Source organism: Ziziphus jujuba, chromosome 11, assembly GCF_031755915.1.
Source record: "Ziziphus jujuba cultivar Dongzao chromosome 11, ASM3175591v1".
NCBI lineage: Eukaryota > Viridiplantae > Streptophyta > Magnoliopsida > Rosales > Rhamnaceae > Ziziphus > Ziziphus jujuba.
The window spans coordinates 28,421,750-28,492,569 of NC_083389.1; the positions used below are offsets into that span (position 1 = coordinate 28,421,750).

At 35.7% G+C, this 70,820-nt stretch overlaps 6 protein-coding genes and 1 non-coding gene across 16 annotated transcripts; 5 read left to right on the top strand and 2 right to left on the bottom strand.

Moving 5' to 3' along the window:
• Positions 1-8,047: 8,047 nt before the first annotated feature.
• LOC107433368 (uncharacterized) lies at positions 8,048-9,944 on the top strand. Its single transcript, XM_016044658.4, has 9 exons — positions 8,048-8,321; positions 8,437-8,550; positions 8,649-8,717; positions 8,835-8,854; positions 8,945-8,997; positions 9,186-9,216; positions 9,336-9,414; positions 9,501-9,643; positions 9,755-9,944. The coding sequence occupies exons 1-9, from the start codon at positions 8,132-8,134 to the stop codon at positions 9,776-9,778; spliced, it is 723 nt and encodes a 240-aa protein (XP_015900144.1). The 5' UTR covers positions 8,048-8,131; the 3' UTR covers positions 9,779-9,944.
• Positions 9,945-11,077: 1,133 nt separating this feature from the next.
• On the top strand, positions 11,078-20,635 carry LOC107433359 (calmodulin-binding transcription activator 3). 5 transcript variants are annotated; one of them, XM_048465421.2, is made up of 12 exons: positions 11,078-11,318; positions 11,852-11,971; positions 12,692-12,807; positions 15,369-15,457; positions 15,717-15,762; positions 15,990-16,272; positions 16,564-16,853; positions 17,199-17,582; positions 17,723-18,387; positions 18,930-19,500; positions 19,605-19,913; positions 20,213-20,635. In XM_048465421.2, exons 1-12 carry the CDS (start codon positions 11,279-11,281, stop codon positions 20,306-20,308), a joined length of 3,009 nt encoding a protein of 1,002 aa, XP_048321378.2. In that variant the 5' UTR covers positions 11,078-11,278; the 3' UTR covers positions 20,309-20,635. The 5 variants fall into 5 exon arrangements, with proteins under 5 accessions (XP_048321378.2, XP_048321377.2, XP_048321379.2 ...); XM_048465420.2 differs by having other exon boundaries at positions 11,079-11,318; positions 17,190-17,582; XM_048465422.2 differs by having other exon boundaries at positions 11,079-11,318; positions 17,253-17,582.
• A 664-nt stretch (positions 20,636-21,299) lies between these two features.
• Positions 21,300-22,849, bottom strand: LOC107433371 (uncharacterized). Its single transcript, XM_060812556.1, has 2 exons — positions 21,668-22,849; positions 21,300-21,537 (listed from the first exon to the last, which is right to left on the bottom strand). The coding sequence occupies exons 1-2, from the start codon at positions 22,477-22,479 to the stop codon at positions 21,441-21,443; spliced, it is 909 nt and encodes a 302-aa protein (XP_060668539.1). The 5' UTR covers positions 22,480-22,849; the 3' UTR covers positions 21,300-21,440.
• A 255-nt stretch (positions 22,850-23,104) lies between these two features.
• LOC107433375 (1-Cys peroxiredoxin) lies at positions 23,105-24,325 on the bottom strand. Of its 2 annotated transcripts, none has more exons than XM_048465427.2 (4): positions 24,178-24,325; positions 23,876-24,024; positions 23,653-23,799; positions 23,105-23,517 (listed from the first exon to the last, which is right to left on the bottom strand). In XM_048465427.2, exons 1-4 carry the CDS (start codon positions 24,260-24,262, stop codon positions 23,272-23,274), a joined length of 627 nt encoding a protein of 208 aa, XP_048321384.2. In that variant the 5' UTR covers positions 24,263-24,325; the 3' UTR covers positions 23,105-23,271. The 2 variants fall into 2 exon arrangements, with proteins under 2 accessions (XP_048321384.2, XP_015900150.3); XM_016044664.4 differs by having other exon boundaries at positions 24,145-24,318.
• A 253-nt stretch (positions 24,326-24,578) lies between these two features.
• TRNAA-UGC (transfer RNA alanine (anticodon UGC)) lies at positions 24,579-24,651 on the top strand. Its single transcript has one exon. It is a non-coding gene; the product is annotated as a tRNA-Ala (tRNA).
• On the top strand, positions 24,645-33,146 carry LOC107433385 (importin beta-like SAD2 homolog). Of its 5 annotated transcripts, none has more exons than XM_048465416.2 (21): positions 24,672-25,258; positions 25,442-25,638; positions 25,715-25,885; positions 25,976-26,086; positions 26,177-26,254; positions 26,340-26,536; positions 26,630-26,690; positions 26,883-26,957; positions 27,167-27,244; positions 27,350-27,412; positions 27,491-27,574; positions 27,868-28,046; positions 28,753-28,792; positions 28,895-29,038; positions 29,248-29,367; positions 29,460-29,675; positions 30,321-30,497; positions 30,600-31,275; positions 32,039-32,241; positions 32,601-32,736; positions 32,866-33,146. In XM_048465416.2, the coding sequence occupies exons 1-21, from the start codon at positions 25,117-25,119 to the stop codon at positions 33,027-33,029; spliced, it is 3,312 nt and encodes a 1,103-aa protein (XP_048321373.2). In that variant the 5' UTR covers positions 24,672-25,116; the 3' UTR covers positions 33,030-33,146. The 5 variants fall into 5 exon arrangements, with proteins under 5 accessions (XP_048321374.2, XP_048321375.2, XP_048321376.2 ...); XM_016044681.4 differs by having other exon boundaries at positions 24,677-25,258; positions 30,606-31,275; XM_048465417.2 differs by lacking the exons at positions 32,601-32,736; positions 32,866-33,146 and having other exon boundaries at positions 24,645-25,258; positions 30,600-31,267; positions 31,976-32,201.
• A 1,948-nt stretch (positions 33,147-35,094) lies between these two features.
• LOC107433374 (uncharacterized) lies at positions 35,095-35,939 on the top strand. The gene is made up of 2 exons (XM_016044663.4): positions 35,095-35,456; positions 35,568-35,939. Exons 1-2 carry the CDS (start codon positions 35,363-35,365, stop codon positions 35,687-35,689), a joined length of 216 nt encoding a protein of 71 aa, XP_015900149.1. The 5' UTR covers positions 35,095-35,362; the 3' UTR covers positions 35,690-35,939.
• The last annotated feature ends 34,881 nt before the right edge of the window (positions 35,940-70,820 follow it).

Consider the following 70,820-nt stretch of genomic DNA (forward strand, 5'->3'; position numbering starts at 1 on the left):
CTATATGGGAAGCATGTCTTCTCCTGATATTCTTATGTACTTTCTTTCTGTATTTCTCATTAATTAAAAAAAAAAAAAAAAAAGAAGAAGGTTACCCTAGTGCGGAAATTCAATGATGGTCATGAATCTGACAAGGTTATGTGCAATTATTTTATTAGTTTAAATATTTTAAAAGGATAATGATAAATATAATTAAATATAAGTTGACTTTATCAAAAAATATATATGCAGTTTTAATTTATTTCCGCCTTATGTTGGATAAGGTGTGGTTACTATTAAGTGTTGCTATTTATATTGTACCGTTAGAATTTTAGTATTAATTCATTAATTAAGATAATGCTATTATTATTTTATATTGAGAACATATTAACATTATATATATATATATATATATATATATATATATATATATATATATATATATATATATATATATATTTATACACAATCAAATTTAAATCAAGTCTTTAATATCAAAACTAATATTAAAGTTTTTTTGTTTAACCTTTCGATTGGATATTTATAATTATATTTATTAATCATCGATCCCAATAATGATTTTAACGTTAGTCCTCCTTTATTAAATGTTAGTCCTCCTTTATTTAGTAGACCTTAAATAACATAACAGTAAAAATTTAAAATTTAAAAATGGTTAAATAATATAAGTTTAGTGACATAGGCCAACAAATAATGATACTTCAAGATTTAGTAAATATCTAAATAGGCATCATGATATCTTAAACATTATATATATATATATATATATATATATATATCATAAGTGCTATAGCACGGATCAGTTCACACCACATGGAGAGGACTTTCACGTTTGTTTGCTTTCCTCCATTTAATAAAACAGTGCATTGTGTCACGGACTTGTTTGTTTACCCTTCAAGTCGTGCGGCCTTAGTTGCTATTCTAACCCTTTATTGCAACTAAGTCAGCCTTTTGCTCACAAAGAAGTGAAAGCTAAGCAAAGAAGACTAGAGCACAAAAGAGAGTTTGGGAGAATGGAAGTATATTGCTTAGAAGAGAGCTTTACAAGTGAATGTGTGGATTCTTGGTTCTTGGTTGTTCGTTCTACAAATAAGGGTTCACCCCCTTTATATAGAGGGCTTGGCACGTTGTACGAGGATACAACATTCTAGACCTTGTACACATAGCATTATCCTGGATAAGATTCTAGATAATTCTCCTAGATATTTCTATAGACTATTCTAGAAAGCCATCTTACTACATGATCCTAGAATGTTCTAGAAAGGTACATAAGTCCTAGATTGTTCTATAGTATTCTAGAACCTTCCAGAGATCTCTTGAGTCATCTAGAACCTTCTAGACTTCTCTTGAATCATCTATAACTTTCTAGAATTCTCTTACCTAGAAGCTTCTAGAACCTTCCGGACCCCTCCAGATTTCTCTTTATCATGAATTCTCATGGAGAGTCTTGAATATTCCGGATATGCCTCAAGGATTCCTCCATATTCATGCAAAACGTGACACTCTCCCCCACCTAATTTCGCGACGCCCTCGTCGCGCCTTCTTCCTTGAACCTTTGAATATGATCTTTGAATTGCCAAAGTGCATCAGCAGGTTCCCAACTTGCTTCGCTATCGGGTAGTCCCTTCCATTTCACCAAGTACTCATGACTCGGATGGTTATCCCTTCCACGAACTACTCGATTAGCTAAGATGCTCTCCACATCCTTGTCATAAGTGTTGTATATCCCTATTGGTGCTCGCTTGGACTTCCCTCTTGTATGGTCTTCTTCATCCTTGTAATAGGTTTTTAAGCAACTTACATGGAAGACCGGGTGAAGTTTGAGTGTTGGAGGTAACTCTACCTTATAAGATACCTTGCCCACCTTCTTGATGATCGGAAATGGTCCTTCGTATCGGTGAACAAGGCCTCTATGTAGCCCTCGGTTAGACTTGTGTTGGGATGGAAGGATTTTGACGAACACTAAATCTCCCACTTGATACTCCACGTGCCTTCTTTTTGTGTCGGCCCGTTTCTTCATTTTCTTGGTTGCTTTTTGAAGATATGACCTTGCTAAGTCTACTTGCTCATGCCAAGTTTTAGCAACCTTGAATGCGGCAGGATTTCTTCCTCCATATTTGGTAACAAGAGTTTGTGGAGTGAGTGGTTGTTGCCTCGTGGCTAGCTCAAACGGACTCCGATTGGTGTACTCGCTCCTTTGCAAGTTGTAGGAGAATTGGGCAACATCTAGCAGCTTTGCCCAATCATGTTGATTGGCACTCACAAAGTGCCGTAGATATAGCTCCTCTAGCTCCGGGGGAGACATGCGATATGGTGCCATTGCGGGTGGTTTGGCACCGGGCTCCAGGTCGATGCAATGATCCACTTCCCTCCTTGGTGGAAGTCTTTTAGGTAGTTCGGGTGGCATGACATCTTTAAACTCTTCAAGGACTTGGCTAATCTCCTTTGGTGGCTCCTTGGGAGTAACTTCTTTTTCCTCACGTAATGTAGCAAGGAATGTAGCATCTCCCTTCCTTATCCCTTTCTTGAGTTGTATGGCGGAGAGATGGTTAGAAGTTCTCAGCTTGTGTATTGTTGGGATCATGCAAGGGCCTCCCTCCATTATACACACCGTGTTGTAGCGAGGGAGTGGTACCACATTGAATTGTCTGAGAAATTCCATGCCAAGCACAATATCAAAGTCATCCATAGGAGCAATGGAGAAGTTGACTTTACCTTGCCAAGTACCGAGGTGTAACTCCACGTTACGAGCCATGCCATCCAGTGGTTTAGCTTCAGCATGCACAGTCTTTAACCACCCTTGACCCTTGTCAAGTTTTAGGCCAAGCCTCATGGCCTCCTCCCTCTTTATGAAATTGTGAGATGCTCCAGTGTCCACCATGACTTGAGCATCCTTACCATTAATACGTGCCGCCACTACATAAGGGAGTTGTTCTTTGCATTGTGAGCTGGGATCGGTTTAGCCTTCAATGAGTTGAGGAGTTGTAGACAACCTATTTGTGTTTGCTCTTAAGTTTCCCTCTCTTCGAGCATGGCACTTAATGACTTCCTCTTTGGACAATCACTTGCCCAATGGGGACCGTCACATAGGAAGCAATTTCCCTTTGGCTTTAGTTCGGGCTTGGCTCCTTTCTTCCAATCTTTGCTAGGTAATGGTGGCCTTCTTTGATGCTCCTTACTTTGGGGAGTTTTATGGAACTTGTCTCCCCCACCTTTAATATAGTTATTCTTAGGCTTAGGGTTAGAAGACTCACCTCGCCTATATTTAACAAGAGTTTCGACTGTAGTGAGTGTAGTTGAAATGTCTTGTACACCCCTTCGTTGAAGCTCTTGACATGCCCATGGTTGTAATCCATCCATGAAGTTAAAAAGGAGATCCTCCTCACTCATGTTGGGAATTTGGAGCATTAGACCGGAGAATTGCTCCACATACTCACAAATGGATCGTTGATGCTTCAACTCTTTCATGCACTTTCTAGCATCATTTGCCACATTCTCGGGATAGAATTGTTTCTTTAGTTCACTCTTTAATTCTTCCCAAGAATTGATTATGCATGTGCCTTTCTTTATTTCTTCATGTTTTCTACGCCACCATACTGTAGCAAGATTAGTAAGATAGAGGGTTGCGGTGTTTACCTTTTGTTTCTCATCTTAAAAATCCAAGGCTTCAAAGTACCGCTCCATATGCCACATGTAGTTGTCTAACTCCTTGGCATCTCTTTTCCCACTAAACTCCTTAGGCTTGGGAACATCCACCCTTGGAGTAGAGACTACTTGTTGAGTAGTAATGGAGCCCCTAGTTGCAGCTTGCTTGCATAATGCCCAATCCCCACGTGTCTCCTCTAAGCTTTTCTTAAACTCATCCAATTGAGCTTGCATGAGGGACAAGGTTTCAATTACCTTCGTTTGGAAAGCTTGGCTTTCATGACGCCATGCCTCGGTGTTGGCCTCGTTGGTGCTTTGCATGGTACCTCTAAGCTCCCCCACTTGGTCACCCACACGACCATCGAGCTCCTCCATGCCTTGCTCCACACAATCAAGCCGCTCCAACATGTCAGCAACGGCCAACTCCATCTTGACCACCTTGGTCTCCATGGCAGTGAGAACGTCCTTCGACTTTGAACGCCCTCGTCCTTTCCTTCCAGCATTGGGGCTGGTCTCCCTTCTCCTTGCCTCCTCAACCACAACCTCTGATGAAGACATATTGCTCTAGATGCTAGCTTTAACTAAGGCTCTGATACCACTTGTCACGGACTTGTTTATTTACCTTTCAAGCCGTGCGGCCTTAGTTGCTATTCTAACCCTTTATTGCAACTAAGTCAGCCTTTTGCTCACAAAGAAGTGAAAGCTAAGCAAAGAAGACTAGAGCACAAAAGAGAGTTTGGGAGAATGGAAGTATATTGCTTAGAAGAGAGCTTTACAAGTGAATGTGTGGATTCTTGGTTCTTGGTTGTTCGTTCTACAAATGAGGGTTCACCCCCTTTATATAGAGGGCTTAGCATGTTGTACGAGGATACAACATTCTAGACCTTGTACACATGGCATTATCCTGGATAAGATTCTAGATAATTCTCCTAGATATTTCTATAGACTATTCTAGAAAGCCATCTTACTACATGATCCTAGAATGTTCTAGAAAGGTACATAAGTCCTAGATTGTTCTATAGTATTCTAGAACCTTCCAGAGATCTCTTGAGTCATCTAGAACCTTCTAAACTTCTCTTGAATCATCTATAACTTTCTAGAATTCTCTTACCTAGAAGCTTCTAGAACCTTCCGGACCCCTCCAGATTTCTCTTTATCATGAATTCTCATGGAGAGTCTTGAATATTCCGGATATGCCTCAAGGATTCCTCCATATTCATGCGGAACGTGACAATTGGCACCTCTTTTGGAAAAAAAAAAAAAAAAAAAGACCCACATCCATTCGTTTGCTTTTCTCTCCTTTCATTTTCCACCCACCATTTGACTGATTCTAAGCAAGCAAACAACAGCTGAAAATAAGCATTTAAAAAATAAAAATAAAAGAACAAATGCACTTTCATTTATAATTGACCAAGATCTGAGACAAATAACACCAAAAGCAACAGAAAAATTAAATCCCCAGCATTTGAAATGAACTGAAATCAAAACAATAATCCAAAAAAAAAACAAAAATCTAAGCAGCAAAGTGAAAAATGAAGAGAAAATGCAAAGTGAGAGAGAAGGAAACTTACATAAGATTAGAGAGGAAGGAAGAGGATGGTGAGCTGTGGTGAGCCACGACAGAGAAGGAAAACTAGTGGGTGGTGAGCTGCTGGTTTTGGACTTCAGGAAAGAAAAGGATGCACTGTGGGAGAGGAAGAAGGAAGAAGGAAGATCTGCCTTTTTTTTTTTTGTTTTTTCTCAAAAGAGGTGCCAACGCACCATTTCATTAAATAGAAGAAAGCAACGTCAGAGTCCTCTTCATATGGTGCAAACTGGTCCATGCTATAGCACTTCTATATATATATAGAGGATCTTTCTACAATAAAGATTGTTCGGATGCTTTATTTGATGACAAAAAACGTGATGAAATGGAAAGCCATTGGATTGTCATACTTGGCATGAACGGTCTAGATTGAATAGCAACTCATGTGTGAAATTTTACCCAAATCTCCCCTTGCCATTCGCACCTTTCTCTTCTTTTCTCCTTTCCTCCTCTGCTTCCAACCTTCCAGAAGCTGCTTTCTTACCTACCTTCAAAACATGTAGAAACCCTTATTTTCTTCTTTGTCTCCATAGGAACTAGAAACCCATCTCGACACATTTTCCAAACACTAATTATTATCACATCTCCATCAACGAAGGAACACTACTCCAATCCTAAAAACCAATGTGCAAAACATTGAAGTGGGTAGTGATTTTTTGAACAATCTCACTGGTGGGGTTGGAAATTTTAAATCAAAAGGAACAAAAATTGTCTGAATAGAAAGTTAAACTGAGTTAATATTTGGAATTGGGTAGTGGGAGAGGAGGGGATTTTGGGGGTTTCAAAAAGGCAAAGAGGTGGTAAAATATTGGAGGTGTCTCTGAAAGAGACGAAGAAAGAGAAAGAGTTGTGCATGGTTGAGTAATTTGGTTTTAGTGGGGCACTAGATTTGTAGAAATCATCCCAATTTTGATAAATGATGGCTTATTTTTTAATTGATTTGGTTCACATGAGTTTATTCTTTTGGATTTTTTTTGTTCATGTTATGAAGTTATTCATCGTTTAAAAATCCAAACCCATTTGCCAAAATATGAAAAAATGAGAGGAAAAAAAGAAAAAACCATAAAGATTTTTTTTTTTTTAAATCTTTATCTGAATCCCAATAATAGAAAGGATCAGAAAAATGGGATTTGTGTTTGGGAAGAATATGAAGAGTGACAATGGTGGTGCGAGCTGGTGCAATTGGAGAATTTTGGCAAAGGTGGTTCGAGTTGGAATGGTAGATTTGGGCAAAATTTCACACGTGAGAAGTTATTCAATCTGGGCCGTTCATGCCAAGTATGATAATCCAATGACTTTCCATTTCATCATGTTTTTTGTCCGCAAATAAAACATCTAGTCGGTCTTTATTGTAGAAAAACCCTATATATATATATATATATTTGTTTTACTTTTGGGTGCTTATCATTGCTTAAAAAAGAACCTCGTGTTTTTGAATATTCGAGTTTCACTAATAATCTCCTAAGGCATGCAAAATAATAGTGAAATTATATGGTTTAAATTTTATTTGAACCAATTCAATTTTGTCATGGTTGCATTTAAACCTCATGCTTTTGAAAATTTATAGTTAATTTTCGTTTAGTTTTTTACATGTATTGAGGTATATATACATATTTTGTAGTTTTTCTAGGTTAATTTTAACGATAAAAAGGTCAACGAAGGTAAAAAATACAGATTTTCATGATTGCATAATATTGTAAGAATACAATTATAATATTTAAATTATCAAAATTAATCAGTAAAAATTAACAAATAGATTTAAGTAATAATTTTTTAAAAGTATGAGATTTAAATGTAATTATAATAAAACTAAAATGTTCTAAATGAAATTTCACAAAACTATACCATGAGGCTAAAAACCAATTTATCAACCAAAAAAAAAAAAAAAAAAAAAAACAATTTGCTAACGCTGAGCAAATGAAAAAAGTAAGTAATATTATGTAATTCCTTTATTTTGATAAAATGAGGAAAAACAAAACAAATTCGTTCAAACTGTATAAATTGAACCAATTGATTTGGTTTGAGTTGATTTTTTTTTTTTTATTAGTGTTTGTAAATTTGGTTCGATTAGAAATTTTAAAAATCCAAATGATTTGGTTTGGGTAGCATGATGAAGGGCTTTTTCACCCAATCCAACCAAAAAATACTAATTAATATTTTTCAAAAATTTAATTATATATTCTTTGTTTATATTTACATTTTTAATAATAAAACATATTTATCTATAATGTTTATTTATTACAATTTACATCTTATTATATATATATATATATAAATATAACTATATTAGCTTAAATGTTAATATATAAAGTTTTAATTTAGAGTAATGTTTAAATATTCAATTTTAAGATCTAATATACAAGTATTAAAAGTTATTATAAGGCTTAACTATGTAAATATTTTGAATATTTAAGCCTATAATAATTTTAAAAGTCTATGATAATAACATTTTAAGGTTTAAACTCAATTTTTTTTATTTTTGTGAAAAATAGTAATATATCAATATCCAACCCATCAAACTAATTCAAACCAAACTAAACTAATTCGGTTTAATATAAAATGATGTTTTTCCCTAATAAATAGTTTGGATAGAATTGAGAATATAATTTTATTCATTAGCTCGGTTTCATTTGGTATTATATATTTTGGTTTCAAGCAAAGCTTTGGAAAAAGTTGAAAGGAAATAAAAAAATGGAAAAAGCAGTGCACGTGGCAGCCTATGAAGCCTACAAAGCGGTGGGTATTTGTAGGCATTAACAAAGTTAACGAAACGACTGCAACAGACGTCGCACAAGTCCTTCTCCCAATTCAAAGACCTTTAATAATAATAATAAATAATGATAAAATAGATTATAGATTACAGGATATAGATAGATCATAGAGCGAAGAAAGTGAGAAATAAGGATGGGAAGCTCGACGACGCAGCAAGCATACGGTGAGGCATGGTACTGGGACAAGCGATACGCCCAGGAATCAGCAGGTTCCTTCGATTGGTACCAGAAGTACAATTCCTTAGCACCTCTTATTCGCCTCTACATCCCTCCTCTTTCCCACCATCGCAATCGCATCCTCGTCGTCGGATGTGGCAACTCTGGTCTTTGTTTCAATCTCGATCTCAATCAGATCCGTCTTATTTATTTTTTGCCCTTTTGTTTAATTATCAAACAAAATGATTTAGTTAATAATTGGTTGTTTGCAATGCGTTGCAGCACTTAGCCAGGGCCTGGCCGATGATGGTTATGAGGATGTCGTCAGTATCGATATATCCTCTGTGGTGGTTGAAGTTATGCAACGCAGATACTCTGATCGTCCCTGTCTCAAATGTATCTTCTTCTTTTGTTTCTTTATTTGTTTTTAATCTCTTTATGTAAACAAATTCTACATTAAGAATTACTAATTAAAATTCAAATTAAATTATCAGATTTGCAAATGGATGTGCGAGATATGAGTGGTTTTCAAACATCTTCCTTTGATGCCGTTGTTGACAAAGGTTAATTAGTTAGCTATTTGTTTCATATATGGTTATGGCTAACTTTTCTGGTTTTAATTAATTAAGCTAATATGCTGATGATTTTGATCAATCCTATGTTTAATCTGTTACCTGCAGGAACTCTGGACTCTCTCTTGGTCAGTACTAGTAATGCCTCACTTTCTACTTGTGTGTTTAAATTTAGTTTGAATAACATTATTCCTGCTTTCCTTGTTTTTCCTTTTTAGTGTGGGAACAATTCCCGTCAAAATGCTACTAAGATGCTTGAGGAAGTTTGGAGGTAAAATTAAAATTAAAAATAAAAGCTTTTTATTTTGTATAAATTTTTCCAATCCTAAAATCAAAACTCGCAGAATAACGTTGCTTGAATTGCATACAATATTGTCTTTCATCTGTATGTATTTTGTTAATTATATGAATCAACATACCTGTATAATCGAAAGCAGTTGATGATCAAAATATGTATAGGGTCCTCGAGTATGAAGGAGTTTATATCCTGGTAAAGTGGTAATTCTTTATATTTCTTCTTTTCTTTTCTTCCCTCTGTCTATGTTTTCCATTTTACATTCAGGCCTTAACCACTTACAAGTCACAAATATGTTTTGTCTCCCGCATCAGATTACATATGGAGCTCCACTTTATAGACTGCGTCTGTTGAGAGATTCCTGCTCTTGGACTATAAAACTTCATGTCATAGGTGGACTGAGAGTGTGGATTCAGCATTTACAATATCTTTACATAAAAGAATAATGTATATTTGCTGACCCCATTATATGCATGCAGAGAAACTAGCAACTGAAGGAGCTTCTCAAAATCCATTATGGGAGATTACAAATGCTGTTCCATTAAATTATGATGGCACTTCAGTGGAGGCAGCGCTTGGGAACAACCCTGATGTCCACTATATTTATGTTTGTATCAAGGAGGTTTGTACAATCACTTTCTACTTTTTTGATTACCAAAATCTATTACGCCCGCCCTCATTCTGCCAAAATCTTAGACAAATTGTTTATACACCTTACCATTTTTTTCCTCAGGATGATTCTTCAAAGGCCAGCTGAATGAGGAATATTTGCATCTTTAAACTTCAACATTGTGATTCTTTTTTTTTTTTTTTTTTTTTTTTTTTCTCTTTTTGGACTTCAAAATCATTGTTATATATATATATATATATATATATCAACAAGTAGCTATTAACAATATAAATTGGCCATTTCTTTTCATGGATGTTTGGTTTCTTTGTTCTTACTTTGAAGTGATTATAATAGAAAGGACAAGTATCAATGGTAAACTTCTGAAAAACATGCAGCATAAGCCGGTAAAGCCCTACAAAAAGGAGAATTCAAAGTAAATGTCATATTAATGTATTGTATTTTGTCTTTATTTGATTTTATTTTATTTGTATGGAAAACATAGAATTTTTTTATGTTTGCCCATAAAAAAAAAGGGCCATGGGTAAGCATTTGCTCCTTTTTAAGAAAAAAATTTAAGAAAACATTAAACACAATTTAATTAATTTTTTCTTCTTTTTTTTTTGGTTAATTTGAAAATTGACTTCATGTAGGTTTTCGAAATTTGTTTGAAAGGTACAGAATAATTTACTTATTTATTTTTTACAGGAGATGTTGAAACTCTTAATATTCTTCGAAATAATTATTTGAAGTTTATAAACTTATTTGATAAATTTACTATTTAACGTGTAAACAAGGATCCCATCGGTGATATTCACCAATCATGACAAATAGTAAGACTCAGTTTATAAACTTATTTGATAATTTCTAGGAGATGTTGAAACTCTTAATATTCTTTAAAATAATTATTTGAAGTTTGTAAACTTATTTGATAATTTCTTCTAAAAGTTTTTTCTTCAAATACTTGTTTTCAACTTTTAAAATCTAATGTTTTAGCTATGTGAGTAAGCTTCCGCGGTTTTGGACTAATCATATACTTTTAGAAAATAATTATATATTATTTAAAATATAATTGAAAAATAAATTGATTATACAATTGAAACTAATTGCATTACATGGTGTAGAAGAAACAAAACAAAAGAAATGAGTTAAATAAAAACTTTTTTTTTTTAATATTTTTTGCAGAGAAGAAAGCAAATCCTTCTGGTAGGAAGACAGCATATCGAAATATGAGAATTTTATATCTTTTATTGTACAATAATTTATGTAGCAAATTATCCTTTAAAGAAGTTTAATTAATTAATTTAAAGGTAGGGTAAGTTTTATGCAACCAATCTCTCTAAAAACAAAAAAAAAATAAATAAAAAATTAAGCAACCAAACCAGAACCAAGCCGAAGCGAGACCAAAGCCCAAGCCCAAATTACTGTATTCATATCCAAGGGCCGTTAATTAACGTTCACGGATTGGAGAACACAGAGAAAGGCGCGATCGATGCAGGTTCACAGGCACAAAAGTTGGCTTCCCTGTAAAGCAACCGGTGCCGCTGTCAGTGCCACCTTGGATTTAAACCTCCGGTTGATGCTCTGTCTTTATTTTCTTTTCTGATTTGTTGAAGAAATCTAGGGTTTATGTGACGTTAGTGCTCGCTCATGGCTGAGGCTAGAAGATATCTTCCTAATCAACAATTAGGTTTCTTTTCTCGTTCCTTCTTGCGATTTTTTATTTTTTATTTTTTATTTACAGGTTTCTGCGATTTGGAAATAGCAATTGGAATGTGATTTTGAACTTTCTAATTATTGATATATTTTATTTATTTGTTTATTTATTTAATGTTGGTGTGATTTGGGAAATAACTGTTTTGCTTGTATTTAAACTTACATGTACGAATATGACGCTCGCATTTCTGTTTCCTTTTGCGCTATACTTTCATGTTTGAAAGTTTTTTTACTTTACACCTTGCATGCATATGCATATACCGGCTTAGCAAATCCACTCTCGCTAGTCAAATTGGGAGCATCCCAACTCTGAATGAATCGGAACCACTACTCTTTATTGTTCTTAGTTTTCCATGTGCATTGACTTTTAATACTAAAAATACTCACTCTCTTTCTCTGATATCTGTTTTTACTATACATACCTTTATCTTTGATTCTTTTAGACCTTCCTGATGTTATTATTTATATCGATTTTATTTTATTTTATTTTTTGTTTTCAATTTGCAGACCTTGTGCAAATACTTCAAGAAGCTCAGCATCGTTGGCTTCGACCAACTGAAATATGTGAAATACTTCGCAACTACCAAAAGTTCCGATTAACACCAGATCCACCTGTTAGGCCTCCAGGTTGTAACTATCATTATCTTCTTAAATTTTGCTTACATTCTTTCAACTTATACTCTTCTAGATGAATAACTATACTTTATTATGCATGTTGTGCTTTATATAAATTTCTTGATTTTTACTTTTCTGTCTTTGGTTGTGGAAGTGCTTATGTTTGCAATTTTATTTAATTATTCGCCAACTTATTTGTTACCTTCTTTAAACTTATTTATTATTTATTATCTTTACTTTTGCCTATATTGTTTGTTAGTTGAAGCTGTTACAAATTCTGGGGTTCCAGACAAATTTTTGTTTTGTGTGATGGACTTTAATGCAATTGGAGTAATCCTGTGTAAAAAGTAGTAGGAAAAGATCTTTGTAGTTTACCAATTAGTTTTGTTGAGTATTTTAGTTTAAAGTATATAACTTATAATAGTTTGTTTCAGGATTGTGATTTGTTATCGCGCAACATGGTTCTGTGATATATTTTATAATTTTGAATGTTTGACTGATTTCATTTAAAATATTATGGGTTTGCACATATTATATGGATATAGCTGGAAAAAAAAAATAAAAAATACTAACAATCTTTCATGTTATGTACATAATCTGATAATCGTATGTTTGCTGGCTAACACATTTTTCATTATGCATTCAATCATATGTTTGCTGGCTTGTGAAATTGCGGGTGTCTGATTAGAGATCGTCATTCATTACTATCCCTTTGGCTTGTGAAATTTTTAGCTGGTTCTTTGTTCCTGTTTGATCGTAAGGCACTTCGATATTTTCGTAAAGATGGTCACCGATGGAGGAAGAAGAAAGATGGAAAAACAGTGAAAGAAGCTCATGAAAAGTTGAAGGTGTGCTGTTCAATCTATTATTAGTAAGTTCACTATTTTTTGATTGGTCCTAAGATGTAGTTGAAGTGCCTCCCCTATTTATTGTCTTCTGTTTGTGGACCCATTTTTTCTATATGGATATTGTTTGTTAGACAAAAGCTTGTGATGGACCAATAGGTACCTGTGAAGTTGTGTAGTTCTTTTGTGTGGTTATGTTGATACTTAAAAATTCCAATGTAAAATTATGCGTTATGCTGCAATATCACTTTCCAAGATCAATGTAAACATAAAATACAAAATTAAGTTATCATATTGATTATCCTTAGATATCAAAGATCATTCCATGTGATGACGATCCTTAATTTTAGCATGCATCATAACTTTTTTGTAGGTTAATGCAAATAGGGTAGGCATTTATCTTTACAATTAATGGGATTGAATAGTGTTGACTAGTGTCATGTTTTTCATTTTTGGAATGTTAGTTGTTGGAGAATTGGGAAGAAGAGAAGGAAGGGCCTACTTTATATTCCTCCTTTAAATGTTTTTAGTTTTATTTATTAATGTTGCAAATTGCCATTAATTTAAGATACACTCTCATCTCTTCTCTATTCATTCAGACAAGTAAAGGGAAGTTAAAAGGTTTTTATCGCTTCTCTTCACCCTTAACATAAAGTGTGCTACATGGTAGTTTGTCTGTGGCATCTTTAAGTGTAACAATATGTATTTCTGGTTAGATTCGATGCAAGATGGAAACAGCATTTGAAAACTTATAAAAGGAAAACCAGATTCTAAAGCTCAAACTTTAATTTGGAGTGATTTAGGAGAAGATAGGCTTATTTGTGACTTTAAAGGATCTTAGTAGCCTTAGTCTGATTTAGTTTCCTTATTTAATTAGAGTTATTTTATTATTTTAGTTTCTTCAAGTTTTAGAAATTGTAACTGGTGAACAGTGTCCTCTTGAATAGTAATCTGTAAAAGGTTGTCCTAAACAGTAACTAGCCAAAAAAAATTAAAAAAATGTTTTTCTTTGGCTTGAGTCATGGCTACACGGTCTGTAAGGAATTATAGGGCAGGTTATTTGACTATGGCGGAATTTGCATATAACAACTTAATAGGAGCACAAGTTGCAGCCCATTTGAAATTGTAACTGGAATGCTTCCTAGAAAGACTAGTGACTTGATTCCTTTGCTGCCAATGGGATGCTTCCTAGAAAGCCTATTGACTTGATTCCTGTGCCTTTGGCAGTAAGACCAAGTATCAAAGCTGAAACTTTTGGAAGGCACATTCATGAAATTCATGATGACATTTGCAGAAAAATTGCTCTAAGTAATGAAAACTAAAAGGCACATGCTGATTTGAAGAGAAAATTTACCGAATTTAATGAAGGGTATATGGTAATGGTTCGTATAAAGCGTGAACATTTTGTTAGAGGTACTTATAAGAAGCTATATTCAAAAAATGTTGTTTTATACAAGATTCTTAAAAAAACAGCTTAAATGCTTATGTTTTTGATCTACCAAAGGATATGGGTATGAGTAATGTCTTCAATATTGAGGATCTAAGCTCATATGGAGGACATGAAAATGACACACTGAGTGGCCTCAAAGCAGCAAGTCTTCCACCCACATTTTTACTAAAAGAGAAAATTGAAGATATTGTTGATCATTAAATAGTATTAACTAGAGGTGGAGGATATCAATGATATCTTGTTAAGTGGAGGAATCACCCACTTTCAGATTACACGTGGATTATTGACTATGAATTTCAGAAACTCAATCCCAACCTGTATGATCAATTTCATGCCATCAAGTCATGTGGTCGAGTTTTGCTAAGCTAGGGGGAATTAATACAAGATGAAAACAACCTTTAAAAACTTATCAAAGGAGAGGAAAACTAGATTCTAAAGTTAAAATTCTAATTTGGTATGATCTTGCAGAAGATGGCCCATTTAGGACTTTCAAGTATCTTAGTATTCTTAGTCTAATTTAGTTTATTTATTTAATTAGAATTATTTTATTATTTTGGTTTCTTTAATTTTTAGAAAGTTTTATTATTTGGTTTCCTTATTTAATAAATTTTTTTATTATTTTAGTTTCCTAACGTTGTTAAGTAGTTTTATTATAAATATGGATCTTTGTAACTCTTTTAGACAGTTGATTAATAATACAAGTATTTTTCTGAGATTATTTTTTCTGGTTTTGTATGACGCAAATCAAAATTAGGTGTGATGCTTAGAGATTTTAGGAGTGATTTCTAAAATTGTTCTAGTGTGATACTAGAGCCCCATCTTTTAATTTTTTGTTCTCTTTTCTTCCTCACCTCTCCTCCATTATGATCTTTCTATGCTCTGGATTATATATGTTTTATGGTTTAGGGTCCATTTGAGAATGATTCTTGAGAATTACCTAATTGAAGTATCACCAAGTAGTTGATTTCTCTAAAAGACCGTAGGATTTGATTTTATTCTCTTTGCTGTGTTTTTAAAATACTGGGTATCACTTCCAAATGCACCCTTAAAGATACTGTATTATTTTGACTCTAGTGATTCTATTAATTTATTTGTTACCTACTGCTTTTTGTAGGCTGGCAGTGTAGACGTACTTCACTGTTACTATGCCCATGGAGAGGAAAATGAGAGCTTCCAGCGGCGGAGTTACTGGATGCTTGATGGGTGAGTTGTGCTGTTTTGGACACTATGTTTTGATTGAAGATTTTCTACATGCTGGTTACATGAATTCCATGAATTTCCACTTCATGTACTGGATCCACTCTAGATTTGTTGCTCTTGTACAAACTGTGGCATCCCTCCCTTTAATTATTCTTTAAAGTCGTATTATTCCTGCCTCTTTGAAAATGATTTTGTACTTTATCATGTTCCTTTCATATGTTGCTCCCAAATTCCTCATATCTTTTTTTCTTAACATTTTCAGGCAATTAGAGCACATTGTTCTTGTACATTACAGAGAAGTAAAAGAGGTACTTTCTGGCAGTCTCTGTTATTCAAGCCCTTCCCTTTTCGGATTGAAATTCTATACCAGTCAGAATTATAAACCAATTGAAAATTCTAATTAGGTTATCAATAAATTTTTAGTTTTCTTCTATGGTAGTTGCTTGCTATATTTATTGGAAATTTGAAAATTTAGTTGAATGTTCAATTTTAACCTTGATGTGGCTTGTCCTATGATATCCTGTTTGCATTGCAGGGGTACAAGTCTAGCATTTCTCGTTTGCTGGCAGATCCAGGATCACAGGTTGGAAGCCCTCAAAGTAGTTCAGTGCCTTGCTCTGCACAAGCAAACTCTCCTGCCCCTACTGTTCAAACATCTAATATATTGAGTCCAAACCGAGTTGACTGGATTGGACCAACACCATGTTTGGAATTTGAGGATGTGGATTCAGGTGGTGGTCCACAAGCTTCTTCTGTTGCTCACCCGACATTTGGTTCTGTATCTCAAAATGCTTCTCTTCTTCTGCATGGTGTTCCAGGTAAAATGCATATCTGCATGTAGCTAGATCTTCTTTTCCATTCTAAGGTCTTGAATACACTTTTCTGAATTTATTTGAAATTCACTTTATAACTTTGCTAATGCTACTGCTCTCAGACCAATGGTTATTTTATGAAATCTATATTGGGCATTTGTGTTAATTGGTTGAGCTGGAAGAAAATTTTTCTGTGCTAGTAGTAAGACAGTTATTTCACATCCTGGTTTATCTAACCAAGCTCCTGTTCTCCATTTTATCTGACCAAAAATTTGTATTACAATTTGTCTCTCTCAGGATTCTCTGAGTTATCCAGGAACCCCCCTGGTTCATGGTCTGCTGGATCCAAATCTTACAGTCCTGCTGGATCTTCCCTCTTGGCTGGAGTGCACAGCTTAACCAGAAATGAAGATGGTGTAACTGATCAGAAAGTTTATGCTGAACATCCTTTTGGGGCTGACTATAGAGCACATAAGCTAACAGATGCTAGATTGGATGTTGGTGGCAAAAATCAAGATGTTGAAGATAGATTGATCACTGGAATAGATATCCAAGCGGTAACAACTGCTTCCCAGGGGGAAATCCAGGTATATTTTCAATGGTCACCATGCATCTGCATGCTTCAAACCTTTCACATCTTATATTTCCAGATTATGCTGCATCAAATCAACCCATTGAAGAATTCATATTACATCTAGTTGTTTGTGAGTTTGAGACCGTCAAGTAAAATGGATTCGTTCATTTATTTTCTTGAGGTGGACTCTCCTTTATGTTGCATTACTTTTTGCATTTTAGTTGACTTTTAGATTTGTGTTACCAGTGGTAGAAATTTCTTTTTGTTGGCTTACTTTTTGCATTTTACTTAACTTTTAGATTTGGGTTACCATTTGTAGAAATTTCATAGTGACAGTACATTCTTCTAGGTGCCACAGGAGCATGCTTTAAATTCAATTTATCCCCAGTTTCAAGGTTATTCTGATTCTCAGATGGCAGTCATTTCTACCGAGCAAGTAGAAAAGGAATCTAAAGATGTTGAAACTGCAAATGAGGAAGCAGGAGAGCTGAAGAAACTTGACAGCTTTGGAAGGTGGATGGATAGAGAAATCGGTGTTGACTGTGATGATTCTTTGATGGCTTCTGACTCTGGCAATTATTGGAACGCACTTGATACTGAGAATGATGACAAGGAAGTATCCAGCTTATCACGCCATATGCAATTAGAAATTGATTCACTTGGACCATCTCTTTCCCAGGAACAACTATTTAGTATTTTTGATTTTTCACCAGATTGGACTTATTCAGGGATTGAAACGAAGGTACAGACACAGTTTGTAGAGGTTTAGTGTATTGAAGATGAGAAAATCATCTGTATATTGTTACAGTGTTTTGTAAATGCAAGAGAATTTGGGTTTTGATTCATTCTGGTCACTAGAGTTATCTTCTTTGCATGTTTCAGGTTCTGATTGTTGGTAGATTTCTGGGAAGCAGGAGGTATTCTGCTGAGACTAAGTGGGGATGCATGTTTGGAGAAATTGAGGTTTCTGCTGAAGTTTTATGTGACAATGTCATTCGATGTCAAACTCCCATACATGCACCTGGACGTGTTCCATTCTATGTGACCTGCAGCAATAGATTGGCCTGCAGTGAGGTGAGGGAATTTGAATATCGAGAAAAGCCTTTGGGAATTGGTATAAACATCACACCAGAAGAGAAATCGCGCCTTCAGATACGTCTGGGAAAATTGTTAGATTTAGGCCCAGAAGGGAAGAGGCTGGATTGCTCTGTCGTGGATTGTGATAAATGTAAGCTTAGGAGTACCATATACTCAATGACAACCAATAGTAGTGGTGATTGGGGATTGAGCCCCAATCATGCAACCCCTAGAGATGTCTTGATTCAAAATTTGCTGAAGGATAGGCTTTGTGAGTGGCTAGTCTTTAAAGTTCATGATGGGGGTAAAGGACCTCATGTTTTGGATGATGAAGGTCAAGGGGTTATACATTTGGCAGCTTCTCTTGGCTATGAATGGGCCATGGGCCCCATAGTTGCTGCTGGCATCAGTCCTAATTTTAGAGATGCACATGGAAGAACCGGGCTTCACTGGGCGTCATATTTTGGGAGGTGAGGTAGCTATGTTTGATTCTTGTCTTTTGTGTGGAAATTTTATGGATTTTGAGATGCTCTGTATTAGCTAATTTCTCTCGTGTTACAGTACATATTGGGAGGTATGTCTAAGGCATTGTTAATGATTCCTGTATTGAGCTTGTCTTGTGGTTATTTTTTCTTTCTTGCAATTCTTAGTTTACAACGTTTCATTGCTGTTACTATTATGAAATGATCATGCATTTTATGGTTTCAAGTTGTTTATTTTGAATTACTGCTGTGCTTTAGAAATAGGGAATCCATGGATGAAAGCCTCCATATTCACAAAACTCCTCAATCTCAGTAGGGTATAGGAAATAAAAAGGGGAATTATGCAGATAACATGCTTGCAGGAGATAAAAACTCATCTTTATGACCTTTAATGTACAGCAATGTACCGGATGGATCTTGGTCTTTTCTGTATTTAGGCTGAGTGGAAGGATCATACTTTGTATCTTTATTCTTATTCAAGTTGGATCCTCGTAACACCAACACTGTTGTTTCTTTCAACCTTTATATAGAGAGGAAACAGTAATTGCACTAGTCAGATTTGGTGCTGCCCCAGGTGCCGTTGATGACCCAACTCCAGCATTTCCTGGGGGACAAACAGCTGCTGATCTAGCATCTAGTAGTGGACATAAAGGAATTGCTGGATATTTGGCGGAAGCGGATCTGATAAGTCACCTTTCCTTGCTGAACATCGGTGAAAATACAATGGACAGTGCTGCTGCGACAATTGCAGCTGAAAATGCCATCAACACTGGGTCAAGAATTTTCACATCGGATTTATCAATTGAGCATCAGTTTCTGAAAGGGTCGTTAGCTGCTGTTCGGAAATCAGCTCATGCAGCTGCTCTAATTCAAGCTGCCTTCCGGAATCGTTCTTTCCGTCATCGACAATTAAAGAGCAGTGAGGATATCTCTGATGTTTCACTTGACCTGGTTGCATTGGGTTCTTTGAACAAAGTCCAAAAGTTGAGTCATTTTGAGGATTATCTGCACTCTGCAGCTCTACGAATTCAAAGAAAATACCGTGGCTGGAAAGGAAGAAGGGAATTTTTGAAGATACGGAATCGTATTGTTAAAATTCAGGTAATTCATGAATGTTGGGTTTCTTGTGCTTTTGGCATTAATGTGTTGTCTACTTATATCTTGTTGTAGGATGTGTATGTTTTGATGCTGCTTATCAATTTCAGGCTCATGTGAGAGGGCATCAAGTTCGTAAGCAGTATAAAAAGCTTGTTTGGTCTGTCAGTATATTGGAAAAGGTAATTCTTCGTTGGAGGCGAAAGGGAGTTGGTTTGCGAGGATTTCGAGTTGAAACAGCCATTGAAGGTGTGTCGCCTGGAATCAGGAAAATTGATGAATATGAATTTTTACGGATTGGGAGAAAGCAGAAAGTTGCTGGGGTTGAGAAAGCTCTTGCAAGAGTCAAGTCCATGGTTCGTCACCCTGAGGCACGCGAACAATATATGAGGCTCGTTTCTAAATTTGAGAGTTTTAAGGTAACTTTACCTTATGTAATTATAAGTTCCATCGCTGTGAGTTATCTTATCTTCTGTTTAGAGATTCTTGTTGCTTGATCAATTAGAACTTTATTTTTTTCTTTTTTTCGGATAACTGCACAAATTTAACTTACGAAATTTGTGGAAAACATAATGTTACTTAATACTGGTTTTCTGCAAACCCATCTCATATTTGACAGTTGGAATATTATTTGGACATGCAAGTTTCTTTCAGTTTCCAGTGGCGATCAGATTTATTTATTTATTATTTCATGTTTTTATTTTTGCATTCTAAAAAGTTGGGCCATGAGGGGAGCAGTGGAACACAGCAAGTCGATAATTCGAAAAAGAGTGCGACCGAGCAAGTTTTGCCAGCCTTTACTGAAGATCATTGATAATTATATATTCCAAGTAGTAGGATTGAGTTGAGCACTTGAGCTCCAGTGCAGTTACCTGTGACTCTGTAAGTAACGGCCTCATATCATATGCTTTTACTTGGGTTTTTTCAACTATGAATAGTAGTTCGGAGAAAGGGAAAGGGGGGAATTGTATATAGTAGTTTTATTTTTGTATTCTTTCTTTTTAATTGCAAGCTCTTGTCAAATTTTAATCTGGCATAAGAGATAAGAATTGAGAAGATCTTATTTCAAATCCCATAAAGTTTACATGATTTCAATAACAAGTAATCTATGTTTCAAATACTAGATTACACGGTTCATCAACTCGCTGATATTCAAATTTGGTTTCTTAATTCAAGAAATTGCCCATGCTATTTGTACTTCCAAATGTATTAAATACTTGCAAGTTGGAACTGGATATTTCACAAGAAAGAAACAAAAGGAAATAAATTAAATTTTACATGATGGAAATTTGAATGTAAAACTAGAGAATAATGAATCTTGTCTACGCGCTTTGCGATAATCAATTGTTTGGGAATGTGAAAACAAACACACGTGAATGGGAATGGCCAAGCTGAGTGGCCAGCGACGTATGGAACTAATCAGGTAGAGGAAAGTCAGTGAAGGTGTCGATCGGGTCCAATTTTTTTCTTTTCAAATGGGTTCTTTTAGTCTAAATCTGTGTAACAAAGTGCTCGTAAAACCATCAGATTTGGATTTTGTCATTTGAGTATTGGATGCGGCCAATGAACACCACCACACCTTTATATCTTGGCGCAATAAGTTGTCAGGGGTCATATGCTTTGTAAAAAAAGTCTCAGGCCTGAAAGTGTGTGCTAATGAAAATAAATAATTTCTCATTATGTAATATTAAAAATGAAAATGAAATATATTTTGATGCTTTTTTATTTATTTTTTTGTATGAATATGCCTCTCATTGGAAAATATGTACTTGTTAAGGACTGAGAAAGAAGAAAAAAGACGTAAATGAAGGAAAAATAATAATTAAAAAAAAAAAAAAACCAAAAAAACAGTTTTTTCACTCCAATCTCAGTTCGTAGCTAATCGACAAACCTTCCCCTTAACTTTTGAGGAAAAAGTTGATGAAATTTCAATAAAAAAAAATACATCAAGAAGAAATGAGGTAGAGAAATGCCCCCATCATCATGAGAAAAAGTTTTTGGGACGATATTCCTGAGATCCGGGCATGTCCTTGTGCCATAACACTACCTGAGGCCGAGAAAAGATAACACGGAGAAATTTTTAGACGTTGTATCATATATTCTGTGAAAATAAACCTACAACCACATTGTAAATTGTAAACAGAAATGAAATGAAATAATAATTAAACGATACCTACCACATTGTCTTGTAGAATTTGATGAAGTTGAACAGAGGCATCTCATTCCTTCGGTTTCGGTGTCAAAGCCACACGTACCTCCTGACTGTGCACATCTCTCACATCCAGTTTCAGGGAGCGTATAGGAAAGCTTTATACCATATACCCAATCCAAAGGTCCGATTCCTTTCAAACTATCGGTGTTGAGCACAGTGGTATAATGCGTGCAGTCCAAGATGTTCATGCTCATAAACTTGATGGTGTCATAGCTGGTAAAGCAACAAGGTGGGGTGGTGTTAGTTAGGAAATGGAAGACTCTAAAAGCATTGCAGGCACTGTATAGCTCATCGCAGGAGTGGCCTGAGAAGTTGAAGCAGAGATTGCTGTAATGGTTGAGCACTGGGGAGTCGATGGAGCAGTTGAGTAGGGCAAAGACTGTGTCCGATGTGGGAGGTATAATGGCAGACTGAATGTCAGTCATGATGAAGTCGTGGTGAGGTTGCAGAATGGAGCAGGTGGACATGGCGGGGTCGTACACAACCATCGTTTTCTTGTTGTAGTCGATGGATTGGACTTTGTAGCTGCCTGAAGGGGTTAAGAAGAACAGGTCATTGGTACTGCTACAGTTGAGCATGTGCCGGAACTGGGGTGCGCCGCAGCCATCGTCCATCCCGAAGGGGTAGTTTATGGCAATGTTGCCGCAGGAGTTGCGGCAAGGGGAGAGTAGTGTGACGGCAGGTGGCAAGTTGATCAGTACCAGTAGTGACACTGCATTAATTGTTGAGAAGATGATGGGCTTGAGGATGGCTAGTGCTAGCATCTCTCTCATATGTTTGTGAAATTAGGCTTTACCTTTACCAAGTTAATAAGATCGATGGAGCTGGTAACTGGCGAAAAGTATCCAGAGCAGAAGGTGGAGTGTCTTTGACAATTGATACCACCAAAGACACTGAAAAAGGTAATCAATTAAGAGACCGGAAATTTCTCCACTACTTTTTATGTCACTTTTTGCTTTGACTGTCAGGGACAGGCTAGCTGTTCTGGGTTCCACAAGTTTGACAAATTGTCATGGAAAGCAGGGTGGATATCATTATCATACTACTTACCATTCGCAACAGCCGCAGAGAGAGAATCATCAATATGATCATATGATCTCATTTGTCATTAATGCACTAGCTTGCTTGAGTACACTACTGTAGACCAAATTTTCTCTTATAATTTTCCTTTTTTGGGTTATTTGAATTACTGGATAAAAGATATTGCTTCTGTTGTTGTTGTCGATCAATGTGCAAAGCATTAGATAATATTAGACACCAAATAATTAAGTGGTAGTGACATAATTAAAAAAAAAGAAAAAGTTTTATTAGTGTAGGCCCCTCCAAACATAACTTTATTACTAAACATGCATATTTATGTATATGATATAGTAGGTCCTTGTTACAAACTAGAGACAATTTAACAAAGTATGCATATATTATAATGTCCTCTTGATATAGGTAATTTGCAAGTCACTCATATAGAGAGGATACATACATCTACATATCATTTAGTGGGTAGGTCCTTCCTCCTCCAACATACATGACTATATATATATGATACTAACTGGATCATATAGAGTGAGTCATACATTAGTGAAACGCAAGTAGTCCTTGTTGGAAGGAAGGTGGACGGTGTTGTAGCCATTGGGGAACATCTGTTTGGCCTCTTCATTGGAGACGGTGGGAGAGATGACCACTGCTTCACCTGGTTTCCAGTTGGCCGGGGTGGCAACTTTGTGCTTTGATGCCTTCTGCACCGACTCCAACGCCCTCACTACTTCGTCCATGTTGCGTCCAGTGGTTGAGGGGTACAGAAAGCTCAGCTTCACCTAATTAAATCAAGTTAAATTTGATTTTATAAGTTAATTTAGAACATACACACACACACACACACACACATATTTCTAATTAATTAATCAATTTAATTAAAGGAAAAAAGAAGAAATTAATTAAGAAGTGAGAACCTTCTTGTCGGGACCCACGATATGCAGAGCTCGAGATGGAAGGTGATTTCCAGAGGAGTCCTTCTCATCAGGGTCTACCATGTTGAGCTGCTTCATTATCTCTCGGTTAGAATCTGCAATGATCGGGTAGCTCACCTTGCATCCAGGCTGGTATATATACAGTCGACATATAATTAAAAATCAAATATTAAAATAAGAGACTGGATGAATGGATCAAACTCACAGTGTAGGCTTCGATGTCCTTGATCCACTCATTATGTGTGCGCACGTCATCGCAGGATAAACCCACAAGCTTTACACCTCTCTTTGAAAATTCCTCAGCATAAGCAGCCATCTTACCAAGTTCCGTGGTACACACCGGCGTGAAGTCACCTGCATCATATAATATCCATATACATATACATATATATATATATATATATATATATATATTGTAGCTCCAACCTCCAAATAAAAAACATATTAATTATTGTATATCTATATAAGTCAAACCAGGGTGAGAGAAAATAATGGCCCAGCCATCACCGATGTAGTCGTGGAGCTTGATCTTTCCGTGAGTAGTTTCCGCTTCGATATTGGGGACTGTGTCTCCGATGGTGAGCCCTGGCATTTTCAGTATTCTCACTCTCTAAGCGGTGTTTGTTAATTAATTTGTTGTTGATGTAATTAAAAGCAAGTGGCGGGGGAGGGATCAATTATAAAGGATTGTGGACGCGTTTGCATGCAGAGAACGTGGCAGCTTTCCTGGTCTGGCACTTTAGCATTTGGCTGCATGTCGTTGCATTCTGATAAACTTCTTCCGCGTGTACGCTCCATTTCTCTCTGTCTCCTCTTTATATTTATCTATTTATTCATTTTTTTTCCTAAATGAAAACATCAACCGTCTCTTTACGACTTATAAGTATATCAACAACCTTCTCCCATCAGGGGATGTAGCTCAAACGGTAGAGCGCTCGCTTTGCATGCGAGAGGTACGGGGTTCGATACCCCGCATCTCCATAAGTTTAAGTTTTTTACTTTTAATTATAAATGAATTTTTGATTTTATCGATTATTATTCTACATTATTATTATTATTATCATTATTTTTATTTTTATTTTTTCAGCTTCATTTCAGAAGCGAAAATAAATATCAACAACAATCAACAATAATAATAATAAAATTAAGAAACCATAAGGAAAATCATTTTCCTTTCCCGCGCAATAATTTTATCAACATTTTTGTGTTTACTTTTTAACTATTCGCTTTCCTTGCTCCAATCCAAGTTGTTGTTAGGGTTTTCTGCAAATTCAAAAGTGAAACGAATTGGTAACGGATTTTGCTATTCCAGTCGCTCAGCTCAGCTGCTAAGCGAAACGCTTGGCCTGATGCTGGAAGTCCTTGTTGTTCAGCATATTTAAAACAGAAGCTTTTCTGAAACAGTCGTTAGGGTTTTCTGCAAATTTAAAAAAAGTGAAACTAATAATGGATTTTGCTGTTCGAGTAGCTCAGCTGCTAAGCCAAACGCTCAGCCCCGACTGCAACGCCGTCAAGACAGCAGCCGAAGCTCTCGATCGCCTCTCTCTCATGCCACAATTCCCTTTCTCTCTCCTCTCCATCGCCACCGGTATTTATTGGCTCTTCCACTTACTCCTTTTTTTTTTTTTTTTTTTTTTTTTTTTCTATTTTTAATTTTTTTAAAATTAAAATTCGCAATAGAATCAGTAACTTCATACTATATTAATATAAAATATTGCACGAAACCAAGTTTAGTACCAATTAGCTAATTACTTTGAATTGAATTTCACAGGAGGCGAAAATGAAGGTCAGAAAATGGCTGCAGCCACTTACTTTAAGAATTTCACGAGGCGCAATATTGATGGTGGTATTGGTAGTAGCCCACACCCACAACAATGTTCCAAAGTTGGTAAGGAGCTCAAGGACCAGCTCTTTCTAGCTTTGCTCCAAGTCCAACCACCACCAGTCTTGAAAGTTTTGGTAGAAGCGGTATGCTCTATGCTCTCTGCGCTCTTTCCATTTTGTTGCTTAAATTAAAAATATAACATGTGCATTGTGCTTCCAGTTTCGGATTATTGTTGTTGCGGAGTTCGTTGATCAGAATTCTTGGTCGGAACTTGTGCCTGATTTGCGAACTGCTATTCAAAATAGCAGTCTTATAAGCAATGGCATGGCATCTCAGTGGAGCACCATCAACGCTCTTACGCTTCTTCATGCACTTCTTAGGCCTTTCCAGGTACCTCATATCTTTCATTCTTTCTTTCTTATATACCTGAAAATTATTGTATCTCAGTCTAACACTCCCTCCCAACTTTTTTTCCGCAAGTATTTTTTAAATCCTAAAGTTGCCAAGGAGCCTGTGCCAGTGCAGCTTGAGCTAATTGCAAAAGAAATCCTTGTTCCGTTGCTAGCTGTGTTCCATCAATTTGTTGAAAAGGTTTCATTTTCTTTGTCCTTCTCGTTCGCTGCATATTTTGGACTAATCCTATAAACTTTGTGACAATGGATATTATTATTTTTCAAACAGGCTTGTAAAATCAATTGTACTAGAGAAGTTAACACGGAGACAGCACTTCTCATTGTATGCAAATGCATGTATTTTGCTGTAAGTATGGCTTATGTTTCTGATTCTTGCTCTTCTTTTACCCTTTTGCTTTTGGCGTTGATTTGAAGAATTGTTGCTTTTATAGGTGAAGTCGCATATGCCATCTGCTTTAGCTCCGTTGTTGCCTGTATTTTGTCATGATCTAATCAGCATTCTTGGTTCTTTGACTTTTCATTCTGCTACTATCTTGGAAGAGGGGTACTTGATGAGGTTGAAGACTGGGAAAAGGAGTTTACAAATTTTCTGTGCTCTAGTTACTCGACACCGCAAATATTCTGACAAGTAATCTGTTATTTTCGTATTTGTCTTCATTAGGTCAAAGTACTTATGCTTAGCAAGAGCATTCATATTTTATTAGTTCTCTTATGCTTCCAGGTTGATGCCAGATATGATAAATAATGTGTTAGGCATTGCAAAATGTAGCTCAAATATCAGTGTGAGTTTATATTGAATTTTCTCAAAATCTATTGCTTTGTAGGCATCATGCATTATGGTTATACATGTGCTGTTTACAATTCTCTTGCCAGTTATACCTGTGCTATTTCTTCGCTCAATACTTGTTGAGTGTTTGTCACAGATGTAGTTTTGACAGCCTTCCTAGGTTTACAAAGTAATCTTGTGCATGCAGAAGCTTGATTTTGTATCAGAGAGGATTATTTCATTAGCTTTTGACGTGATATCACATATTCTGGAGACAGGCCCTGTAAGCTCTCCTATTAGTAACTCTTACAACTGAATATAACTCAAAGTGTTTTTATTTTTATCTCTTCCCCAAAATTACTTGAGTGTATAGGAAAGAAATATCAGTTAATTTTTCAAGTTCTTTTTAGAATGTTTAGGATGTGGGACCACTGCATGGCCCTGAAGTATAATCTATTTTTTCTTAAGGCACTCATTTTCATTTGGAAATAGGGATGGAGATTAGTTTCACCCCATTTTTCATCATTGTTGGATTCTGCGATCTTTCCAGCATTGGTGATGAATGAAAAGGTAAAGTTTTTAGAGGAAGAAACTGTCATCTGTTGTTCAGTATTTGTTTTAATTTTTAATTTAAGGGATTGATTTCCTCTTTTATATGGCAATACTTTATGATAGGATATCTCTGAGTGGGAAGAAGATGCAGATGAGTTCCTACGAAAAAATCTTCCATCTGACCTTGTAAGAAGTATGCTATTCTTAGTGTGACTTTTGTTAATCAATTTTGAATGACTGTCAGCACTTCTTGTTTGTTTACAGGAAGAAGTTTCTGGATGGAGAGAGGATCTGTTTACAGCCAGAAAAAGTGCAATAAATCTACTTGGTGTTATTTCAATGTCAAAGGTTGCTCTTTGGTAGTCTTTGATAACGTTTATCCAGGCCATATTTATAAATATATATATATATATATATATGCACACACCAAGGTTTTTGACAAATATCAAGCCATTATATAGGTACATGTGATGGTGGATTTGCCCATTTAATGGCCAAAGTGATTTGTCAAATATCTTGGTTCGTGGAATGCTACTGTATGTGCATATATGGATATATGTATGTATATGCTCGTGTTGTATGTGTATGCATGCACAAGTGTTTATATATATATTGATATTACTTAAGTTTATTGCCAATAGGGACCTCCAACAAGATCTTCTAGTAATGGTTCATCAGCTCCATCAAAGCGGAAGAAAGGTGAAAAAAGTAAACAAAACAACCAACGCTCCTCAATTGGTGATTTATTGGTCCTTCCGTTTTTGTCAAAGTTTCCCGTTCCATCTGAAGCTAATGCAATCCAAAGTGGAGTTTTGAACAAGTAAGGCTCACGGTACATTTCTTAGATTACCATAATATTAGAGACATTTTGGTATGTAACTGACAGCTTTTGAAGTAACAGGATAGCACCATTATTTCCTCCATGTCATAAAGCTTCTGCTATGCTTTATTTTTTGTAGGATTTGGTTTAAGATTTGAAGTTCATTCTCAAAACAGTAAATATAGAGAAGAAGGCATTGTATAGGCACCCAAAAAAGGAAAAAAAAAAAGAAAGATAAATAAATAAATAAATACACACACACACACACACACACACAACTCAACACAGTTGTGGGCAAGCATGTTTGGTTTCCTCATTTTCAGCCTAATACTAAAATATTAGGGTTTGGCAATGCGACAGTTGGGCATGATAACATATAGGCCTTGCCACTATGGTTGGTTTTGCACCTTTATACATCAGTGGACAAAGGAGCAACGTTCTTATAAAAGACAAATATCCTAGAATCTGGTTTCATGACATGTTCTGATTTGTACGTTAACTATAACTGTCAACATTTGAAGCTGTAGAACAATACCTGCTTTTGTGCTGATAAAATTTTCTTTTCTCTTTATATTGGAATGTTCTATGCAGCTAACTTATTTGTGTTATCATCAATGTTTCTAATGTGTTTCAATGTTTTACCATTTTTGTTTATGTAGTTTATGACTCCGTTTTTCTTGTGATTGTACTGTGTTTACCTTGGTAGTTATTTTGGTGTTCTGATGGCGTATGGTGGCCAGCTAGATGTAAGGATATCTCATCCTGTTATTTTATTCACTGGTGAATATGTTGTTCTTCTACCAGTTTACCTCGGAAAGTATAGAACTTTTTTCCTATTGCTTCTACAGTTTCTAAGGGAGCAAGAACCTAGATACACAGAAACTCTGGTCCGTACACGGCTGCTCCCACTTTATACATTTTCAGTGTGCCAACCATACTTAGTTGCTACAGCGAACTGGGTACTTGGAGAGCTTGCTTCCTGTCTAACTGAGGTAATCCTGTTTCTTATCCTAACTGTCTCTGTTTGAGTCATGCCTTTCATCAAACATCAACGTTGTTTTGGTATTTGCATGCTATTTAGTGTATTTGTGCTGTTTCACTTGCTTTTTCTGTTTTGCTTACCTGGAATTAAAACATACTTTTTAAATACTGAATTCACTTTTCTGATACAGTCTGTAGTCACACTTGCCTTCATTTTCAGGAAATGAGTACAAATGTGTATTCTTCATTGCTCAAAGCATTGGCCATGCCAGATAATAGGAAAACTTCTTGTTACCCGGTACGGATATCAGCTGCTGGGGCAATTGCTAAACTTCTTGAGGTTAGTTCCCCTGATCATTCCTTTTATTGAGCTCTGGTTTCTTATACAATGTCATCAATGTTATTATCCTCTCTCATGTTCCTTGACTTCAGAGTGACTACCCACCACCTGAGTGGCTTCCTCTTCTTCAAGTTGTGATCGATAGGATTGGTAATGATGATGAAGAGAGCTCTGTTTTATTTCAGCTTCTCAGTTCCATGGTGGAAACTGGAGAAGAAAATGTTGCAGTTCATATCCCTTATGTTGTTTCATCGTTGGTTGGTGCACTCTCAAAGTGTATACCTCATGATTTGGAGCCATGGCCTCAAGTATGTACAAAATCCCTACGGTTAGGCTGTTGGTTTGTTATAATCTTGGATGATATGTTAGCCAAGTTGTGTATGCTGTCAGTACTGGATTAGGAAATGGACCGTGATAAGCATGCTTATGATCTGCTTCACCAGTATGATGAGAGGGAAAACAAAAAAGAAAAGGAGAAAAGAAAGTTTGCTTGCTGTCAACGTAGCCCGGTTCTTCTTTAGATCCCTGGTTTCATCCTAATAGTAAGAAGAAATCAAGTCAATGCAGAGGAAATGAATACAGTTTTATACTATTAAATGAAACATGTAGAATTTTAGCCATATGCCTTACTGTTAAAATATTATTGTTTCAAGAGAGAGATGAAATACTTTACCTTAATTATTTATGCTGTAAATAGTGAACCATTCTGTACCTATTTTTGGGAAAAATGTTGGCCTTTTAAGTAGTAGGTTGCTTTTTCTTTTACAGCTAGTGTGTTTGCATCTGAAGTGAGTGCATTCAGATTTTGTCTTTCCTGCTCGTGGTTTCAACCTTGAGTTTTGATCTTACTCATAATTTATCAACATTTTTATTTTATTTTTGATGTTGTAGTTGGTGCCAATTTAATGAATGTGTTATATGATTTGATAACATGGATGTTGTTCTCATGCTAGATGCTTGAAAAGGGATTTTCAGCATTAGCTGTTATGGCTCAATCTTGGGAAAGCTTTTTGTCTGAAGAATTTGAGCAGAATGAACGTACTGAAAAGTGGGCATCTTGCCGAGCTACTATTGGTAGAGCTTTTTCTTCTCTTTTGCAACATTTTTGGCTTGCAAACATCCATCCAATGGTTAGGCAATAACTACCTTTCTCTGTTTATATGGTAATAGTTTCATCATGTGTTCCGAGGTCATATTATTAAATGTTGTCCTCTTTCAATGATTTTGATGAGGGTCAGGAAAGTGGTGCTACTCCATCTTGCATAGACAATGCATCTACACTTCTTTGTTCCATCATGCTATCTGTTACTGAAAGCAACGATATTCTGGAGCTTAAAATATCAGAGTTGTTGATAATTTGGGCTGACCTGATTGCTCGTTGGCATGCATGGGAAGAGTCAGAGGATATGGCTGTGTTTGAGTGCATTAATGAAGTTGTCAATCTTGAAAGTAAATATGGGTTGAAAGATTTTATTCAAAGGCTAGTGCCATCTCCTCCAGCACCACCTGTGCCTAGATGTTCTGTTTTTGAAGGGATTGGTGCTTTTATAAGTGAAGCCATTTTACAATATCCATCTGCAACATGGAGAGCTTGCTCTTCTGTCCATATGTTACTGCATGTACCCAGTTACTCGTCTGAAACAGAGGGTGTGAAGCAGGCATTGGCAATTACTTTTTCTAGGGCATTATTATCTCGTTTCAGAAAAATTCAGGACAAACCGTGTTCACTTTGGAAGCCTCTTTTGCTTGCTATGTCATCATGCTATTTATGTTATCCTGAAACGGTAAAGGGTGTACTGGAGAAGGATGAAGTTGAAGGCTTCACAAACTGGGCATCCAACCTGTGTCATATCTCCTCTAGCTCGTTCGAATCTGCTATGTCAACAGAGTCTGAGATAAGGTTAATTGGTTAGTAGCATACTTTTTGTCTTCTTTATTGATATATCCATATAATGATCTATGCCTTGTGATATATTAGCCTCAGTCAGTACTTTTTATTATAATTTTCAGGAATATGTGTTACCTCTTATACATATCTAAATATATAATAGGATATCTTTTTATAATTTTAGGTAAGAGGTTAAATAGCTTTTATGTTTATTTTTTACCAAATTCTAAATACCAAGTCATATGATAGCATTCTGAGTTTTTAAAATATAAATGAGGCCTACATGCATAAGTAAGACCATATACAATGAAATAAAATAAAGCCAAGATCACTTGTTATGCAAAATTTGATAACTTTGTTGGTAAATAATTTAGTTGAACTTATTTTGACTTTCAGTTTCATATTAAATGGTAATTGCTTGTATAAACTATAGTATATGTTGGTTCTTTTTTCCTTACCTAAACTGAATTTGCGTTTACACCTTTCTGAAAAAAAGGTTTACAGTTCAAATTTTCTGTGTACGGGATCTGACCTCTATAATTTTATTAGTGCCAGCATCAAGTTCTTATCTAATTCATCTGGAGCTGAATTTGGGAAAGTATTGAGGGTTGTTGATGTGATTTTGTAGTATTTTGCACTTGATCATTGAGAAAAAAAAGGAAAAGAAAAATTGCCATATATACTTCCACAATTTAGTTACTCTTCTGCTACTTTGTGCAGAAAATTTTTATATTATACCTTTAAAAGCTTTTTACTCGCTAATGGTTGGCTAGTGATTCTCAGTGATGGTCCTCGTCAAGGTAATTGAAAGTCTCATGACACTGGGGAAATCATATAATGATTTTATACAAGGATGCTTTACTTCCTTGATGGATGCATCCATTCGACTAAAAGAAATGCAGGAAGAGAAGGACGAAGAAGCAGAAGAAGATGAAGAGGCAGAAAATGATGAGGAATTTGATGATGAAACAGAAGATGATGATGAGGTTTGACAAGCAAAATATCTTGTTACATGTCTATATGTCAGGAATGCGATCTCTACATATCCTCTATAAGCTAAAATTTGTTTGAGTTCTAGAAGTCTAAAAAGGTCAAATGCAACTCAAGTGGGTTAACTTATTGTTCAGGTGTCACCTTGAAGTCAATTTTCTGCCTAGGAGTTATACACTTGAAAATTCCTAATCTCTTTTAAAATTCCAGTTTGATAATCAGAATAGAAGATATCAATTGAAAGTAAAGCACATGCATGTTGTTTGGGTTGGGTTCTGTTATTTGCACTGTTTCCCTTGCAATTCAATATTTTCAAAAGATTTTATACCTAATTATTATTCTCATCGCTTTGAAGGACTCCGAGGCTGAAGACAATGACGAAACTGAGGAAGAGTTTCTCAACAGGTATGCCAAAGCAGCAGCTGCCTTGCAAAGTGGTGTAACTATTGAAGAGGGAGATATGGACGATGAGGATCATGCGATTGAATTGGGTAGGTCTCTTCCCATTGTCCGTTGAAATGCAAAAATTGTAATTTTAGAAGAAAACAAATTGAAATTCCTGTAAACGTGGAAAAGACAAAAAAGAAAAAAAAAAAAAATTTGATTCATCTTCTCTACAGGTTGTTTGGAGGGCATTGATTTGCAAAGACTTCTGTTTTCCTTGATAGCGAGATATCACCCCATTCTGATACAAGAAAAGACAGTAGCACCGCAGCTAATTTCAAGTTTTCTAGGTGCATACCCAGAATGTCGTTTGTTCTTTGAACAACCTACGTTTAGATGAAGGGTGTTTTAGGTTGTTATCATTCCGAAATTGATTGTATCTTATCAGCCTCGGTAAGTGTGTTATTCGTTTAATTTTCAATGTTCAGAAATCATGCCTAAGTGCGGATTAAGATCACTCCTTAAACGTTAATTACCAATCTCCTTATACCTAACTGCACGAGCCATGTCTCGCTAATAATTAATTATTCCTTTCCCATCAAATTTGGGCATTAAGAGAGAATACACATATTTTGCTGCGTTTTGAAATTTCAATTGAATGGTCAGGTTGTACAACCTGACTAACGAAGCTAAAGCTGAAGCTGGGATGAATGAATGACTGGTGGATTTTATTGGTTAAAATAGAAGGCAAGCACTGATTGAAGCAAAGTCCAAACACAAACAGTATGCGAGGGGCCACTTCCTCTGCTTTAGGAGACAAGAAGCACATTGTGTGGACTGCAGAGCAGCTCAGGCCTCAAAAGGCTTTGTAGGCTATGAACCATTCCAAGTTTGTTTTTTCACTAATTTTCTTCTTCTACCAATCTACCGGATTGGTTTTGGCGGTGGGTAGTTGGGGCGGGAGTCCGTATGGTTTACTTTGCACTTTGCAAAATCTAACTGCAAAAACAAAAGGATCCGATCCGTCTTATTCCATTGTGGGTCCCCCTCGCTTCCATCTTGCGGTCTTGCCCCTTCAATTATAATATTTGTGTTCCCATTACATGATTAAAGTTTATTTTTCCGAACAAAAAGGCCAAGGAAATGATAAATTAAACATTATAACTGGCAACTCATTCAATGCCCAGACATGCAGTTTGTCCATGATTTTTTTTTTTTTTTTTGGGCTGAAACTGTCCAATCATGATTATACTTTATTATCGTTAAGATTTTGATATTAATTCATCCTCTATTAAGTTGTAAGAATGATGGCAATTAATAATGAACAAAAAACACTAATTTGTTACTGAGAAGAGAAGAAGTGTCAATTGTTTAGCACGTGGGATGCATGGAGACTAAAATTACGAGATAAAAAATGTATATCAAAGGAGATTAAGGGTGGGGTACATGCACTTGCACTGCATGAATGATTTTTACATATATTGTTTGTCCTGAGTCCTGACCGACCAATCTTTATTACTATTCTTATTTACCCAAAAAAAAAAAAAAGCCTTTATTACTATTTCTTTTTTGGTTTTTACAACTTTAGTACGAAATTATGAATACCATCTTTATCACAATTCGTATATAAATGGATAATCTTTATATATTTTGGAACGAAACAAACATCAAGTGGTTTGTTTAATAATTCACAAAAGAAAAAAAGAGTGGTTTGTTTAATATATAATAAAGTAAATGGGTTTTAGGATTTCTAGGAAGGGAACCAGAAAGCCTTAATTGACTAATTTAAAATATCTTCCTTGCATTGTTGAAAACCATCATGTGCCCGCTGCAGCCCTTGACATGCTTAAATTACTATCCAATTAAAATAGTTATTACATCAAGTGATATAACATTATATATAATCTGTTATTTGGAATTGTCAATGTCAGTGCACCCTTGATAATCAAACGGCACCATGCAACTTTAATTTTAATTTCGTTTTCGAACTATGTAAGTTACTGCAGGGTTTCTTTCTTATTTATTATTATTATTAATTTTCTTTTTAAAGTGAATTATGATATATAAATTAAATGTTGATCCATATTATGTAATCATTACTATATTTAATTGCATTGTATATGGATGTATATATACAAACACCGAGACTAACCATAGATATGGCTGTCTTGATCGGTCTTCCTGCTTCTTATCACAACATTGTTGTGTGGGCATCACACGCATTGGTTATTAATAATATATGTAGACAAGGTAAATGAGAGAGCTAGCTGACGATTGACTATATATTTTGGAGTAACTTTTTGGGGAGTGAGAGTGAAGGTGTATATATACACATACATATATGCAATGCAATCCCATAATATACGTCACATTCACGTTCAGAAAAGGAAAAGGGTTCACGTGCACCATGTGCGTCGGTGCAGTCGGCGACCTTCTTTCTCAATCTATTTATCTATCAAATAATAATATATAAAATAAGGAGAGTGATGTTCCACCTCTCATCTAAACCTCATCTCACGGATCTTGCCTCTCTCTCCATATATGTATTTTATGTTGGAAGCTCTTCCTATATATATATATATATATATATATTGTATGCACAAAATTAAACACCATCATGGTGTTCTAGATATGCATACGACATATACATATATAAGATGCCCAGAGATTAGTTGAGCTGTTCAGAAACTTGTATGATTAATCATTTCATAAGACTTAAAAGAGAAGTGTAGCATGGCCTCTTGGAAAAAAACCATCACATCGCCTTTCAGAAAAGCTTGTACTTTCTTCAATCAACAGCCAAGAGATCATAAGAAATCCCAACAAGGTACATCTGCTCTGTGTCTCTCTGTTTATTCATAATTATCAATCAGAAGCAATTGGCAGTTGATGATGATATGTATGATTATGTCTTTATGTACATCAAATCATTTTGCAGATAATGAAACCCGAGTGATGGATCTGCATGGTGAAGTAATGGCATGCTCTTATGAAGATGTTCAAGTGATGTGGTCTATTCTGGACAAGTCCAAGTCCGCAGCCTGCAAAATCACTTCTTGATCCCATATGTATATATATACTACACATTCACAGCCACTATTTTATTATCCATGTATCTCTTTGTAGATAATGTTGTTTCGAAAGGAGATGATCTTGTTGAAGTGGTGGTTAATTGAAGGATGCCTCCCATACGTTTGATGGTGTAAATTGAGATTTTTCCAATTTAAGATGTTCATTTTTAGGGAATCCCCGTGATTTATTAAACTCACGGTGAGATTATTTCAATGTATCACAAATTTCTAGTCGTTTATCTTCATTTTTCAAGCATAACATTTTGCCCTTTTCTGACTCACCTTCCAAATGTTTTCACAAACTTAATTGGTTGCTGGAATTTTTTGGTTTTTAAATTGCATTTAGATTTTGGGGTGAATGACCATTTCCACTTTCGGTTTGGATTTGGAACCTATATGAATATCATTATATTATATGCCTTTAATTGTATGAATAAATCGTAGCCTTTAACATTATGGAGGGAAAAAAAAAAAGTAGTCTCCAACTATATGTCAAATTGGGAGATGATGTTTCATTTTAGCAAGCTTTTTCAAAGAAATCTTATTTGAAAGAAAAATGTATAGTATAGTTGAATCTCGAATAAATATGTGCACAACTACTTTCCATTAAAGCAAACATACCATATAGAAAACTCTTTTGAGAAAAAACCTATATGTGCATGATTAGAAAAACTTTTAATAAAGTTCATGTCTACTTTTTGTCCATTTGTCCTTAAGATGAGCTGCAGTACGAGTCTACTTATAACTAATTTTAAGAGCGGGCAAAATTTCTTCATTTACTACCTTTTGAAATTCTGTATTGAAGAAGTTGGACCAATTTTGGGTTTCTAGATTTATAGAATCCAGTTTCTCACCTACTATGTATAAGGCAAAAGGGTTTCCTCCTCACCTGTTCACAATCTGCACCACCACGGCAAGCAGATTGTACAAAATGCTGCCAAGAGTTGTATTCATCTAGATTGCATAACATATAGATGTCTTTCTTTGTACTCGCAGTAATGTTTTCAGCAAATTTTCTAAGAGTAGTTATTATTATTCTGCTGCCATCACCATCATTTGAATTTGATAGTAAGTTTTTGAAGTTTTTGAATTTGATCATAAAAGAGACCCAAAAAAGTTTTTTGTTCCCTTTAGAGAGATCGGATTGATTATTGGAGATTAGTGCAATAGCATAAGGAGCAATCCAATTTGCAGTAAGGTATGTCAACCAGAGTATTGTGGTTAGTATATTATTTTTGCTTCTTTGCCTATAGGATGCCAAAAGGATTCTGACTCCGTTTGGGAAATATCAAAATTTAAAGGGAAACTAATTTCTGAGAATTGATTTAATAGGAATTAGTATTTTAGGAATCAATTTCCTATAAATTATTTTTTGAATTTTTTGGTTAGTCTCAAGATATTTACTACTTATAAGTAATAAATTAATTAGTGTTTTAAAATTTGAGAATAAGATTGTCTTTTAATAAAATATATAAAACTAATTATTTAGGGAATTTCAAAATGATACCTTTTTGAAAGATTCATTTTTCACCATATTAATCCACATTTCAAGATTTATTTTCCTTGGGAGCATATAATTTTCTCCTTATAAAATCATCCAAACACATAGAAAAGAAAATTTAATTTTCTTAAAAAAATTTCAAAATTTGTCCAACTACATATAAAACAAGAAGTAAAGGTTGAAGGACTAATTATAGTGAGAATGAAAGCAAAAAAAAAAAAAAAAAAAAAAAGTGTACAGACTGAAGACAGAACAAGTATCAATTAAAAGATGCCAACTCATCCTGATAAAAAATGACATAAAATGTCAACAAATTATGTAGTTTTGGGATGATTCAAATATTGATATATATATATATCTATACACACACACACATATATAAGATAGGAATATGCATGGCATCTACTGCTGTTGGACTTTGAGTCAGAAGCTTTCTTATAGCTTGGTGAATTTGGCATTGTAGTGGGTTTGCTTAAATCCTTCAAGTCCATGGTGCTGAAACTAAAGTTGTTGTTTCTAACTTGGCTAAATGACATGGTTAGTTCTTGAATTATACCCATAGTTGCAGTTTAATTCTTGAGCTTTTTTTTGGTTCTTTAGCCCCTAAACTTCATATTCTAGTGCATTGTGGTCATTAAGTAACTCTGGTTTCTTTTCAGCAACTATAATAAAAAGGAACCTGCAAGAGCCTGTATCTATTTTAAATTATATCTTCCTGTATCTATTTTAAATTATATCTTTAGAGTCCCCCATGTATAGATTCACAATATTTTCCAACAGTCGAGAACTCGGCCTTCCTAAATAGAAAATAAAAAATACCACAAAATAAACAAATAAGGAGTTAGTCTTCCCACAAATAGAAAATAAAATTATGGTAATTGAAAGAAATGAAAACTCTATCCTCCCATAGCATATAAGGTAAAAGTAAAGTGCGAGAATTTCAAGTGCAGAAAAATAAAAATTAAACACATTAATTTTTATGTGGGAATTCTATATGGCAAAAATCACGAGTGCTTGCCACCGCCTCTAATATAAAAAATCAACTAAGTCAAGAACAAAACATACAGTTACACCAAAAAACTCATCCTAAATGTAATGAATGGTACTGACATTCTTAGCCACTGTGATAATGGGTGACTAGCCTCATGATTCTCCATGCAATGGCCATAAGCCTAGACCACCACAACCGCTACTCCATGCAAGGTCCAAATTGCAGCTCCGCCTTCTAGGCCTCCAGCAAAAGTGTTCCACTTTTCTAAATTTATCAAAACAAATCTTGGAGAGAAAACATCTATGATGTCAAAAAGTGATTAGTGGAGTTTGAAAGGCATGAAAAGCTAAAAGGTTCTCTACAATTGAGAAAATCTAGAGGTGAAAAACCCATAGCGAAAATCTTAGACAAAAACAAAAACAAAAACAAAATGAGGTTTGGGGTTTGGGGTTTGGGGTTAGGGTTTAGGGTTTAGGGTTTGGGGTTTGGGGTTTTGGGGCTTGGGGTTTAGGGTTTGGGTTTTATCTGCAAAAATGAAAGGCTAGTTGATTTATGGTTCAAATGTGGTAGATTAGGTTGTTTATTGTCAAATTGTTCAGCGTTAGAAAGTGCAATCATTGAATCTCCTAATGGCATGACACCTCCTAAATATGGTCCTTGGGGTGCTTAGATTCTAAGATACTTTTATTCTCATAAGACTCAACTGCTGGCACAAAATAAAGTGAGGTGTACGGGAGGAATATCTTTGTTTTTTAATTAGATAAGATTACTATTATTTAAGTTGTCCATGATCTATACAGGGTAGTTATTTTCTTGTGGGAGTGGGTTACACCCCTTTATATATTTGTCAGTTGTATTCTAATGGGTATGAATGAAGTAATTTTCTTTATTGTGTCCTCTTCTTCTTTGTTTCTCCTCTTTCTTTAATCTTTTTGAATTAAGGATATGTCATGGATACTTGCAGAAAAACAAATCGTGAATTTCACATGGAAGTTCAAGATATTCTCGCTAAGCATGATACCAACATTAAGTAGATAAATGCGACACTTTAGACTATACTGGCAAAGTTGCAAGCCTTTCATGTAAAGCAAGTGCAGAAACTAATGGAGCATGATGTCAATCCCTTCCATCAGGGGAGTCCTCACTTAGCAACCTAACACCAAGTGGTGGAAATAGCAATGTTTCTTTAGTTTCTTCTAGTTTTCGACAACCTTGGCATCGTCATCTTATAAGGTCTTCAAGAAATTGAGGAAGGTCTTTGATAGGCCCTGTTTTGCAGCAAGAGAACAGAGGAAGGAAAGGAAGAGAAGAGGAGAAATAAAAGGGAAATAACTTCATTCATAAGTTCACAAAACACATCTACCAATATTTAAAAAGCTATGCTATCTACGGTTCCTAGATACCAGCCACTAAACTCACACACTACAACAGAATAATTGAACAACTAGCAAGAAAATAGGCAATAACATAACAACCACGAACACCACCCCTAGACCACGTAGGTGTTCATGCCCCATGCAAAATAAGGTCTTAACATTCCTCCCCCCCTGAAGCATCCTTGTCCCTAAGGATGAAGTTTGGATGGGACCTCTGAAAGCACCTTTTATCTTCCCATGTGGCATCTTCGGTAGGAGCTCCTTTCTACTTGACCAACACTCAGTGTTCGATTTGTACTTCCCTTTTTTGATAATATGAGTCTCCAGGATTTTCTGTAGCTGGGGCAGGAGAGATTCTGGAACAAAGCTTGGCTCTGGCAAAGGATGTTGCTCTTTTATAGGTCCCTTGTGTTTCATTAGTAAACTAACATGAAACACGTTGTGAACTATAGATCCCACAGGCAACTCAAGGTGATAAGCTATATGTCCTACTCTTTCCATGATCCGATAAAGCCTATAGTACTGAGGCGCACGCTTAGGTGAAATACGATGAACCACCAATTGCTATTGATACGGCTGTAATTTGAGATACACTTAATCACCTATAGCAAATTGCACCTCCTTTCGACTCGATCCACTATAGACTTCATTCGGCCCTATGCTGTAACCAAATTTCTTCGCAAGTCGTGAAGGATGTGATCACGATCACAAAGAAGTTCATCAGTGGCCTGAACATTCATTGTTCCAGGAATATAAGAAAGAACAGTTGGCAGTAGAATCCTATACACAGCTTCAAATGGAGTGATTTTGGTAGTGTCATGTCTGGAAGTGTTGTAACTATGTTCTGCCTAAAACAACCAATCTACCAACTTTTTTGGTTGGTCCCTAGCATAACAACAGAGATATTGCTCCAACGTGCAATTCACGACCTCTGTCTGCCCGTCCGTTTACGGATGATAACTCAAACTTATATTCAAGGCAGTACCTTGCAACTGGAACAAATTCTTCTAAAAAGCGCTCGTAAAAACCTTGTCTATCCGGAGTCGGACTATATAATTAATAAAAGCTTTGGCCACCGATGAAGCTATATATGGGTGCCTTAATGGAAAAAGTTGAGCATACTTCGAGATTCGATCGACCACCACTGTGATTACTGTAAATCCATGGGAAGAAGGCAATCCCTCTACAAAGTCCATGGAGATATCAGACAGAATTCTCATCGTAGTAGGCAGCGGCTGGAGAAGATCTAATGGTTTGGTGCAATCTGATTTGAAGCATTGACAGATCTCACACTGCTGAATGTAAGATTTAACCAAGGCTTTCATACCAGGCCAATAAAAATCTTTCTTCAATTTGCTAAGAGTCCTAGTGTACCTAAAATGGCCTGCAACTGGTGAAGAGTGATATTCGGCCAAAAGGATAGGTAGTAGAGCTGAGGTAGGACTTAAACAGATGCGTCCTCCTCTAAACCAAATTCCATCACGTTGCAAACAAGAATAAGCTGGTAGTTGCATTGCAATAGGAAACCGATTATAATAGGGATCAATCAAAACCTCTTCCTTTAGTGTGTCCCACCAATTCAGACCCAGCAAAGATATAGCATGACATGTTATATCAACTTGCCGTGAGAGAGCATTTGCACCATGCACCACAGTTCTTTTTGCTATAAATCCATGGGAAGAAGGCAATCATTCTATAAATTCCATGGAGATATAAGATCAAATTCTCTCTGGAGTAGGAAACGGTTGGTGAAGATCTAATGGTTTGGTGCAATCTGATTTGAAGCATTGATAACCGAGGCTTTCATTCCAGGCCAATAAAAATCTTTCTTCAATCCGCTCAGAGTCCTAGTGTACCTAAAATGGCCTGCAACTAGTGAAGAGTGATATTTGGCCAAAAGGACAGGTAGTGAAGCTGAGGTAGGACTTAAACAGATCCGTCCTCCTCTAAACCAAATTCCATCATGTTGCAAACAAGAATAACATAGTAGTTGCATTGCAATAGGAAACCGATTATAATAGTGATCGATCAAAACCTCTTCCTTTAGTATGTCCCACCAATTCAGACGTGGCAAAGATATAGCATGACATGTTATATCAACTTGCTGTGAGAGAGCATCTGCACCACAATTATTTTTGCTCTTTTTATATTCAATCGAGTATTGGTACCCCATCAATTTGGGTAGCCATCTCACCTGTGTTGGAGTAGTGATTCTTTGCTCCATAAGAAATTTGAGGATGCGTTGGTCCGTCTGAACAATAAAAGGCTTCTTTAATAAATATGGATGCCATTTCTGGATGGCTTTAATGATAGCCAACATTTCCTTCTCATATGTAGACAGAGTGAGGGTAAAAACTTTCAAAGCTTCATTATGGTAAGCAATTGGCCGTTCTTGTTGCATCAGGATTGCTCTAATTCCATTCCCATGAGCATCACTTTTAACCATAAATTTTCAGAAAAAATCTGGCAACTGTAAGACTGGCGGGGTGGTAAGAGTTGTCTTGAGATGCTCAAATGTTGCTGCGGCTTTGGAGTTCCAATTGAATCCCATCTTAGTTAGGAGTTTCGGCAGAGGTGTGGCTATACCTCCAAATCCACTTATAAACTTCCAATAATACCTAGTCAAGCCCAAAATTCTCCTTACTCATTTTGATGTCGTAAGTGTTGGCCAGTTAATCACGGCTTGGATTTTGGAAGGGTCCACATGTACTCCCTTAGAATCAATGATATGACCCAAATAATCCACCTTTGGACACCAAAATGGCACTTCTAATGCTTGCCAAACAGTTGGTTAGCTTTCAAAATTTCAAGCATAATCTGCAAGTGGTGCAAGTGTCATCCAAAGTTGTACTATAAATTAAAATGTCATCGAAAAATACCAGCACAAACTTCCTTAGATGGGGCCAAAACAAGTCATTCACAAGGCTCTGAAAGCTTGCTAGAGCATTCGTTAAGCCGAAAGGCATAACCACAAACTCGTAATGGCCTTCATGAGTTCAAAATGCTGTCTTGTAGATATCCTCCTCTATTACTCATATATGACGATATCCCGACTTGAGATCCAATTTTGTAAAGAATTTGGTGCCAAACAATTCATCTAACAATTCATCAATAATTGGTATCGGGTATTTATCCTTAATAGTAACTTTGTTAAGGGCCCTATAGTCCACACAAAAACACCAATTGCCATATGCTTTGTTAACGAGTAGGACCAGGGAGGAGAAGGGATTGTTGCTTGATCAAATGATGCTTGCCTTCAAGAATTCCTTAACCATCTTTTCTATTTCCATCTTCTGGTAATATGGGTACCGATAGGGACAGACATTTATTAGAGTTGGTTAGGCTGTAATGGGATGTGGTGGTCATGTGGATGGTGTGGTGGTAATTTATTTGGAGCAGAAAAAACTTGCTAGAATTCAATCAGCAATCTGCTCAGGTTTGTAGGTGTTTGCTCTAACTGGTGGATGGTTTCATCAGTGGGTATCACTAGAGAGAAGGTTGCACCCTCCAAATTGCACAGGTCCTTTTCACTCAAGACTAAGACTGGCTTTCGGTTGAGACCATGAAATATATATTGTGTATCCCCCTGATGAAACTTCATATTGAGCTTGCTGTAATCGGTTTCTATGGAACCAAGAGTTGCAAGCCATTGAACACCAAAACCACTGGATATGCTATTGCGGGTATCACATAAAAGTAGGCTCTTATGGGACAATTTTGAATAGTTAGTGGGAGTGATAAGAACCTAGGATTACCTGCTCCTAATTATATTAGCTCGGATATAATTATGTTCAAGTTCTAATGGTCACCTTGACCCCTAACCAACTTGTGATTAGAAATCTTGGTATATAATGAAAATGCCACAATAGGTGATGAAAGTCCTATTGATAAGTCAAAACTAAAATACTCATTCTCTAATGGTATTTTAGGTGTTCAAAAGAACAAAGAGAAATTCAATCTCACAAACAAGCCCTTTTATAGGCTAAAAGAAAACAAAAAAAAACCCTAAAAGCTAAAGGGAAAACCAGCCATGCTTGATGTTTCCTAAAGTGATCGAATTTTCTCTCTCCTTTCCTAATCTAATTTTGATTAATTAATTCCTTTATTTTGAATTAGGAATTAATTAATTTACAATGAAAATAATAAAATAATAACTTTCCTAAACTTATTTGTCCAGCAAATAAATAAAATCCAAAAGTAAAGCTAATTTCTTAAAACAAAAAGTAGAAATCAAATTAGGAAACTAAAATACTATCTTTTTAACTAAGTTGACTTTGACCAATTTAGGCTCCAAATCAGCTTCCGTATGCTTTTTAAGATGCCAAATAGTATGATTATGAAGTCCCACATGTTGCCCTTGCTTGGAGGGAAAAGAAAAAGCCAACTCAGTAAAATACAGTAAAGCTAGCGGAAAATATGGCAAAACCTGACCAATTTCTCTCTCATGCGCACACCACTTAAATGACCAGCTTAGCTTTGGCCTTGACCAGTTCCCATGACTTATTAGTGATATCAAGTGAAATCAAGAATATTTGTCCCCATTTTCCACTGCCCAGAATCTATAAATGCACTAAAACTGTTATCCAGGTTAGTATTGGCTTCCACCACTTGTATGCCCAAAACAGGTCTTGGATCTTCGGATATGCTCAAGCCCTCTTGAGAATGAATTACCCCATGTATAAAGGCAGCAAGTTTGTCCCTAAACCTCTTAGCTTAAGCCTAGTGATTGGCCCGATCTTCATCCGTATCAGATCAGCACCCCACCGGGTTGTCGGTTGTGCGGGCTAGGGCAGATTCACATAATTCCCTTCCTCTTGAAAAGGATTTGCCCTCAAATCAAAGTCATCACCTGTAGCAAAAGTAGATAAATCAGTGATATTAAATGTAGCACTAACATTATGCTCACCTGATAAATTAAGCTTGTAGGCATTTTCATTATTCCGCTCCAAGACTTGAAAAGGACTATCCCCACGCGGCATAAGCTTGGACTTTCTTTGCTTGGGAAACCTCTCCTTTATTAAATGCAACCAAACAAAATCTCTTGGGTCAAATGCTATCACAACAAATATTAGAAATACAAGCTCATTTTGGCAAAAATCACACTTAATAGTGGCAAACAATAGTTCCCAAAATTTCAAATTTCCACAAAGTAAAGCTCTCAACAAGGAAGATAAAGTTCTATACAACAAATTTTTTTTTTAAATAAGCATCTTTATAATTCATGACCAGCGATGGTTTCTTACTCAAGATAGCTTTATTAACATCCCCAAAACTCAAATAAAATTTTTTATTTTTCATTTTCCTCTCTCGGCCACAACACTACTTCCCTATCTCTCGGGTTTCTCACAATAGCTCTTGGGTTTCTCCATTTTTCTCACCCCACATTTGGCTTTCTCATGATTTTCCACTCAATTTGAGTCTTAGAATACTTACCTTGAATAGCAAGCTTGAACTTACCTTCTTGGATGGTTGGTGAAGCCATTGGTGCCATACTAGCCTTCTCCTTGAGTTTTTTAGCCTCCCTCCTTTGTTGTATTTGTAATTGATCTCTATACACTTCCTTGGGAGTTAATGGCTCTAGCTTGACCTTCTTACCTTTAAATAAAAAAAAAAAATACTATTTTCTCGACCATAATGAATAGCATCTTTATCAAATTTCCATGGTCTACCTAATAGAATATGTCTGGCATGCATAGGCATAACATCACACAAAACAACATCCACATATTTATCTATGCTAAATTTTACTTTGGCTTGTTTATTCACTTCCATCTCACCACTATCAGTAAGCCATTGTAATCTATAAGGTTCTGGATGTTTAGTAGTTGTTAAGCCTAATTTATCAACCACAATATTACTAATTACATTTGTACAACTTCCACTATCAATAATCATACTACAAATCTTACCTTGGATTTCACATCGGGTGTGGAAGATATTTTCTCTTTGAACTTGATCCTCATCCTTGTATACAGCAAGTACTCTCGTAGAAACCAAGTTTAATTTGGCTTTGGATGCATAGAGTATCTCGGCTTCATCTTCAAGTTCTTCCTCTCCTTGTTCGGTCTCACACTCACTTTCTTCACTTTCCAATTCTAGCTTACCATTACCCTTTAACACTATGATTCTTCTATTCCGGCATTGGCCAGTGATGTGTCCTCATACCTGGAATTTAAAACAAACAATTTCTCTAGATTTTGAAGGTTTAGGATCATATTTTACCTCACTTTTGTGTGCTTGGACAGATTTGGCTTTGGACTCCCTTTTTAGCCGATTTGAACTTTCTTCACCAACTCTCAGCTTTGGCTTGTTTTCAAGGGTAGGATTGTTTCTCCAGCCACTTAGATTTGATCTTCTACTGTTGGAAACACCTCTAAACCATGAGAACCCCTCCTCTTGAATTCATACTCTAATTTAATAGCCACATGCAACATCTCCTCAAATTCCACATATTGTTGCAATTCTAGTTGATTAGCTATTTCACGATTCAAACCACCAAGAAACCTTGCCATGGTTGCTTCTTTATCTTCATTCATGCTTAACCTCATCATAAGGATCTCTATCTGCTTGTAATAATCCTCTACGAACCTAGTTCCTCGAGATAAAGATTGAAGTCTTTGATGCAGCAACCTATGACCGCTTCCTCATGGCTCCTTTCATTTGTCGCCATGTAATGATCAAGTCATCACCAACTCTCCTTTGAGTATTTTGCTCATTGGTCCACCATTGGAGTGCATAATGACCAAATTCCATTGCTGCCAATTTCACTTTCTTAGCCTCCGAATAGTTGTGGCAATCGAAGATCATCTCCATACTTTCCTCCCATTCCAAGTAAGCCTCCGGATCACTTTTCCCCATGAAAGGTGTTATGTTTACCTTGATGTTGCTAAGATCATAATCTACCTCCTCTCTCCTATACCTCCCATGGCCTAGTCTCTCTTGGAAAGCAAGTGTTTCATCCATTCCTTCCTCGAAATCATCTCCAAAATATTTCTCTTCAAACTCCTCTCTAGGTCATCCACAGCTTCCTCGACCTCGATCTCGACCTCCATGGAACTCTTGCCTCAAATTTGGTCCACCATGAGATGTTTCTATTCTATCCATCCTTTGATTTATGTGGTCAAATTGTGTTAGGTCTAAAATATTGATGATTTTATGCCATATTTATAGCTTAATATTTGTTAGTTTGTGTTAATTTGTTATGGAAAGATACTTATTTATGTATTTTTCTTAATCTAGGAGAAAGAGGAAGAATTTTAAGAAAACAACCATAAATATGGATTCCTTGGGTCGAATTATGGTGGGAAGCAAGATTTGAGCTCGAACGGACTAAGCATTAAAAAGATTCCAAAAAGATACCTTGAAGATTCCATAAATATTCTATCGAGAATTTCATGTGGAAGTGGATGTCATATGAATCATCACAATCTGAGGATTTCAAATGTCTCGTTATTTTTGGATTTCGAGGTGCGAGCAAAGAGTTATCATCATTTAAAGTTTGGAATTTATAAAAAAGAATATTCTAGTTAAATCTCCACCATTGATCAAAAGAGGGAATCAAAGCAATTTGAAGGCCAAGATAACAACAAGCGGCAATAATTGGTTAATTTATCATTAATGAGGCACATGTCATGTCACATGCTTCATTAAGGATAAATTAGACTAATTAACTATTTTTTTAGGTGGAATTAGATAAAAGGAAAGTAGTAGAGAACAAGTAATATACAGTTTCCTTTTTACATATGAAATTCGTCCAACCCTTTTCATGGCCTAAAAAAGGTATCTTCCAAGACTCCCACATTGAAAATAAAGAGACAAAAAGATTCCCAAGGTCCTATATATATAGCCCCCACCACATTGAAGGAAGATATACAAGTTTAAAGAGTTATTTAAGAGCTTTTAGGAGGCTTAAATAGAAACGAACCAAATTTTGAGAGTTTCTAAGATTCTCTTAAGGGTTCTAGGGTTTTAAAGTTTTAGAGTTTTAGAAGATCAATTGGAGAGCTTGGAGGAGGCAGAGAGATGTGGGCTTGCTTGGAGAAGAAGGCTACGACTTTGAGAGCTCTTGGAGGAGAATTTCTTCAATAGTTTTTATTTTCTTTTCCTTTCTCTTTAATTGTGAATCTTATTATTTTTAATAATTATGGATGTTGAAATTATTTTTACCATGAACTAATTTTCATAGCTAGGGCTATGATGTAGCCCTAACTATGAAGGCTTAATTATTTTAATATATGTTGAGTCTTATTTAATTAGTAATATGTTTTGTTAATAAATCATTGGTATACTTAATGCTTTCATAGGCCGGAAGGAATGAATGATTTTAATAATATTTGAGCTTGGAAAAGGATAATATTATGGATCTCCAATGATTTACATGAATGCATAATTGATTGGAAAATAGTTATGTCTCATGCCATATTATTTGCTTAATTTATGCTTGATGAATTTGCATGATTTAATTTATAGGCCGGAAGGAATAAATAAGGTTATGTGAATATTATCAATTGTGAGTGGAAACTACTTTTGATTAATTTTGTGATTAAGTGTGGTTAACAAAATTACTAGTTAATTAAATTCACATATTTAAGTAATTAAATTGGAATAGTTAGTGGTGAAATCAAATGCCCTAGTGTTCATAATTATTCAATTCTCTCTCTTACTTGAAATTGATCTAATTTTAATTGATTGCTTTTGTTTAATTTAGTTTATTTAGTTTTCAATTGCCATCTTAAATTTTAGTTCAAATATTATCAAAACCTAATTATCTTTGGTACTTAATACTTGATCCCTTGGGTACGACAACCCTATTTTTCCACTTTATTACTTGAAAACGATTCGTGCACTTGCGAGTTGATTTTACACATCAAATTGAGCATTCATCCACTGCAATTGCTCCAAGATAGTCCTCATGTCCGTTTGCTCCCCACTCCCCGTAGCTCGAGAATCGCCTTTAAATCCTACGGACTCCTCTTCATTAATTCTCAAAGGTGGATCTCCTCTTCTCACCCTTGAATCTGCCATATTAGTATGAATATCACAAAAATAAAATAGGACCTCACAAAATTCACTGCCTTACGTGTTTCACTCAATTGAGGACTCAACATTCGTGTTTGCACACTAGTTTCGGCTTTTTATCCTTTTTTAAGCTCACACACTCTTGCCTTTTCCTACTAAAAGAATTAACTCAAAGTTCTAATTAAAACACCCAAAAAACAGCAATTATATCAAAAGTATGTTTTAATTAAACTTATCAACAAGACAGTAGCAAAAAGCAAGTAATACCGAATGAATTTAAAATACCTAAATTTTGGCTTTTCTAGGCAAAATAAGACAAATTAACAAGGAGAATTTCGAAATCAATAAGAATTGTACTAGATGGTAAGAAATTAAAGACCCAAGAATAAAAATTTAGAAAAATAATTCCAAACACGAACAAGAATCAATTCGAACAAAAATAGGGAATAATGTTGGTTGTTGTTCTTGTAATTCAAGTTTTTGTATCAAATACTTTAACTAATTTTAATCCAAATAATTTAAGCACCCAAAATTCAAATATCTAGAAACAAAAATAATTCTCCAGAAACTCCAAATATTGAATAAATAATCAATAAATCAGCAGCTCCAAGAAATTTCCAGCAAACAAATTTTAACACCAAATTCAACAAACCGAATTTTTTTTTATTCGGCTTTTTCTTCTTCTTCTTTTTTTTTTTTTTTTTTTATAATTTTTTAAACTCACATAAAAAAAATGCAGTATCAAGAATCAACACCAAAATTCCATTTCCAACACCAAATAATCACCAAACCCGTGACCTCGCAAACAAAATACAAATTGTGCAGTTTTTTTATTTTTTATTTTTATTTATTTATTTATTTTTATATGTTGCCGCAAACACACTCTCTTTTTTTTGTTTTTTTTTTTTTGTTTTTGAATATATGAATGCAAATATTTAACACTAAAACAGCAAATAAAAATCAACAAAAACCAAATTAACAAGAAAAATGATGAAAAACAACCAACAAACTAGGAAGCAACAAAAATACCGTATAAATTAGGAAACCTAATTTAACTAGGAATAAGATTTTTTTTTTTTTTTTTTTTTTATATGCAGAACATGTATGATGATAGAATCAACCTTAACCTAATGCTAAAATTGCAGAATAACACAAAAACAAACAAAGCAAATAAAGATAGATCAAACCTAAATAAAATTCGGTTCTGATACCAAATGATACAAACCTAGGACGATCTGCTCTTAAATCTGTATTATAATTGCCTGAATCTAACTATGTTCAAGCTTTAATGGTCACCTTAACCCCTAACCAACTTGTGATTAGAAACCTTGGTATATAATGAAGATGCCACAAAAGGTGATGGAATTCCTATTGATAAGTCAAAACTAAAACACTCACTCTCTAATGGTGTTTTAGGTGTTCGAAAGAATAAAGAGAAATTCAATCTCACAAAATAAATTCTGAATATTATTAATGGTGTGTTCTTCCTAAAAAAAGGCCTTTTTATAGGCTAAAAGAAAACAAAATTAAACCCTAAAAGCTAAAGGAAAAACCGGCCATGCTTGATGTTTCCTAAAGTGACCGAATTTTCTCCCTCATTTGCTAATCTAATTTTGATTAGTTAATTCCATTATTTTGAATTAGGAATTAACTAATTTAAATGAAAATAATAAAATAATAACTTTCCTAAATTTATTTGTCCAGCAAATAAATAAATAAAATCCAAAGTAAAGGTAATTTCCTAAAACAAAAAGTAGAAATCAAATTAGGAAACTAAAATACTATCTTTTTGACTAAGTTGACTTTGACCAATCTTTGACTAATTTAGGCTCCAAATTAGCTTCCATATGCTTTTTAAGATGCCAAATAGGCTGATTATGAAGTCCCACGTGTTTCTCTTGCTTGGAGGAAAGAGAAAAAGCCAACTTAGCAAAATATATTAAAGCCAACAGAAAATACGGCAAAACGTGGCCAATTTCTCTCTCATGCGCACACCACTTAAATGACCAGCTTAGCTTCAGCCTTGACCAGTTCCCATGACTTCTTAGTGTTATCAAGTGAAATCAAGAATATTTGACCCCATTTCCCATTGCCCGGAATCCATAAATGCACCAAAACCTCTACCCAGCTCCGTATCGGCTTCCACCACTTGTATGCTCAAAATAGGTCTTGAATCTTCAGATATGGACAAGCCCTCTTGAGAATGAATTATCCCCTGGATAAAGGTAGCAAGGTTGTCCCTAAGCCTCTTAGCTTGAGCTCTAGTGATCGGCCCAGTCTTCATCCGTATCGGGTCAGCACCCCAGCGGGTTGTCGATTGTGTGGGCTTGGGCGGATTCGCATGAAGGAGCCCCTAACATTTACCTACACATTCAATTTTATCCTTGTTTACCAATTCAACTGGAACTTGATGTTTTGGTTAATTGGAATTCCAAAATGCTTCACTAAAGCCTGTTCAATAAAATTATGGGTACTTCTTCCATCAATTAATATTGTGATCTCTTTCCTATGCTATTTACCAAGAATTGATAGAGTTTGTTGATGTAATGCTCCAAATATGGCGTGAAAGGAAATTTCTAGAGCAGCTTCTTTATGGGATGAGTCATATGGCGGATATGGTTCCTTTTTCTAAAAAACAGCCTGTTCCTCGATCATCTGGAATTGGGGACATTGGCTGTGGTGCCCAGGTGTGAACTTCTCATCATAGTAGAAGCAAAGGTCTTTGGAACACCTATCCCTTGCCTCTTAAGTTCAAATTGTTTGGAAAGAGGGAGGGAAATTATGAGAAATTTGTTTTATCGCTCGTAAGGGTCCTAAAAGCCCGGCAGCATTTTGTTCCGTTACCTTTGATGGCTATCCCATGCTAGGTTATCTTAGATGCCCATAATTCTTTCTCTATAAATGATTTCTTTCCTCAATCAGACGTGCCACTCTAATGGCATCTGACATGGATCGAGGTTGTTTCACTTTGACATCGAGGCATATCTCGTCCTTCAATCTGGCAATGAAACATCCTAGAATGTAAGTTTCTAGAATGTTTAATTTGTTCGGATAATTTTTCAAATTCAATTTGGTATTGGTCAATAGAGGTGGCCTATTTCAATCTTGTCAGAGCCTCAGATGGATCTTCGTATTCTATAGGCCCGAAGCGGTGCATAACAGCTCTAGTGAATTCCGACCATAGAATATTCTGTAGGCCTGAAGCGGTGTTGAATAGCTCTAGTGAATTCCGACCATAGAAAGGGACCTTTGAAGATGAAAAGAGGCAAGTTGGATGTGTTGTAAGGCTTCAATATTATTGAACACAAAGTATTGCTCACATTTGTAAATCCATCCATTCGGGTCATCACCATTGAATTTTGGAAAATATAATTTAAGTTTTCCTTGGCCTCTTTTTGTCATCCTGGTTGGCTGCATGCTTCCTGCATATGGCTTGATTTGTGGAATGAGGGACCACCAAGGTTGAAGTGGTTTTGTTCTCATTCCTTTAAATTCTTGAGGGATTGAACATGCAAGGTTTGCGAATCCACTATGATCGTTTGCAAAGTGGCATTGATTTGTCCAAGGCTTATATTAGTCTGATCAATACGGTTGTCATGTTGGAGCAAGCTCTCTTTAAGCTCCACTTCAAATTTAGCATTTGCCTTAGCTCTAGTCTCCATAGCTTATTAAGGGAATCGGGCTCTGATACTAGTGATAGGATTGTTTTGTAGTAAAAGAGTAGAGGAAGGAAATGGAGAGAAGAAGAGAAATAAAAAGGAAAAAACTTCATTCATAAGTTCATAAAACACATATATTTAAAAAGCTATGCTATCTATGATTCCTACATACCAGCCATTAAACTCACACACTACAACAAAATAATTGAACAGCTAGCTAGAAAATAGGCAATAACATAACAACCACGAACACCACCCTCTGACCACGTAGGTGTTCATGCTCCATGCAAAATAAGGTCTTAATAGTCTTTCCCTCAAATTCCATTGCTTTGACCAACCAAGGTATTGTAGAGAAGATAGCTAGAACCCTTTTCAATGAAGATCTTAAACCCCTTGAAATTACTCCATCTCTACTATTCAATCTCGATCCTAAATTACCCAACTTGTTCTCTCCAAGCCATGTGCTCCACCTCATTCTAGTTTGAATTTCTTTAATTTTCTTTGAAGGAATCAACCCTCACTTCACCCAAGCCCAATCTTCAAGTGCATTTCATGCTCATTTATAGGCTCTATGAAACTTGAAAGTGTGCCCAGTTGAATAACATAGTGAATTGTATGGTGACCAGCGACGATCTTCAATAGTCAATTTATAGAATTGTTACTTTTGAGGATGGATATAAAGACTCTAAATTTACATAAAATTTATATGATACGCTATTTAGAGACTATGTGGATAATAAGATGTTTGACAAGGCTTATGGATTTTTTATTACATGGATTAAACAGGATTTCAGATTGAAGAAAAATCTTGCTTCACACTTTTGCTTGCTCTGAAAAAATTTGATCGGATGGACACATTTTTTAAGTTTTTTGAGCATATGTTTTATAGGGTGTTGAATCAGTTTATATTCATTAATAGTTGCGATCAACAAACTATGTAATACGAGAAAGGTTGAAAAGGCAAAAGCTTTAATGAATGAACTGGTTAGTGGAGGGATTTAAACAAATGTTTTCACATATAATGCACTAATAAATGCATAGTTGAAAGGAACGATCTTGTAGCCAACCTTAAGTACTGCACTTGAAAGATAGAAATAATGTGGGCTATTATACTATGATGTGTACAATCTTAATAGAATGGTATGCTAACTTTGGAAAGTTTGAAGAAAGTATTGTGGATCAACCTATGAAAGAATAAGTGGTGATTTCTTAAGACATAATATGTTTGCTAATTGTATTTTGATGGGTGAATGAATTAGTTTCCTTTTATGTACTATCTTCTTTTATTGATATGTCCCTGATTTAGAAAAAATTAAAGAAAGAGGAGAAGAAAAGAACATAGAAGAGGAAACTACTTCATTCGCACCCATTAAAATACAATTGATAAATATATAAATGTGTGTAACCCATTCCCACAACAAGATAAACAGCCACATATAGATTTTAAACAACTTATATAATAGTAATATTATCTAATTAATTAATAAATATATTCCTCCCATACACCCAATCAACTCTGTGTGCAGGCATGGGAGAGGTTGACTATTTGATCCATATAATATAGAAGGTTCCATCCCATTTAATGCTTACAAGTCAGATGTGGGATATGATAATAATTCTCTGGTTATACAATTATCACTAATAGAAATCGTGTAACAATAAGAAAATATGATTTTAAATACTCTATGTTGGAATAAGGTGGAAACTTTCCAACAATCTATCGTCTCTGAAATATGCAGGTGTGCAACTTCAAACCTGTAACAGTTAAAAGAAAGAATGCCAATTGAATTAAACTCCTCAAACGACTGTATTAATTATTGGAGAATAAAAATAATCTACAAAGTCCAATTGCCTTAATGATTAAAGGACTTTAAAAAATAAAATTTCAACTAAGAGCAACTAAAAGCAATAGACTAATTGATGTAAATTCTAAAAAAAGAATACACTATATAGTCTGGTGTCTTGTAGTTGTATGGAGAAGTGTGTAGGGCCCCTACAAATCCAATGGAGCTCCTATTTATATATGTAGAAAACTTCAATTTGCTTTATGCGCTTCCTATATAGGACTCCTCTAAAATCCAACTTCAAAATCTTAATTTATACATATGACAATCACATGACCATTTAATTTCCAATCGATGTGGGATCAATGCTATTCAATTAATCTTTCAAAAATAATATTTAAATGGATTAAAAAATGTTAATTTAAAAAATTAATATTATGGCCTAAACAGTCTGTTTGCTTTAACTGATTTATGTTGACAACAACTTTCGATAGACGTAAAGTCAGTGCTTGGTGGGTTTCAAGCATAAGGTTGACTTCAAGTATGGTGGACTCTACCCTTAAAGTTTTTAAACCCAAGTAGGAATCTATAACTCTTACATGGATGCCAATGGTTAGTTTTTAGATAAATTTTCTATTGATTTTCTAGTAACGATGTTAGTTTAGTAACCTAGTTCTCCTTCTATCCTTATCAACATGCTTTTTATGTAAAAAAAAAAAAGGGAAAAAAAAGGAAAAAAAAGGAAACTCGAGACTGTCCAAAATTAAAAGACAAGCTAAAGTCTAGAAAGAGTTAAAGTTTTAGATGGAAATTAGTGATAAATAATTCAAAATAGGAGAACAATCAATATGTTCAAATGATTGAGGAGGCGAGCTTTATCAAGCCACCCTTTTCTCGAGTGATTTGTTTAGTTTGAAACTATCGGAAATTTGATAGGCCTCAATGGTTAGAGCTGTTAGAGACTTGGTTAAAGCTTATAGGGTTAGTTGCTTGCACTTGATGGAAACCAAAGCTTTGTTACATGTGTTGACTATATTAAAAGAAGACTTCAATTTGAAGAATGTTGTTTTGTATGAAAAATTTCAATAAGGTGGTCTTGCTTTCTTATGGAATATAAATTATTCAATAAAAGTTGTGAAGTTGTCAAGTTTTTATATTAGCCTACTAATTGAAAGAAATTCACGTGAAGAGAATTGGGTTAGCGGAAGTTGCTGTTGTCCTCCTTATCAAAAGGAGAGAAGAATTCTTGTTGTCCTCCTTATAAAAAGGAGAGAAGAAATTTCTAGAAGGGAGTGGAATCATTCCAGTCTCGATGTAGCTATCCATGAATCCATATCGAGATTTTAATCATGTTGTCCATCAGAGAAAGAGGACATCTTATGAATTAAAAGAGAAATCATATTCTTTGAACATGTATGGATTCTCTTAGTGACATTAATCTTACTTTTGCTAGAGTAATAATCGATCAGGAGGAGGTAGCATGTATGAAATCCTTTTCACTAGGAGTAATAGTCTAATAGGACCCACCCTGTGAACCCTCCCGGGATCTCCTAGGTGGTCCCACCTGGTGAAGTTCCATCGGACAATTCCTAAGAATATCCAATGGAACTCCACTTGAAACGTGGACAACGAACACCAGCAATATCTATAATACCTCGATATATGAATATAAAATAATTCCACAACATTACAAGTCCACAACCGGCCTATTGTACCACAGGCCATAACTACACACATATATAGTGGTATCTCTACTGAGTCCAATATCTAAATCAGAGCATTCTAAGAGTGTCAACGAAGTCTAAGAGTACACATAAGAAATAAATAAGTCTAGAAGATAATGATAAATAAAGAAAGGATAGATACGGCTGCTGTTGTGGAAGGACCAAGGTGATAAGCTGTGCGCGAGGTAGATTGCTATTAGCTGCCTGGGCCTAGAGGAATGAATTTAAAACAATAAAATGTGAGATAAAGAAATCTCAGTGAGTGGCATAGTATAATAAAAAAATAATAATTTATTTCTGAAAAATCTTTCTCTCAAAACCCAAATTTGTATCCCAATTTAATCTCATAAAGATTCGATGCTTAAAAGTATAAAATGAACGATCAATACAATATTACAAAATACCATAAGCATGATGTGAATTATGAGAATAAAATCTTATAAACACAGTTTTACGAGATAAATATGAAAATATAGAAATAACCACAATATTTACAAATCAATAATATGCTTAAATCTATAAAATGTATCATACGATATGCCAATCTGTCAACCGTGGGATACATCCACCTCGCGATCCTCAATATACGAAAGGTGTCATGGAAATAATAAATAACCATCGGGATGTATCCAACCTCATGGTCCGTGGCAATAAATATCCTATGGGCTGAACCCAACCTCATGGTACCATGGTAATAATAACCTATCGGATAAACCCAACCTCACGGTTCGTGACAATAATATCCTGCGGGCTGAACCCAACCTCACTATGCCGTGGCAAAATCCAGTGCGCTGTAATATAATATAATATAATATTGATCCAAGATATTGGCATTTACATGGTACATCAATTTAAAAATAACTGATATAGTATCCTTAAAACATTCTTGTAATATCTCAAATACTCTTCCGAGCAATACTGTATCATAAATCATTTCCAAATTTATCTGCTTATTTAAATATTTCAACAAAATTTCAAGTCATCATTTTCTACTAAAATTGAAAATACCACAGTGAAATATATTCACCATAAACCAATTTTAAGCATATAAAATTCTGAAATACTTGAACATGTTTAAAATCATAAAGTTTGCAATCTACTTTCTCAAATCAAACAATTTCCGAAATGATTTAAAATCTCAATTCAAATACCAGAATATTTAGTTTAACATAATTCATGAGTTCACTATGAACTCATCAAAGTTAGAAACCATTAAAAATCTTATTAAAATCCACATAAAATGATAACACATATTGGTGACAGCAGATAATTAAATATGTATAAAAAAAACATTTTAATCAACTAGTATATAAATAAAATATCTAAACCACATATATATATATATATATTATTATATATACCCAAAACATTTTAAAAATAATAACCACTCACAGTACTGCAGATGCTCACTCCTGCTCCTCTGCATGCTCGCCTCCAGGCTCAACTCGAGTGCCTGAAATATAATAAAATATTCCTCAGACTCCAATAATTAAACTAAAGACAGTTTTATGTCTCAAATGTCTTAAATTGACTTATAATACTACAACATTACATAAATTGAATACCAGATGATCCGACTATACTGCGTACCCTTTGGATCCGGTACCAAAAATTTGGGATTTTCACCTGAAGCCTAATATTTCAAAATTGAACCTCCTAATGGGTCCTAATAATATCCAATTTCACTAATCTAACTTCAATTTCAACCAATTTGACCAATGTTGTCCAAATACAGTCTCAATATATCCAAAAATTAACTAATTGACCCAAAAATGGAAAAATTATTAAACGACCTCCAAAATTCACAAAATTTATATCAACAAAAAGCCCAAGAGACAAGGAACCCACCAGTATACTCACCTTGGTCCAAAGATTCCTCTGGTGTCCGGAAAACTCGGTTGAAGTTTTGGCCAAACTTCCACTCATCGAATCTCCCAAATGATGAGGAATTTGGTCAAAAGAACCATAGAAATGAGTTCAAACAGTCCAAAAATAGTGGGAAAGGTCTAGGGGTTGGCCTGAAACGGCCAAAAATTGCAAAAATTCGATGACCCACCTCACCGGCCACCATTACCTTCGCCGGCCAGATCCGGGCCCGTTTGGCCATTGTTTCGCGTGAAATTTTACGGCCAAGCTCGCCTTGATGTGGGCTTCCTCCCTAGCTGGCACGTGTACAAGGTTGGTGGCTGGAATGGATAAAACTGGTGATGACTCAGTTCATCGTTAAACGGGTCAAAATGATCCAGTTCAGACCCACAGGTTTGGGGGAGAATTTCTCGGGTTTTGGGGACGAAATGGGTATTTTAGAAATTTGTTTCCTGTTTGGCATGCTTAATGAGGCTTATATAGAGCCTTGGGTCACTAACAAACAAAAATTGGAGATCGGTTTGAACACTGATATAAAACTTATACTTAAAAATTATCAAAACCAAAATTTTTTATCCGTAACTCGGAATTTGGCATGCCGCTAGTCTATGGAGTCGTTTTGATGAGATCTACACAAAGGTACCTCAGTCAAACAAAAAATATTGACCACTGAAAAGTCAACTTGGACTTACATATTGTTCACTTGGTCAAACTTGTTAAAACATGTGTATTATTGGTATGGGGTGTTACAACCTACCTCCCTTAAAAAAAAATTTGTCTACGAAATTCATACCTTAGTTTTGGAAGAGGTGAGAATACTGATTTCGCATATGATCCGTTCGCTCCCAAGTTGTCTCCTTGACTAGGTGATCTCTCCAAAGAACCTTTACTAAAGGTGTGGTCTCGTTGTAAAACTTTTTCTCTTCCTTTCCTAAAATTTGCACTGGCTGCTCCTCATAAGACAAGTCATCTCTCAACTCAATCTCCGGTGTCTACAACACATGTGATGGGTTTGAGATATACTTGAGGAGCATGGAGATGTGAAAAACATCATGAACTCGAGAAAGCTCCTTCGGCAAGTTAATCCTGTAAGCCACTGGACCTATCCTTTCTGCTATCTCATATAGTCCAATGTAGTGAGGACTTAGCTTCCCTTGTTTTCCAAAATGTACTATACCTTTCCAAGGAGAGAGCTTCAAGAATACTTGATCGCCAACCTCGAACTCGAGATCCTTCCTACGCACGTCCGCATAGCTCTTTTGCCTGTCTTGTGCTGCTTTCAACCTGGTTCGTATAATATTGACCTTATCCACTATTGCCTGTACAATCTTGGGACCTAGAAGTTTCCTTTCACCCATCTCATTCCAACATAATGGAGTCTGACATTGTCTCCCATACAACGTCTCATAAGGTGATATCTCAATGCTCCAGTGATAGCTATTGCTGTAGATGAACTCTGCTAAAGGTAGATACTCATTCCAATTCCCCTTGAACTGTAGCACACATGACCTCAACATGTCCTCCAAAGTTTGAATAGTCCTCTCAGATTGTCCATCGGTCCGAGGGTGAAGAGCGATACTCAAATACAACTTGACACTAAGTTCATTCATTAATCTTTGCCAAAATTTCGAAGTGAATCATGGATCTCTGTCAGATATAATTGATATCTACACTTCATGCAAGCTCACTATATGATTCATAAAGAGTTCCGCTAACTTTTGAGGAGAAAACTTTTCATGAATGGGTAGGAAATGTGCGAACTTAGTGAGTCGATCCACGATCACCCAAATACCATCATGGCTCTGAACTGTGGGGGGAAGCTTGAATACAAAATCCATCGTGATGCGCTCCCATTTCCATTTTGGGATGGGTAAGGGCTGTAAGAGTCCAGAAGGCTTTTATCTTTCTACCTTCACTTGCTGGCAAATGAAACACTTAGATACATACTCAGCAACTTCTCTTTTCATCCCTGCCCTACCAATAATACTCTTTTAAGGTACGGTACATTTTGGTGCTACCGGGGTGCATTGCATAAGCAGAACTATGGGCTTTTTCAAGTATTTACCTTTTCAGCTCTTCATTTGCGGGAACATAGAGCCTAGTACCAATCACCAAGGCTCCATCACCTCTAATAGTGAAGTCTAATTGTCCCTCTTCTTCAACTTTCGTCCTCATGCTCATCAAGTAAGGGTTTTCGAGTTAGACCTCAAGAACACAATCCATAAGTATCAGTCGTAGTTGGAAGCTAGCAAAAAGTGCTCTTGAAGTATGCGTCTATAAATCAACACCCAACTTTCTCAAATCAACCATTAAAGGAAGTTGTATTGTCTGCACATAAGCTAATGAGCCTGTAGACTTCCTACTTAATGCATCACCTACTACATTTGCCTTGCATGGATGGTAGTTAATAGTGCAATCATAATCTTTAAGCAACTTCATCCATCTTCTTTGCCTTAAGTTTAACTCCTTCTGAGTAAACAAATACTTAAGACTCTTATGATCGGTGAAGATCTGACAAGTGGCTCTATACAAGTACTGCTTCTAAGTCTTCAATACAAAGATCACTGCCGCAAGTTCCTATTATGAGTTGGATAATTCAGCTCGTGCTTCTTCAACTATCTAGAAGCATAAGTAACAATTCATAACTTTCGAAAAGAAATTCTATCCATCAATTCAAAAAGAAGGCTTAGAACTTAAATCTAATTTCCTCAAACCAAATACTAGTATCATAAAGTTAAAACTGATATTGTTCTTTTTTCCTCTGCTTACACTCCCAGTACTTGCAATCATAAGATCTATGTTCCTCATTAATTATCCAACTTTCCTAAAAACCTCGATAAACATTTTTTTTTTAACCCACTTCATCAAAGTCATAAAACAAAAATTTTCATGCTTATTCCAATAGGGGCCTTAGATTGCTTAAAAAGCCTAAAAGAAATCCTCAAGATTGTCAATACCAAAGAATATGAAACCAAAAGATCATGTCCAAGTCATTTCGTCATCTCAAATATCATTCTTGAATAAACCTCAAATGCTTTCAATTTCAAACAAACTCCAAGAATACATAACTCGAGTAATAAAGAAATCTAAATCTTATTTTTAATGTCACAACCAAATAGTAAGAACTAGTTTCTATATCCTCAACCATAAGGAAACATTCATCACTTTCTTATATACTAGCTGTGTCTTAAAAATCATATTCCTTAGAGGATTAAGTTATAGCCAAGAATATCAACCACCTTAGATCCATAAAACATCGTCAACATGAAATCCTCAATCTCCAAAGAAAATAAAATATCAAACTTAAGATCTAAAATCATCACTCAAAAACAGATGCCACAAAAGCAACTTATGAGATTTACAGCTTAGTTTTCAACAAGTTGTTCCATATCAGATCACTAGGATGCATCAACCAAACTTTATCTATACCAAATTCTAATATTAAGAACCTTAATTTCCACGAAACAAAAATAACCATCCTCATTCTTTCCTCCATGGCTTCTGATGCGAACCCCTCTTCCACCAACGACTATATCATCATTCAAAACTCCCAGGATCCTTAACACCCCCTCCTTACAATCAATCTCTCGAATGTCACCAAATTTCCATCAACCAACTATCTCATGTGGAGTCTTCAAATCTATTCTCTTCTTGAAGGCTATGATCTTCATCACTTTATTCATGGTACTCAAACTCCACCACCCATTATCACTGTTAATGATGTTTCATCTCCAAATCCTGTATACGAAACTTGGAACCGTCAGGATCGTCTCATCTTTAGTGCTTTCCTTGGGGCTATCTCTGTTTCTCTTCAATTGCTTATTGCCCGCTCCACCACCTCCCTTGAAGCATGGAAAACCTTAGCCAACACCTATGCCAAAGCATTTTACGGTCATATTAAACAATTGAAGGAACAATTAAAGCGATGTAACAAGGCCTCCAAAACCATTAATGAATATATGCAGGAAATAAAAACTCTTTCCGATGAACTTGCTCTTTTAAGGAAGCCAGTTGATGATGAAGATCTTATTGATCGGGATCTTGAAGGACTCGGTAATGAGTACAAATCCATCATTGATGCCGTTAATGCCCGAGATACACCAATTTCTTTTACTGAGCTCCATGAGAAACTTCTCAACAGAGAAGCCTCTCTTCAGACCACCTAATCATCTTCTCTATTCCTACCAACAACAGCAAGCCCCATAGCCTCTCGGACTCATCCACATTGGTACTCACCAGCACCTAATTCACCACACCCACGCCCTACCACTACACTTCCTCCTTATGGTCAGCCCCATTAGAAACCTTATATGGGTCGGTGTCAAGCATGTGGTACTCAAAGGCACACTGCTAAATGATGTTCGATGTTTCGGCTTGTTAATAATCAACAACCATCTCATCCTCAAGGCTCTCAAGGATATCTCCCTCCTCCTCCTTGGCAACCACGAGCCAATCAAGCTATTCTCAACCATAACGCCACTCCTGCATGGCTTCTGGATAGTGGTGCCTCTCACCACGTCACGTCTAACTTGAGCAACCTCTCTCTTCATAGCTTGTATCAAGGATTTGATGATGTCATGATCGGTGATGACTCGACTCTTCCCATCACCCATACCAGTTCTATCACCATACCTGCTTCCTCTGGCACCTTTACTTTACAAAATGTCCTTTGTGTTCCTTCCATGCAAAATAGTTTAATTTCGATTTACCAATTTTGCACCACTAACCATGTTTCAGTTGAATTCTCACCCTGTTCTTTTCAGGTGAAGGATCTAAAAATGGAGGCAATCCTTTTGATGGGTGAACCTAAGGATGGCATATATGAGTGGTAGACTTCCTTCCCTTCAGTAACGTCTTCACCGTTGCTTGCTTTTTCAAGTGTCAAGACCATTTCATCCGAATGGCACTTTAGATTAGGACATTCGTCATTTCCTATTATGAAAAATATTATTTCCAAGTTTTCTTTACTGTTGTCTAGTCTGATGTTCTCTTCCACACATTGTAATGCCTGTTCATGTAATAAAAGTCATAAAATTCCATTTTCCTCAACCTTATCGCATCCTCTTGAACTTCTCTTTTTTGATGTATGGACCTCTCCTATTTCTTCTATTGATGGTTTTCAGTACTATGTTATTTTTGTTGATCATCATACATGGTATATTTGGTATTATCCACTAAAATGGAAATCCCATGTGTATGATGTCTTTGTGCGCTTCAAAGCCCTAGTCGAAAATCAATTTAAAAACTGGATTGTTACCCTCTATTCAGATAATGGTGGCGAATATCAAGGTCTTGATAGCTTTCTTTCCACTCATGGTATATCTCATCTCACTACACCACCTCATACACCAGAACATAATGGTTTCTCTGAATGGTGTCATCGCCATATTGTTGAAACCGGTCTATCTCTCCTCACTCACGCATTGATGCCTCTAAATTATTGGACTTATGCCTTTGCCACTGCTGTATATCTCATTAATCGTATGTCCACGCCCAGCCTCCAACTTTTATCTCCTTTTGAAAAACTCTTTCAATCCCCACCCAATTACAATAAACTTCAGGTGTTCGGCTGTTTATGTTATCTGTGGCTTCGTCCCTATTCTCAGCATAAGCTTGACTCTCGTTCCACTCCTTGTGTCTTTCTTTGGTTACTCTTCCACTCAAAGTGCCTATCACTGTCTTGATCTGTCCACTTCTAAAACATACATTTCTCGTCATGTCAAATTTTTTGAAACCACTTTTCCCTTTACCACTCATCAATCCCATTTATCTCGTCCCACCTCCGAAATCATTTCCAAATGGCTTCCCGTGGTCTAAATTCTACCCATTTTATGTGGCTCACTCAATACGCTTCCACCAAGGGATCCCTCGTGTCAACATCCGTCATAAAATGCCCAAACGGTCAACCAACCTTCCTCTCTAGATGTTCATCGACCTTCTTCCCTAGGTCCTCCATTACTCAAACACCATTCGATGGAACCTTCACCACTAGAACCACCCACTTCCAAGACCTCTTCCTTTCCTGCTTCAACCACGGCTCAACCCACTACTCAAAATAGCCATCCCATGACCACTAGAACGAAAAACAACATCCACAAACCTTCCACTAAGCTAAATCTCATTGCTGTTCTTTCTCCACTATTAGACATCGAGCCTCATAATGTTACCCAAGCCCTCAAAGATCCCAAATGGAGACAGACTATGAATGACGAGTTTGATGCTCTTGTTCGAAATGGAACCTGGGAGCTTGTTCCAACTACTTCCCTGCCAAATCTTGTTGGATGTAAGTGGGTTTTCCATATTAAAAAACTTCTTTATGGTTATGTTGACAGGTACAAAACCTGATTGATTGCCAAAGGTTTTGATCAGCGACTTGGAGTGGATTTTTATGACACCTTCAGCCCAGCTGTAAAGCCTACAAGCATCTGCCTTGTTTTAAGCCTAGCAGTTAGTAGAGGTTGGTCGTTGCGACAGTTGGATGTTAACAATGCCTTTCTTCAAGGCCATCTTTCCGAAGATGTCTACATGGCCTAACCTCCAGGATTTGTTGATAAAGACAATCCAACACATGTTTGCAAATTAAAGAAGGCTATATATGGACTCAAGCAGGCCTCACGGACTTGGTACCATGAACTTTGTCAATTTCTCATTGAATCCGGTTTCACAAACTCCCATGCAGACACTTCCCTATTCATTCTCCACTTAGGTCAGCATACCACATATTTACTTGTTTATATGGATGACGTTATCATCAGAGGTACCGACTCCAAGATTATTCAGCGCTACATTGACCTCCTTGGCATTAAGGTTCTCACCACTCCATCTGGTTTGTTGCTTACTCAACGGTGCTACCTCACTGATCTTCTTGCCCGCACAAAAATGCCTGGTGCCAAACCTGTTGCAATACCTCTTGCAATAGATGAAAATCTCACACTTCATTCTGGTACTGCTCTGACTAACTACACAGAATATAGACAACTTTTTGGCAGCCTACAGTATCTTTGCCTTACTAGGCCTGACATAGCATTTGCTGTCAACAAGCTTTCTCAGTTCATGCATCGCCCAACAATTGAACATTGGAATGCTGTAAAACGATTGCTTCGATATCTGTGTGGCACATTAACTCATGGCTTATCACTTCATCGGGAAAATCCCGTTTCTCTTCATGCTTTCTCAGATGCAGATTGGGTCGGCAATAAAGATGACTATACTTCTACGAGTGCTTACATTGTCTATCTTAGTCGGCATCCTATTTCTTGCTCATCCAAGAAATAGCATATAGTTGCTCCGTCATCCACCGAAGCTAAGTATCGATCCGTTGCTGCTACTACTTTGGAGATCAATTGGATTTGTTCCCTTCTTACAGAGCTTGGTGTCACTCTTTTTACACCGCCTATCATCTATTGTGACAATGTTGGTGCCACCTATCTCTGTTGTAATCCAGTCTTTCATTCGCGCATGAAACATGTGGTCATTGACTATCACTTTATTTAGGATCAAGTTCAATCTGGTGCTCTTCGTGTTACTTATGTTTCTTCAGCAAATCAACTTGCCAATGCTCCTACCAAACCACTTCCAAGACTTAAGGGTCAAGATTGGCATCTCCTCCAGAGATCCATCTTGAGGGGGCATATTAGCATAATTAGCATCTTACCATATTCATTACGCAAGATTTTCTTTATATTTTAAATTCTTGTAATTAGTTGTAATTCCTTGATTTCTGTGACTAGTTGTAATTCCCTAATTCTAGGGTAGTTTCCTATTTCATGTTTGGGCAATTTAGTGCACTGCCCAATCTTTGTGTATATATATTCATTCTTAATCAAATGAAAAGTAAGCCATTGTTTTCTCAATATTATTTTACTATCTCAACAGTTGGTACCCAAATTATTCAAAACAATGTTTATGTTCATTTTTTATGTAATTAAATTTAGAAGTTTCTCTATGTACTTAGACTACTTGATGATTTATGAAACTAGTTAGACTACTTGACGATTTATGAAACTAGTTTATTTTGACATGGGAAGACTGCAGGCTGAGTTTACTCGGCATAAAATACAAAAATTGTTATATTATTATTATTATTATTCTTTGGTAATGCAAGATTAATTATTGTATTGTTTCTTATGGTGAATTCAATAGTCATTTAGTCAATGCTAGGAAGGCTACAAGTACCAACTCGTTAGATTGCTAGCTGACAAGGCGGCTAGCTAAATCATATAGCAGTTTTCTGTTAGTTTGTGTAATTAATATATGGTTAGTGGTTAAGGTTAATAGTCATTAGTTTCTTGTAAATCAAACTTTGCAGATTATTGAGTAATGAGAGAGAGGAGAGCTAGGTACCAAGCTTTCTTTACCAAAATCTTTTTTTTCTTAAAAAGAAGAAAAAAATTTAAAAAAATAAAAATAAAAAAAGAAAAAAAGAAGAAGAAGAAAGAGTTTCATGTTAAAGACAATGCTCTAATAACTTATTCAGTGAGGACCATCTATCACCTTCTCATGGATTCAAAGAACAAAATAGTGGAACAATAGCAGAATAGATTACAAAAATTTTATGAAATTCTTTTGTGCTCATGATCTACTGTAGATGTACATAGTGTTAATAGCAATGATAGTGAAAGAAAAAGTACCTTTCGAAACTATTAGAAGAAAATTAATATACTTTCATTACATCATAGATCTTTCTTGCCAAGTCTCCTACCAATAAATAGATGAGTGGGTATCTCAGAAAAATCGAGGGATCAAGTTTTCACTTTGTATATTATTTTTATGGCCTTTATTCACAACACATTAGAAGACACAAAAATTCAAGTATATATATATTTTTTTCTTTTCTTCGTTTATGCCATAAATAGTAAACTATAGATAGTTTCCTACTAGAATTGTAACTCTTATAATTTTATCTTAATTAATTAAAACACTTTTGATTAATTCAAGGATTATATCATATAAGATAAAACAAATATTATGTCTGATAAGACAAACTTAATTAATTAAAACATTTTAAATTAATCATTTTGAATTTTTAAAATGCAAATTAGATTAGATAATATGAATTAATTAGAACCTTTTTAAATAATTAAAACTAATCATTTTGAAAATTTACTTAGTAGCTTGAATTATTTCTTTAGTGCTACCCTGGTGAGCATATCATCTACATAAGGACATACAATGATATAACATATTCAGTGTCTTTATCATAAACACATTTATCATATTCATTTATTCTGTACCCGTTTGACTTCATTACATTGTCAAACTTTTCATGCTATTGTTTCAGAACTTGTTTTAGACTATATAATGATTTTACAAGTTTATAAACTTTATTTTCATTTCTAGGAGCTACAAATCCTTCATGTTGTTCCATGTAAATCTCTTCATCTAATTCACCACTTAAAAATGCCATTTTTACGTCCATTTCATGTATTTCTAAATTCTTTAAATGCAGCAACAACAATTAACATTTGAATAGATGTAATTCTTGTAACTAGTGGATATGTATCAAAATAATATATTCTTTGTTTTTGTTTAAATCCTTTTGCTAATAATCTAGTCTTATATTTATCAATTGATCTATCAGCTGTCATCTTTGTTCTTAAAGATCCACATGCAACGTAAAGGTTAACCTCTGGGTGAAAGATTTACTAATTCCTGATGAGAATCCACCTATGCCCGTACAACCAGCTACCCGTTTGAGTACTGATCCTGTACAATTGAAAAATGGGCAACCACGAGGGCACAAGCTAAGCAATTCAAGGACAACCTAATTAGCATCAAATTTCAAAAGGGCATCACAATACCCGAAGAGCAAAAGCCCATTTTATGTATCCAAGTGGTGAATGCTGAGATGGACTCGGGTAGCTATTTTGGTGCGTCTTTGGACTCCCGGTAGCAAGGAATGGATTCAACACTTTATGAAATCAATTGATATTACTGAGAGGCCATGAAATCAGGTCAAGGAAGAGGCATAGCTGTTCATTAACATGTTGTCGCACAAGACTTCATTTTGGTCGAAAATGTCCAATTTGGCGTTGGCTTTGACTTCTTCTGTTGATCAAGCAGGTTTGACTTATTCTAATCAAGGGGCAATGTATGGGAATCAATATTAATCCTATTTGGCATCCTACATGTCATATGGGAGCTGATTTGGAGTCTAAACTAGCTAACGATTGGACAAAGACAGCTTAGTTATCAATATAGTCAACTAGGAAACTATCTTTTAATTTGATTTTTATTTATTTATTTGCTGCACAAATTAGTTTAGAAAAGTTAGAATTTTATTATTTTGTTGTAAATTAATTAATTCCTATTTCAAGATTAAGGAATTAATTAATACAATCAGATCATGAAAGAGTGTGAAATTAGGCAATTTTCTAACTTGATTCTATGTTGGCTGAAATTTCCTAATCCTTTAGTGTTTTTATTTTGTTCATTAAAAGCCTATTTAAGGGCTTATTTTCAATGAAAATTCAGCATACCATACATAATATATAGAAATTTATTTGTTAAATTGAATTCTCTTTATTCTCTTTGAACACCTAAAATACTTAATAGAAATTGAGTGTTTTAGTTTGACTTATCAATAGGATATCCATAACCTATTGCGGCATCTTCATCATACCAAGATTTCTAATCACAAGCTGATGGGGGGTTGAGATGACTATTATAATCTGAACCAAAAGTAGAGAATATAATTAAAAAAAAAAATTAAAAAAGGCCAGTTTGTTGAAAAGTTGGAGTTTCAATTTGTTTGAGTTGGAAAAATTGAAATTGCGATATCTGGAGTTGTTGGAATTATATATTGTTGCTGGTTATTTGAATTTCGAGTGCTAAAATTAATTAGATTAAAATTGGTTAAAGGATTTGATACAAAGACTTCAATTACAAGAATAGCAACCAACAGCTATTCCTTATTTTTGTTCGAATTGTTTCTTGTTCAATGTTTGAATCTCTTTTTTAAGTTTTATCCTTGAATTTTGGTTTATTAATATTCTGGTCTGTTCTTGATAAATTCGACATTGCTTTGTTGATCTTTCTTTCTTTTTGTTTAGAAAAGCCGAGAATTAGGTCTTACAAATTCACTCGGTGCTTGTTTGTTTTTGTTGCCGTTTTATTGATAAGTTTAATTAGGACATACTTATGATCTAGCTGCTGTTTTAAGTATGTTTTAAAAGAACTTTGAGATATTCTTGAAAGTGAAAAAAGGCAAGAGTGTGTGAGCTTAAAAGAGGGTCAAGAAGCTGAAACTAATGTGCATACACAAGTGTCAAGACCTTGTTTGAGTGAAACACGTGAGGGAATGAATTTGGAGAGGATTTTTGTATTATTTTCACTAACATGGCAGATTCAATGATGAGGAGAGGAGATGGATCTTCAAGTAATTTAGAAGAGGAATCCATGGGGTTCAAGGGTGAATCTCAAGCAACGGGTAGTAGAGGTGAACCTACCAACATGATGATGATCTTGGAACAAATCCAAAGGATAAATGCTCTCTTTAATCATCTAGATCAAAGATTGGACAGAGTTGAAAATTCTCAAGGTGGGCTGAATCCGAGGATGGATTTACATAGAGGCCGTGGTCGAGGTCGAGGAGATCGTGGAAGACCTAGGGAAGAATTCGGGGATGGCACTTTTGGAGATAACCTTGAGGAGGAGTTTGATGATATTTATGCACTCCAAGGGAGGCCAAACCATGGGAGACAAATTAGAGAAGAAGATGATGACCTTGAAAACATTAAGGTCAACATACCACTATTTGTGGGAAAAAGTGATCCAGAAGCTTACTTAGAATGGGAAGAACGAATGGAGATCATATTCGATTGTCAAAACTATTCAGAGGCTAAGAAGGTTAAATTGGCTACTTTGGAGTTCGGACATTATGCACTCCAATGGTGGACAAATGAGCAAAGTACTTGAAGGAGAGTTGGTGATGAATTAATTATTACTTGGTGACAAATGAAGGGAGCCATGAGGAAGAGATTTGTACCGACTCACTATCATAGGTTGCTGGATCAAAGATGCCAACCATTTAACTCAAGGAAGTAGGACCGTGGAGGACTACGACGAGTAGATGGATATGCTCATTATGAGATTGAGCATGAATGAAGATCGAGAGGCAACCATGGCACAGTTTTTAGGTGGCTTGAACAATGAGATAGCCAACCAAGTGGAGCTTCAACAATATGTAGAATTGGAGGAGATGCTTCATGTGGCCATCAAGACTGAAAATCAATTCAAGAGGAAGGGTACAAGCTCATGGTTTGGAGAAGTTTCAAACAGCGAGAGGTCAAATCCAAGTGATTAGAGAAGCAATCCCACATATGTCAACAAGCCAAAATCGAAACATGGGGATGAAAGCACCAATCGGCCAAAGAGGGAAGCCAAGATCGAATCTGTCCAAGCATCAAGGTATAAAGGTAAATCTAATCCTAAACCTTCGAGAACTCATGACATTGTTTGCTTTAAGTGCCAGGGACGAGGACACACTACCAACCAATGCCCGAATGGGAGAATCATGGTGCTGAAAGGTAATAGAGACTTGGAGTCCGAGAGTGAGGAATTCGAGGAAGAGGCCGAATTTGTTGATGAAGAAATCAGAGATGAAGAACGTGAGGAATCCAAGACACTCAAAGCTTTAAGGATTGAATTGAGCTTAATGGCAATGAGGGTCCTAAACGTGTGCAAAGATGAGTATCAAATCTAAAGAGAGAACATCTTCCACACCCGATGTGAAATTCAAAGTAACATTTATTGTATGACAGTTGATAGCGGGAGTTATGCTAATGTAATTAGTAATGTGGTAGTTAAGAAATTAGGATTAAAAACCATTAAACATCCCAAACCATATAGATTACAATGGCTTAACGATAGTGGTGAGATGAAAGTAAAAAAACAAGCCAAAGTAAAATTCAGTATTGATAAATATGTGGATGTTGATTGTTCCTATGCATGCTGGTCATATTTTATTGGGGAGGCCATGACAATTTGATAAGGATGCCATATATTGTGGAAGAGGGAATTCCATTGTTTTTAAATTTAAAGAAAAAAAGGTTAAGCTAGGTCATTAACTTCAAGGTAGAAACCAACTTCAAATGTAGTGAAGGAGGGAGGCCAAAAAGCTAAAAGAGAGGGCATACAAAGCCAATCCACGGCTTCACCAATTGAGAAAGCAGGTAAAGCCGATCCACTCATCCAAGGTAAG

Coding starts and splice junctions, on each gene's coding strand:
- LOC107433368 (XM_016044658.4), top strand. CDS start 8,132: ATGGGAAGCTCGACGACGCAGCAAGCATACGGTGAGGCATGGTACTGG. Junction 8,718..8,834: donor TGATGCCGTTGTTGACAAAG/GTTAATTAGTTA, acceptor TGTTACCTGCAG/GAACTCTGGACTCTCTCTTG. Junction 8,998..9,185: donor ATGCTTGAGGAAGTTTGGAG/GTAAAATTAAAA, acceptor AAATATGTATAG/GGTCCTCGAGTATGAAGGAG.
- LOC107433359 (XM_048465420.2), top strand. CDS start 11,279: ATGGCTGAGGCTAGAAGATATCTTCCTAATCAACAATTAG. Junction 11,972..12,691: donor TCCACCTGTTAGGCCTCCAG/GTTGTAACTATC, acceptor TGAAATTTTTAG/CTGGTTCTTTGTTCCTGTTT. Junction 16,854..17,189: donor CTTCCCAGGGGGAAATCCAG/GTATATTTTCAA, acceptor ACATTCTTCTAG/GTGCCACAGGAGCATGCTTT.
- LOC107433371 (XM_060812556.1), bottom strand. CDS start 22,479: ATGAGAGAGATGCTAGCACTAGCCATCCTCAAGCCCATCATCTTCTCA. Junction 21,538..21,667: donor TCTACAAGACAATGTGGTAG/GTATCGTTTAAT, acceptor GGCCTCAGGTAG/TGTTATGGCACAAGGACATG.
- LOC107433375 (XM_016044664.4), bottom strand. CDS start 24,262: ATGCCAGGGCTCACCATCGGAGACACAGTCCCCAATATCGAAGCGGAA. Junction 24,025..24,144: donor CATTATTTTCTCTCACCCTG/GTTTGACTTATA, acceptor TATATGATGCAG/GTGACTTCACGCCGGTGTGT. Junction 23,518..23,652: donor TCGTGGGTCCCGACAAGAAG/GTTCTCACTTCT, acceptor TGATTTAATTAG/GTGAAGCTGAGCTTTCTGTA.
- LOC107433385 (XM_048465416.2), top strand. CDS start 25,117: ATGGATTTTGCTGTTCGAGTAGCTCAGCTGCTAAGCCAAACGCTCAGC. Junction 25,259..25,441: donor TCTCCTCTCCATCGCCACCG/GTATTTATTGGC, acceptor TGAATTTCACAG/GAGGCGAAAATGAAGGTCAG. Junction 26,087..26,176: donor TCCATCAATTTGTTGAAAAG/GTTTCATTTTCT, acceptor TTTTTCAAACAG/GCTTGTAAAATCAATTGTAC.
- LOC107433374 (XM_016044663.4), top strand. CDS start 35,363: ATGGCCTCTTGGAAAAAAACCATCACATCGCCTTTCAGAAAAGCTTGT. Junction 35,457..35,567: donor TCATAAGAAATCCCAACAAG/GTACATCTGCTC, acceptor ATCATTTTGCAG/ATAATGAAACCCGAGTGATG.